The 62,855-nt window shown below is 34.9% G+C and overlaps 5 protein-coding genes and 1 long non-coding RNA gene across 8 annotated transcripts; 2 read left to right on the top strand and 4 right to left on the bottom strand.

Moving 5' to 3' along the window:
• Window positions 1–3,867: 3,867 nt before the first annotated feature.
• On the bottom strand, window positions 3,868–5,425 carry LOC145628014 (uncharacterized). Its single transcript, XM_081680349.1, has 2 exons — window positions 4,502–5,425; window positions 3,868–4,392 (listed from the first exon to the last, which is right to left on the bottom strand). The coding sequence occupies exons 1-2, from the start codon at window positions 5,423–5,425 to the stop codon at window positions 3,868–3,870; spliced, it is 1,449 nt and encodes a 482-aa protein (XP_081536475.1).
• Window positions 5,426–12,580: 7,155 nt separating this feature from the next.
• On the top strand, window positions 12,581–20,229 carry LOC145641931 (uncharacterized protein C57A7.06-like). Its single transcript, XM_081692964.1, has 11 exons — window positions 12,581–13,044; window positions 14,057–14,198; window positions 14,609–15,087; window positions 15,906–16,127; window positions 16,231–16,551; window positions 17,796–18,140; window positions 18,223–18,303; window positions 18,822–18,917; window positions 19,013–19,378; window positions 19,622–19,753; window positions 19,849–20,229. The coding sequence occupies exons 1-11, from the start codon at window positions 12,655–12,657 to the stop codon at window positions 19,999–20,001; spliced, it is 2,727 nt and encodes a 908-aa protein (XP_081549090.1). The 5' UTR covers window positions 12,581–12,654; the 3' UTR covers window positions 20,002–20,229.
• A 506-nt stretch (window positions 20,230–20,735) lies between these two features.
• LOC145641912 (protein PLASTID REDOX INSENSITIVE 2, chloroplastic-like) lies at window positions 20,736–29,088 on the top strand. The gene is made up of 3 exons (XM_081692944.1): window positions 20,736–21,040; window positions 21,124–21,222; window positions 28,873–29,088. The coding sequence occupies exons 1-3, from the start codon at window positions 20,828–20,830 to the stop codon at window positions 29,086–29,088; spliced, it is 528 nt and encodes a 175-aa protein (XP_081549070.1). The 5' UTR covers window positions 20,736–20,827.
• A 26-nt stretch (window positions 29,089–29,114) lies between these two features.
• On the bottom strand, window positions 29,115–30,395 carry LOC145641923 (uncharacterized). The gene is made up of 3 exons (XM_081692956.1): window positions 29,906–30,395; window positions 29,675–29,811; window positions 29,115–29,551 (listed from the first exon to the last, which is right to left on the bottom strand). The coding sequence occupies exons 1-3, from the start codon at window positions 30,174–30,176 to the stop codon at window positions 29,450–29,452; spliced, it is 510 nt and encodes a 169-aa protein (XP_081549082.1). The 5' UTR covers window positions 30,177–30,395; the 3' UTR covers window positions 29,115–29,449.
• A 5,980-nt stretch (window positions 30,396–36,375) lies between these two features.
• LOC145558950 (uncharacterized) lies at window positions 36,376–41,543 on the bottom strand. 3 transcript variants are annotated; one of them, XR_014092645.1, is made up of 7 exons: window positions 41,097–41,543; window positions 40,869–40,982; window positions 40,615–40,720; window positions 39,348–39,412; window positions 39,157–39,231; window positions 38,491–38,624; window positions 36,376–36,785 (listed from the first exon to the last, which is right to left on the bottom strand). It is a non-coding gene; the product is annotated as an uncharacterized LOC145558950 (long non-coding RNA). The 3 variants fall into 3 exon arrangements; XR_014092642.1 differs by having other exon boundaries at window positions 38,491–39,231; window positions 39,348–39,857; XR_014092633.1 differs by having other exon boundaries at window positions 36,377–36,785; window positions 38,491–39,231.
• Window positions 41,544–57,396: 15,853 nt separating this feature from the next.
• Window positions 57,397–62,219, bottom strand: LOC145558865 (nucleobase-ascorbate transporter 7-like). The gene is made up of 14 exons (XM_081620256.1): window positions 61,599–62,219; window positions 60,698–60,795; window positions 60,446–60,622; window positions 60,247–60,347; window positions 59,949–60,024; window positions 59,739–59,798; window positions 59,434–59,618; window positions 59,102–59,198; window positions 58,868–58,954; window positions 58,631–58,689; window positions 58,432–58,523; window positions 58,277–58,354; window positions 58,019–58,179; window positions 57,397–57,937 (listed from the first exon to the last, which is right to left on the bottom strand). Exons 1-14 carry the CDS (start codon window positions 61,726–61,728, stop codon window positions 57,719–57,721), a joined length of 1,620 nt encoding a protein of 539 aa, XP_081476382.1. The 5' UTR covers window positions 61,729–62,219; the 3' UTR covers window positions 57,397–57,718.
• Window positions 62,220–62,855: the final 636 nt, after the last annotated feature.

Below are 62,855 nucleotides of genomic sequence, written 5' to 3'. Positions count from 1 at the left end.
TAATTTAGCTCCAATCAGTTCAGTTCAGTTCCTAATTTCCTTCTCTCAAAAACGATTTATTTAAACTCTATTCAGTTCAGTTTAGTTCAGTTCAGTTCAGCCCCAATCAATTCAGTTCAGTTCAGTTAATTTCAATAAATCGAAATAGACCCTAAGTCATGTCTCAACTCGTTTCATAAGGTTTGCTAATAAGTCCATCCCACAATCAAGCCCACCATACTTGCTAAAATAGTGTCACTAGTTTGAGTCGTCGTTTGACAATTGTTATCGAAATATAAACGTACTGATACTTCATTAGATTTATTTTTCCATCTCATAATGTTCAAAAAGTTGAAAAGAACTTACTACCTCTGTTTCTTATTAGTTGCAACTTTAGAATATTTTATATCTTACAAATAATACCCCAAAGTTGCAACTAATAAGAAATGGAGGTAGTAGGTCTTCAGACATTTGCATTGTTTCTCTCACATGGTTTAATCTGAACATACTCTTATAATTTACCGTTTGACTTTTATATATAGGCAATAATTTCTTAAGATCTTAAACAATCATTAGATTCCCATTTCATTCATGGTGGTCTAATTTAAACATTCTTTTTAACCGCCTACCTTGTATAAAAATGTCAATATACTACCTCCGTTTCTTATTATGTGCAACAAAGGAATATTTTATGTCTCACAAATAATACTCATTTGTTGCACATAATAAGAAACGGATGTAGTTTTTTTTTTATTTACAAAGTTTCACTTCAAAGAAAACAGACAAAACGATAATAAATAAACTGACGCTTCCTAGCTGAAGTCGCTAACAGGTGGGCAGGGAATACAACATCGCGAGAAACCTTCTTTAGATGACATACAGTAAAGGCAGGAAGAATGTCTCTAGTTGTTAATGGAGCCAAACAGACGAGATCTCCCCAGTATGATTGTCCCCAAGAGCATAAAGAATGGCCACACAGTCAGTGTGAATTTGTAGAAGGGTAAAACCACGGCTAAGCGTTATTCGTAAAGCAAAAAGATAGGCAAGCAAGTCTTCTTGAAAAGCTAAAAGAGCAAAGCAAGCTCGAGCACCACCCCCTAAGCAGCTATCAATGTCAATCAAAGAAAAACACCAACCGATACCAGCACTACAGTCCTTAGAGTCCTAGGTGAAGGAATTTAATCTGTGAGTATAGCTTTGCATTCACTGTCAATTTATACAAAATACAAGGGCTCAAGTTCAGCCACTAACTAATGCTACAAACTAGGAATAGCTATATACGAAATATTCTAGGCACTAATCTAACACTAATCTAGGAAACAATATATTTACAAGGTCAAAGATATATATGATAAATATATATCTTAACACACCCCCTTAGTCAAAGCGGGAGGAGGACGGACACTTAGAATATCTCTGAAATCTTCAAATAGCACCCGGGGTAATCCTTTTGTAAAGATGTCCGCAATTTGGTGCCTAGATGGAACATGGAGGACTCGCACTTCACCTCTAGCCACCTTTTCACGAACGAAAAGAATGTCCATCTCAATATGCTTGGTACGCTGATGTTGCACTGGATCACCCGAAAGATAAATAGCACTCACATTATCACAATAAACCAAGGTTGCCTTTTTAATCGGGCAATGTAACTCCAACAACAAATTACGAAGCCAACATGACTCTGAAACCACATTGGCCACTCCTCTATACTCTGCTTCACAACTAGACTTGGAGAGAGTAGTCTGTCGTTTAGATGACCAAGATATCAAATTATCACCCAAAATTACAAAATATCCAGATGTGGAACGTCTCGTATCGGAACACCCACCCCAATCAGCATCTGTAAATGATAAAAGTGTAGAAATAGATGATGGATAAAGATGCAATCCATGGTCAAGAGTACCTTGTACATACCGAATGATGCGTTTCAGATCAGCCATATGAGTTTCTTTCAGATCATGCATATGTATGCATACTTGTTGCATAGGATATGAAATATCCGGCCTTGTAAAAGTAAGATACTGTAGCGCCCCAGCAAGGCTACGATACAAGGTGGGATCTGCAAACGGAGAGCCCGAAGCACTTACTTTCAGCTTAGCCTCAATAGGAGTGGCCGAAGGCTTGCACGAACTCATCCCAGCCCTGTCAATAATCTCCTCAGCATACGTACGTTGTGACAAAAATAATCCACCCTTATTCCTTGTCACAGCAATGCCAAGAAAATAATTTAGAAGACCCAAATCCTTCATAGCAAAGTCCTTGCTAAGAAGAGCAATAATAGAACGCCTTAGAGCGTTAGAGGAAGCTGTAAGAATAATGTCATCAACATATAGCAACAAATAAGCCACATTCGAGCCATCACGGTAAATAAAGAGAGAATTGTCACTCTTGCTATTAGTAAAACCAATAGAAGTAACAAAATCAGCAAATCGCTTATACCAAGCCATGGGTGCCTGTTTTAGACCATATAATGATTTTCGCAGCAAACATACATAATCAGGATGAGTCTTATCACGGAAACCAAGAGGTTGATGCATATAGACAGTCTCATTAAGCTCACCATGCAAAAAAAACATTCTTAACATCAAGCTGATGAATTTGCCAAGCTTTGGACAACGCCAAGCTAAGCATAGTACGGATGGTAGCCGGTTTGACCACCGGGCTAAAAGTCTCCCCACAATCAATGCCAACCTGTTGTGTTTTGTCATCACCTACAAGACGAGCTTTATGCCTCTCAAAAGAACCGTCAGATTTCACCTTATGAGTAAAAATCCACATAGAACGAATAACATTATCATCAGGTGGACCGGGCACCAACTCCCACGTCTTATTATTAATAAGAGCATTAAATTCATCATCCATAGCCATTTTCCAATTTGGGTCACGTAAAGCAAAAACTGGGTTACGAGGAAGAAGGGATTTCGTAACCGGGGACACCATGGTATTTAAATTATGATATTTTGGGTTAGGCTTAGTGATACCATTTCTACTACGAGTGACCATGGTTGGGTGTGAAGTGAGAATTGGAGGTGGTGGGGGAGGAGCAACACCGTGCCCAGCTGGTTGGGTAGGCCCTAAGTGGGTCGTGGCTATCTGCGCAGGCCCACGGTCCTCTTGTGGCCTATTCTGCCCACCAGCAGGTTGGGTGTTAGAAGAGGAAGGAAACGAGACTGGGCTACTGGGAGGTGAAGGAGTATGCGGCCCAGTCCGATTGTGAGGAGAAGAGAGTGGGCTGCTGGGAGGAGAAATAGTGTGCGGCCCAGTTAGAAATTGAGGGGAAGGGATTGGGCTGCTATGAGAAGAAATGGGAGAAGACTCGTGTTGGGCCGTGGGTGAAGAAATGGGCTGCTCAGGCTTGCCCATGTGATTAATCACATAAGAATTCAAACCATCATCCAAAAAATCATATGTATGTGTAGTTGGTGTGTGTAATTTAGCAAAAGGAAAAACCGTTTCATCAAACACAACATGTCCGCTAATTATGATCCTATTAGAAGATAAGTCATAACATTTGTAACCTCTATGATTTGGTGGATAACCTAAAAATACACATGGTGTACGTGGAACGAGGTTGAAGCTTGTTGATAGTGGTGAACGGAATTAAGGGATAACACAAACACCCAAAAACACGGATATGAGAATAGGTTCTTTTTTATAGAGAATTTGGAGAGGGGATTTGTACTCAAGTAGCTTACTCGGTAGAATATTATGCAAATAAGTTTCCATTTGCAATGCATGGTGCCAAAATGATGGTGGAAGGGATGCATGTGCAAGAAGAGTACGGATAATATAATTCAATGATCTAATTTTTCTCTCTGCTTTTCCATTTTGTGATGACGTATGTGGACAAGAAAGACGAAAAGACATGCCATTAGACTCACACATAGCCTAAAAAGGTCCGCTATCATATTCCCGCCCGTTATCACATTGGAAATTTTTAATAGGTCGATAAAATTGTGTGCGAACAAAAGTTTGAAAGGCTGAGACCTTATCAAAAACATCAAATTTTCTAGCTAAAGGAAAAGTCCATAAAAACTTAGAAAAATCATCCAAGATAAGCATATAATATCGATGACCTGAAGAACTCAAAACATGGGAAGACCATAGATCACTGTGAACAATATCAAAAGGTAAAGTAGTACTTGAATTAGAAGAAATAAACGGTAACTTAATGTGCTTTCCGAGTACACAAGATTGACAAATACTAGAACTAGATGAATGAGTACATTCAATATCTTTATTACTACTAAGACCCTTTAAAATGGAAGACCCCGGATGTCCCAATCGATCATGCCAAAGAGAGGAAGCTAAAGCCGTAAAGGTTGATGGAGAGGAGTGTGAAGAGGTGGAAGTGAGTGGGTATAGACCATCTTGACTATCACATCTCATTATTGGCATCCCCGTCCGGTAAACCTTCACAGAAAAACCATAAGGGTCAAACTCAACAGACACATAATTATATATCAGTCGTAAATTTCCTAACATAAATTAGATTTTTGATTAATTTTGGTGCATGAAGGACATTAGAAAGGGACAAGGGTGGGTTCAGGGACGGCAAAGTAGTATGACCACAACCACGAATTGGAATTGAATGACCATTACCAACAACAATACTATTATGATGATTGCTCAAATTAAAATAAGACGAGAGATTACCATTGGAGGATGTCATGTGCGAAGTTGCACCGATGTCCATATACCACGAGGGATCGGGTTGGCTCAATGTCATGGTGTGCATAGCCGATTCGATATCTGTTGGAACATAAGACTGTTGTGAAATGCATAAGCATGTTGAGGATGAGGGCCTAGTACACCGGACTGCTGCTTCATTGGGCCTTGAGGTCTGGCCCACCCTTGGGTTGGGTATGGACAAGGAGGATTGGTCCATTGAGGAACCCACCCCCAAGGTGGAAATTGATTCTGCCAAGGAGAAGGGGGAAACCAATTGAAGAACAAGCCGATTGTTATCCACCGGAGCTCCTACATTCTTCAATTGATCGGAGAGAGTTTTAAGCCTTTGACAATACGCCGAAGCGTTAGGAAAATCCTCCATATGAGTATTAGAAAACTCATGTTCAAGAGCCACAGCACGGGAATTCTGATTGTCTTGAAAAATGTCACGCAAGCGATCCCAAGCTTCCATGGCCATGAAATCAGGTTCAATAATGGTGTTTAACAGGTCCTTAGAAATTGTGGAATAAATCCACCCAAGAACCGTCGCGTCCAATGTCACCCAAAGCTCCTTTTCCTCATCGGTTGAAGGGGCAGCGACCTTCTTCTTTGGAGCAATGATATGGTTGAGAACCTTATGAGATCGAGCGTATACCTTGAACAGTTTCACCCAAATAGAATAAGAAACATTCTCCATTTCAAGGGTTATGGGGATGTTACTTTTGATATTAGAAACAGTAAAAGCCGGGTGAAAGGAACTCTTAGAGTCCGACATAGTACTGTGATGAAGAAGAGAAGAGAAGGCGGAACAAGGAGTTAGGGCGCAGCACAATTAACCCTAAGCAACTGATACCATGAAGGAATTTAATCCGTGAGTATAGCTTTGCATTCACTGTCAATTTATACAAAATACAAGGGCTTAAGTTCAGCCACTAACTAATGCTACAAACTAGGAATAGCTATATACGAAATATTCTAGGCACTAATCTAGCACTAATCTAGGAAACAATATATTTACAAGGTCAAAGATATATATGATAAATATATATCTTAACACTAGCTAGGCACCATCCACAGTAAGAACCAATGTAGGTATAATAATTCCTCCCCACAACTCCGAAAGGAGAGGGATGATAGTTGAGCTCCAAACCCAGGGGGAACAATATTGTCTAATGGAAGCTGAAATCCTTTGTCGCAACACAACGCCAAAGCCAGTCATTTGTAATTTGAAAAACTTCTGACGAGGAGCAAGAAGAGTCTCGAAATCAAATGTTGTTAATTTCCGGAAACCCAAATAGCCCAAGTGAAGGATAGGATCGAATCCAAGGCCAAACTCTCCCCAAGAGCAGTCATAGAAGTAAACAAAGAAGAAAACCAACTTAGGAAAGGAAGATGATTATCCTCAGGAATCCGAATACCTAGAGGACCACATACCCAGAGATAACGCGAGAACGAACAATACAAGAAGAGGTGGCCAACCGTCTCAAGACTAGAATGACAAAAGGAGCACATATGGTTGATGGGTATACCTTTGGAGTGTAATTTTGTTGCAATAGGGAGCACATCATCCAACAATTTCACACAAAAAGCTTTCGTTTTGGCAAAATAGGTAAAGCCGAGAGCTTTTTCCACCAAATCGAAGAAACGGGAAGGCCTGATGAGTGAGGGAGAACATAGTGTTGAATTAAATATGCGCAAGCCGCCTTTGTTGAAAAGGTTCCACCCTTAGTTAATTTCCAATATACAAACTCATCCATAGGCTGCGCAGGCCTTTCAAGGGCCAAAATCTTCACTATTGTGGAAGAAGGAAATAAAGAATGGACAAAAGTAGCGTCCCATGAGTGCATGGATCAAGAAGAGAAGACACTATATTAAGATGAACCAACCCACCCATAGTATCCTTGAACTGCACAGATGTCTCTAGCACATAAGAATCCTAAAGAATGGGAACCTAAGAACCATTTCCTATTTTCCACACTACCACAAAATAGGGAATACAGAACGCCTAAAACAAGGGATATAGAACGCCTCAGAGGCGTTCTTCTGAGGGGGTGCCCTATAAAGTCTACAGAACGCCTCTTTGAGGCGTTCTATATCTAACACAATACAGATCGCTCATCTTAGATAGGCGCTTCATATTCTAGGTATAAATTAAATAAAAAACAAGGAAAATAGAGTTGTCATCCTGAGATAGGCGTTCTATAACAATATAAAAAGAGAACGCCTACCATAGATAGGCGCTCTCTTTTCTTTATTTTTTTTTTTAAAAAAAAAATTATTATTATGATTATTATTATTATTATTTAATAATAATAATAATAATAATAATAATAATAATAATAATAATAACAACTCATACGTGTAAAATGAAATAAACATGATTTATTATGATACTCAACTTTTTATTTATCAAATACATTAAAAATACAATAGTTCAATTACAATAAACTTAATTCCTCCATAATTACATTACAAAGATACAAAAAACAAATAATTACTCCCTAAGACTCATAAGCAAAAGAGAGCCATTAACTTAAAGGGTTTTAAACCACCACCACGCTTTCAGTCCTTGGGCAACCACCTTAACCATCAAACTTCACAGCCGCACCAAACAACCATAAAACACCCCATAAAAAACAGAGCAGCCGCATCAAACACCCACAAAACGGCAACTTGCTCTAAAAAAATCAATGACATTGTCACCTACTAAATAAAACGTTAAAAAAATTCAAGAAATTAAAAATTTATACACTACTTCAAGCAAATAGGGAAACAATACATGGCAAAATCAACAAAATAAATGGAACTGGCCATATTGTATTGAAAATAATTAAGAAAATCTAAAAATAAGACTAAATCTTAAGATAAAAATATGAAATTTGAGATCTAAAATTAATAATAGAAAATGAAAGCTCACTCCCCAAATCGCACACCACCCACGGCCAACACCACGACCCACCGTACCCCGCTGTGACCCACCCCCACGACCCCCACCACCAAATACCCCCCACGACTCACACCACCACCTGCAAAACCCACTATAAACAGAAATTCGCACACCGCCCCAAAATTAACAAAAATAAACAGAATCGATTATATCAAATATAATAAAAAGTAAAATCAGATCTAAATAATAACTACACAAAAAATAAATTATAATCAGAGAGGAAGAGGGGCGTGAGATTCTAAAATTCATAGATGTTAATCTACTATTATGTTCTTTGCTGCAAAGTGAATCAAATTGAGAACTTGACTTCAATATCTTTGGAAAAATTACAAAGCCTATAGATGTATTTGCTGGGGCAGGGAATTTGAGGAGAGAGAAAGAGAGGAAGAGGAGAAAGAAAGGGGAGGATGATCTTTGATCTAGAAAGAGAAGGAGTGTGAAAGAAAAGAAGATATAAGGGGGCGGCTACAATTTGAAACGAAGTAGTTTAGGGTTAGGTGGGTCGTGGTTGTCATACATGATACTTCCAATTTATTTTATTTTTTTAAAAAAATTATTATACTGATAGAACGGTTAATCAAAGGAGGCGCTCTATATTTGTTAGTGTAAATTTGAATTTATCATATAGAACGGTTAACTTAGATAGGCGCTCTGTAGGTTTTAACATACAAAGCGCCTATCTTACATAGGCGATCTGTATAATTCTAGAGATCGCATATGCAACTTGACCGTTGTGTATTATGTGTTACTTATTCCCTATTTTGTGGTAGTGCCACTTAAGACACTAAAGATTTTTAACACCTTCCAATAAACCTCTACAGCCCCAAGAAGGTCAGGAAGTGCGACCTAGAGAATGACAGTGTAGCAGCGAAGGGTATCTGCCCTGATAAATGCATGAGATCAAAAGCTGGGAATTCTTCGTTATTCTCCACGATTGCTTAGCCAATAAAGGCTGAATTAAAGAGACCTAAATGTCTAAGACCCAGGCCTCCCATCCCTTTAGGCATAAAGAGGAGAGCGGAGAATGCGGTTGCAATTCCTTTAGATCGAGGATTAGATTTCCACCAAAACCAGATCCTTATATTATTTATTTTGTAACACATCGAAGATGGATCTTGAAATCCAAAAGAAAATGGTTGAGGGAAGGAACCATAATCGAATTAAGAATTATCAATTTTGCAGCCGTTGAGAGATGAAGGGAGGCAAAGTTTCTTAACTGACTTGCAACTTTATCCACTAGGGGTGCAAATTGTTTACATTTACTTTTGCTAATATCCACCGGAAGACCCAAGTACGAACCCAAAGATAGCTGACTTTCAGTCATAAAACAGAAGCCAAATATTCTCTATAACCGTCAGGAATATTAGGTTTGAACCGAACAAAAGATTTTTGCAGGTTAATCATTTGTCCTTAAATGTCACAATTACCTGCAGAATTTCTTCACATGTCGAAGGAGAAGGCCGGATCGGAAGAAAAGTAGAGAGTCATCTGCAAAGAAAAGATGTGTAATAGAAGGAGCATTCCTAGAAATCTTAACACCTTGAAATATGTTATCCCTTTCGGCTTTACGGGTCATAGCCGAAAATATCTCCATGTTGAGGACAAACAAGTAGGAATAAAGAGGATCTCTATGTCGCAATCCCTAAATCGACCTGAAAATCTATGTAGGATTGCCATTAACCAAAATCTGATAGGAGACCGTTGAAAAATATTGCTGAATGATATGAATCCCGTATAGAGGGAAACTAAAGGCCCGAAAAAATTGCCACATAAATTCTCAATTGACCCTATCATACGCTCCATTCATATCAAGTTTTAAGGCTGCTAAAAAAGTTTGTTCCCTAGAATTATTCGTATAGGAAAACATTTCATGTGCAATGAGAAAATTATCCGTCATTAGTCGATCAGGTTCGAAAGCATTCTGAAATTCCGAAACCACCGAAGGTAAAACCTTTCTAAGTCGATTCAAAATACACTTTGTAATGCATTTGTAAAGGACATTACTTAAGCTGATTGGAATGTCAATATTTTTATATGATAAGAAGATGATAAGGTGATCTAACAAGTGGCAATAACTAAGAGTGAATGAAAGCTATTAAAATTACCAGCCTATTTTGTGTGTGGCTGTCACATCGTGTGGCCACTTATAAAAGAACAAAGTAAACCCTATAACACTGTCACAGTGACCAAGTAACCCTTGTAATACTGATTGAGTAGCCCATATATAACAGTGACTGAGTAGCCCTATAACACTAACGAAGTAACCCTTGTAACACTGACCAAGTAACTTCTATTATATTAACGAAGAAAGCCCTATAATGACTAACCATATAAGAATTTGTGTAAACCATACTTGTTTCACTTTCCTTTTGTAGTTGTATTTTATTTTGCTCCATTTCCTTGTTTTGAAAATATTTAACAATGCTTTCTATTTTCCTTTCCACTAATGGTCCCCTCTTATTATATTTTTATTTTTTTAGAAAAAATACACTTTATTAATTTCAACTTTAATTTGGCCAATTTACTTTAAATAATCCCAATTGTCGATTATTCTACAATAATCTCAACTTTTGCCTCCATTTTCTTTTATCAATCTCAAACCGGTCAACTTTCAATAACCTTCGATTATATTATAGGTTGTTAGAAATGTGTCACAACGTGATTGGTAAAAAAAATTTAAAAAAAGAAGAAAAACTAACTAAGCCAAACAGCCACCCCAATCACCATCGCTAACCTGACGTTGACTACTGCAACCCACCTAAACCACCTCCTTCTCCGACCACCCAACTTAAAATGACCCACCCCCTCTCCCTAGATCCATCGTCGAATCAGCCAAACCTTAAACCCTTTCCCTTTAAACCACTCCCATCTGACTCACTAGGATCGATTTCGAACTTGGAGGAAGAGAAGGGGTTGATTTCTGGGTTGGAGCAAGGGAGGGAGGGCCAATATAGGTGGTGTGGGAAGGGAGGAGGCATCGATTTCAACAGTTGCGAGGTTGCTCTATTTTTGGAGGCAAGAGGAGATGGGGGTTGTGTTGGCGGAGGATAGAGAATTTGACGGTTGGGGTATGGTGGAACGAGGACAAGGTTGGCTTTGGTGGCCTGGTGGTTGCGGGTTTTCGGTGGAGGAGTGACGGGTACGGGCTTGCAGCTGGGGAAGAGGGATGGTTTTCCAGTAAGTAAGGGAGAAGGGGACGAGGCTGAGGAGTAAAGTGGTGGCCGGATCTGGGAAAGAAAGGGTGGCTGTGGGGTTTTTTTTTATTTTATTTTTATTATTGTTGTTTTTGATTTTTTGGACCAATGCAGGAGTGACACATGACACTTTATTTTTTTTTTTAAATAAAACCTTTTTAGCAGATAACTGGTTTTCGAGATTGATAGACGAAAACGGAGGTGAAAGTTGGAATTATTGCAGAATAATCGATAGTTGGGATTATTCAAAGTAAATTGATCAAAGTTGGAATTAATAAAGTGTATTTTTCCTATATTTTTCATATTCTCTTTTCTTTTCACTTACACTCACTTTTTACTCATTTTTTTTATTTTTTTTTATTATTATTTTTTTTTATTAACCAACCTTACTTTCATTATAAAATAATACATTCTACTTTTATTCATTTTAAAACTCCATCTTCGAAGCTAGAATTGCAGCAAGTAATTAATAAAATACAAAAAGGGTGTCAATTGGGTTTGCACTTTAGTTTTTTTTGTTTGATTTATCGGTTTTCGATTTGTAACGGGTCGGTTTTTGACAGATTGGAATTATTATCGGGTCAGTTCGGGTCGATTTTAAATAATTTCGGGTCGGTTCGGTTTATTTTTATTGCAGTTTCTTTTCGATTCGGTTTATTTTTAATGCAATTTCTTTTCGGATCGGGTTATAATTGGTTCAGGTCTTAATCGGTTCAAGTTTAATTTGGTCAGTTAAAAAATGGGGTTTGTCAGTTTAAAGCGGGTTTTGGGTCAAAGCTTCTCGGGTTCTAATCGGGTCAGGTTGTAATCGATTCAGGTCATAATCGGTTCGAGTTGAACTCAGTCGGTTTGACACTTGATTTTGCTAGTTTTAAACGGGTTTTGTGAACGTATATCTTCTAGTATATCCTCAACATTCTTTAATTAGTTATTCCACTAAATTATACGGAGTATTTATTAGTTGTTTAGCTTTATGTGCCTTTTTGGTATAATGATTTTCAGGATCAAATATAATAACAAATCTTTAATACATTATAGTGTTCCATAAGCCATTACTTGTAAAAACACGGTAATATTTTTGCAATAAGAGTTTCAATGACATCAAAATTCCTAACCTATTCAATATAAATACTTCTTAATTCAAATTAAACCTTTTTGTTTTACTAACGATAAAATACACCAATTAAAAAAGAAAAAAAAAACTCTATGGTCATAACGGGTTACGGACCTACGAGTTATAAACCGTTTGGTTATAACCAGTTACGGATTATAAATGGTTCGGTCATAACTTATTATGGGTTATAAACTGTTCGGTGCTAACCAGTTACAGGTTGCAAACGATTTGGGTTTATCGGCCTTTTTTCGGGTATAATCAGTTTCGGTTTATAATGGGTCGGTTTGTTATTGAGTTCGAAAGTACTCGGTTCGGGTTGTTCTCGGTTTCGGGTTGTATCAGTTCGGCTTGATAACGGGTACGGGTCATTAACGGTTCTCAAACATTCGATCGGTTCAATTTCAAGTTTTAAAAAATCGGGTCGGATCGATTTACATTTTTAAAATAAAAGGTTATTAGCGGTCCGGTTTCTTTTCAAAATAGTTCTAAACGGTTCTGATTCACCAGTTCGAGTCGATTTTTGATAACTCTACGTGGAGTGATAAAGTTGTTGATGTAGAGCATGGGCAGCCAACCACACAACAAGCCCAATCAACTACCAAAAGAAAAGCCCAACAACAAAAACACAGGAAAATCCAAACTCACTTTCGTACAACTCACAAAAATGCGCAACTCTTAATAACTCGCACACTCTTTTTCTCTCTCTTACTTCGCGGCCGCCAAGCTTAAACCTCTGAAACCCCTCAACAATGGCGGACAAGAAGAGGAAATCCAGCGACGGTGCGAAACAGCTTCAGAGGAGAGAGAAAACACCGAAGAAATTCACCAGCAAAAAATCAAACCCTAATTCTTCTGGAAAACGCCGTGGTGGTGGAAGTGGAGGCGGAGGAGAGAGAAGAGGTCCTCGATTACCGTCGGCGTTTAGGAAGCAGCTTGATAATCTCGGAAACCCTAATTTATATGGTAATAGTGATGATGATGTTGAAGATGATGAAGTTATTGATTCGGATGAAGGTGAATTGAATTATGTTAAGGATTTGTACGAGTATGAGGAGGAAGTTGCGGAGGAGGAATCGAAGAAGAATCGACGATTTGATCATGTTGAGAATTATGAGTATGAGCTTCCTGAGAAATTCAAGGTTTTTGTTTCTCTTTCATTTTATGCTTTTCAATGCTTTGTTTTGATTGATTAAACTTGAAATTTCTGCAAAAATTGAAGTAAAAGAGTTAATTTGGGGGTTAGTTAAAGTAGTTTAATGCATTATTAGATGCAGTTTAGTAGTAATTTATTGTACTACTTCCATTACAGGTTATGCGCAACGATTAGACATTTTTCCTCTCTGCTTTATGTCAAATTGTTTCACATTACCTGTAACGGAGTTAGTATTTTTGTTATGAGGAATGCGAAAATTTGAAGTTTTAGAATTATTTTGTTGTGTTCTTAATTTATTTGTACCCTGAATTGAAAATATTAAGTGTAGAATTTGAGAAATTGCATTAAGTTTGGGATTCTTTGCGTATGTATGGTGGCGGAGAATAATGGATTTGTTGGAATTTTGTGAGTGTAGTGATATTAATGGTTTGTTTACTGGTTTTACTAAAGTACTACTGTGAGGAGTTTTATGTTTCTGTTGAGTCGATGGCATACCATGACTTTTTTTTCGAGGTTCTTAGGATCGTGTTAGGTTTTAGGGTCCTATGGTTTAATGGTATGACTAGAAAAGTATAATATGACAACATTATTGCTGATGTACATAGAAAGAGTGTAGCAGATTATTGGTTTATTCGTGATATATTCACACCTTTCAAATTGAGATGAGGGGTATTAGTAAGTACTAAGGACTTAGAAGTGATCTTTTACACATGAAAAACCTTATGATCAACACACATGAGAAACCTTATGATCAACAGTGATCGTCATGGTTGCATGGCCTAAGTTTAGGAATGGCAACTACATACATAAGAAAAGATAAAATTATTTTTGTCTTTTTAGTCAACCGAGTGCTACCGATGTTGAAGTGGCATAAGAAAAAGTAATACCAGGAAAAATTGATATCCTTCTTGGACTAAATGATAGCTAATGTGGCAATGTATCTGTTTCAATGATGATAAAGTATGCAGCTTTTAGATGTTCTACTGTTTCCTGTGTAGGATGAAGACATACTCTCTGAGGATGACGACGATCTAGGTCCTGGAGATGAAGATGATGATTCCATTGACAAGGAGTATGATGAGGGAAGGCATGCAAGAATGCTGGAGGATATTACTGGAATCCATACTCAGGCTTTTGCTGGTAAATGTGCTGTGTTTATTATGTGATGTCTCTCAAATAGCTTTGATCATAAGTGGTGAAAATGTTGATTTGATGTTTATACTATTCGATCTGCCAGAGGTGTAAAATTAATCTATTGCTAGAACAAGTTAAAAAGAAACTTAGCAAAACTGTAGATACTTTTTCCATTTATTATCTGGACAAAACGATTTTTTCGCTATCTGGGCATTCAAAAGAATCCCCTTTTGGTGCTGTTAGGCTGAAGTGCTGTTGTTGTGTATAGTGACTGTTTTTCAGTATTGATAAATGCTTCTTTCATTTCTGATTTTCTTTTATGCTATAAAAGTATGAATACTTGATTGGAAACAACTTTGATAAATAAATGAAGTGAAAATCACTGCACAATTAGGTCTAAAATTTTGATTTATCAGACAAAAAGAGGAAGAGACGTGCTGCTGTTTCAGAGGCTTATCCAGAATCTGAATTTAACCCTAGCCGTGATGTCCTCAGCGGTAATGGGAGTATCAGTATTCAAGATCTTCTGGATCCTCTTCGAGGAACTCCTAGTTTCAGCAAGCTTAGGAAAAGGATTGAACATGTTGAGAAGAAAGGAGAAACAGTTCAAGCTCCACTTCCAAAGCCAGAACGAGAGAGGTTGGAGAGGGGGGCAGCATATGACCACACAAAGAAGGATATTACTAAATGGGAGCATCTCGTGAAGAGAAATCGAGAAGCTCCCACACTCTATTTTGACCAAGGTAATGATATGGGTCTTCCAACCGTGGGAACTATGGCCTCTGAGTTCAAACCACGAACTGATTTTGAGAAGGCAATTGCATCAATATTGGATAACAAAGAGATCTCAGAAGCTTACAAGAATGATGGTGCCAAGCTTCTAGAGCTAAACAAGGTAGGAGCTGGTTTACATTGCATTGGTTTTTATGAATTTTGTTTGTTGTTTCTCTTTTCAACTATACAATTAGGAAACAAAATGTTATTGAGTTGTAACATAGAAGGGAAGTAGATTACAATAAGTCACTAAGCAACAATCGTTGTTTACCAGTGCTAGTAGTATAACATAACCACATTTTCTATAAATAGAAAAACAAAGAAAAGTCACAGTTTCCATTGTCTTTTGTTATATGTGAAACATCTGCAATTATTTGTGGAATTGATGGCACAAATGATTACTTATCAAATTAAAGTAATGAGGTGGCTTTTACTAAGTGTTTAATCATAAATTATACCTGCATAAAGAAGGAAAGGGAGACTACTTAACATTCTATTGCCAATGGGTAGTATGGCAGGGTGTGTAAACGCAAAGCAAACCTGTGGCATGTATGGTGTTATTCCTCATACTTGCTCTATTACCCTTTTGACAAAGCCGAGCCTAAGAATTTTCTACTACAACTGTTAGGTAAGAATAGAAGCGGATGGCAGCAGTGTGAAGTGGTATTTGTTGAAATCATAATCCTAGCCTAAGAATTTTCTACTACAACGGTTTATTTTCTACTTTAAGTTGAATGTCTCCGTGTAGTTCATGCAATAATTTTGTCGCCTGGTAAAGGAACAAAGTGTAAGCATTGTGCTGTACTGAATGTTTGGAGGATTGAAAGTTTTTGTGAATGGGATCAGAATTAAAATACCATGAATTTATGTTGTTTGTTGCTCTTGCATGCCATTACTTAGATTGAAAATTTAATATGTTCCTCTTGGTATGGTGTACAGATATCTATCGAAGAAGTGAAGGACCGCCAGAACAGACTTGCTAAAATGCGCAGTCTTCTTTTCCGTCACGAAATGAAAGCAAAACATGTTAAAAAAATTAAGTCCAAGACTTATCATCGCTTAAAGAAAAAGGACAAATTGAAGGCAGCTTCTTCGGATTTCCAAACCGATCCTGAAGTCACCAAAGAGTATGCTGAGAAACAAGAAAGAAAACGAGCAGAGGCATGTAAAATGATGTGCTGCTGTTGTATGTTTAATGCTGTATATGTGGTTTAGCCAATTTCACTCAATGACGAATCATTGGTATTGTGTTTTTATGGTGCAGGCACGCATGACACTGAGGCACAGAAACCAAGGAAAGTGGGCTAAACGTGTTCTTGAACGCGGTTTAAGTAAACAAGATGAAGGTACTCAAGCTGCTATAGCTGAGCAGTTGAATCTTCATAATCTTCTGACCAGGAAAATGAATTCCATGAAGGATGGCAGCAGCAGTGATGATAGCAGTGATGAGGATGATGAGGATATGTATAGTTCAGATGAGGAGGGGGCATCTAAGTTATTGGCTAAGGCAAAGGAGAAAACGATTAAAATAATGGAACAAGAGGATGAAGTGCCTGATTCAGGGGTTCTTTCATTGCCTTTCATGGTATATTCTGCCCATTCCTATTGTTTGCTTATTGCGTTTCATCACATCTTTCTTGCATCCCTTTGCTCTATTTTGCGTGGAATGGAGGCTTCTGAAACCTAAAATGGATCTTATCTTAAGAAAAATGGATGGCACAAAAAAGGATTAAAAAGATAAATTCTGCCTTTCCTGGGCATCCGTGCAATCATTCAGGACGTTAGTTTGCTGTTAACTGTTATATTTTGCACTGTTATTAGCTGAAGATTTTATTATAGTTGCACTTTTTTGGAGCTTGTGGCTTTCCTTTTATTTTCAAGAACTCAACGTTGACCTTCTCTTCCAACAGTTCAAACTTGTTCAAAAATTCTTCTCAACAATTCTTTTAGTTCTTGTCATTCAATAATTTTTTTAATTTTTTTTTTTAGTTCTTTGCCCTCTTTCCTCCTTAAAGCTCTGGCTCTGCAAATATGAATTGAATGATCTCAGAAGAGGGGGTGGAGGTGGTGGTGGTTGTATTAACTAAGCAGAAAAGAGTATAAGCTCCTTCATAATCTTGGATGAAACACTGTACAATGGAACTTAAATGGCATTCAAAGCCAAGAGTTTTTCTGGTCCTATAAAGCTAAAATTGAAATTATGTGAATCTGGTCAACATCTTCTGCTTCAATCTTTAGCTTTGCCTTTACATTCTTGAAGCTTTTCACTTCGGATTTCTTTTTCTTTGCCAGTTCAATTACATATCTATCCTTTGATATTATTTTTTAATATGTACAATTATAGTAATGTCCATATTTTTCTCTGTATTTATTGCTCTTTCCTCATAATAGACTTTGTTGACCTCTCCCGACATTGTGAAGTTCTCCAGCTTATCCTATTTTCTCCTCCTGAACCTAGGGAATCATCAGGCCTAGTGGCAGTTTTAATGAAATGTGATGTAGAAATGACAATCAAACTACATTTTTGAACAAGGTTTGTTCACCAGCCAAAGATCTGTAGAGAGATGAGAGATTAATGCAACAGGTTGGGTAGTTAAAAGTGTGCATTCCCATGCTTCATCCACTAACGTGCATGGTGGAGAACAGTGAGCAATTGATGGGAATTTAAATATTAAATGGGGTGTTTTGTTGGGGGGGGGGGGGGGGGGGGTTGAGTTTAGGTAACTTAGGTTATTTTCATGTTTGATTGGTGATTTTGATTCTCATATACATATGGTATTAAGATTTTTGCTTTCACTATCTGTTTTCTAACTCTTACATTAATCATAGGTACGAGGGCTGGAGAAAAGAAAGGAGGCTGCTAATGAAGAAGCCAAGCGCGCTCTAGACGATTATGATTTATCTTTAAACCAGAGTGCAGGGAAGGGCCTGAAGGAAGGGACTTCCAGTGGTAGACGAGTTTTTGGTGTACCCAAAAAGAAGATTGAAGAGGCTGCTAACGTAAAGCATAGACCTGATGTTGACAATTATGGCAGTGATAATGAAGATATCATTGAAGAGAAAGATGATATTCAAATGGATAGTGTGAAAGGTCAGCACATGGAAAAAGATATTGACATTGATTTGGATGTACTTCGTGATGATTTGGAGACTGTTGATGATTCAGCTTTCAAAGTAATTAAGTCCTTGCCTTATTTCTTACATTGAGGGTATAATTGTTATAAATTAGCTTGATTAATACTGCTGTACTTCGCAGAGTGTTATTGATGTAGCTAAAGACTCTGGGCCAAGAACAAGCCACGATGTTTCTGTTTTCACATCTGGTTCATGGAAACAGGTTAGAGCTATTCTGTATATCTGCGTTGTTTATTCTTGCCTGTCATATGGGGGCAGTTGCAGTGTCATCACTGTCATGTGCTGATGAGCTAAGGCTTTTTGGGCATTCTATGTACTGCCCCAATGCATTCTGTTACCTGCTTTTACGCAATTACACTCTTCCTTACAGACCATACCCAATCTATGTGATACCTTGTTCTAGCTTCATAATATCAGTTTACTTGTCTTTGAAGAAGGTGTGGAAGCATGGAGTAAAATGATATACCTTTTCCGCCTTTGCTCTTCCCTTTTGTTTCCTTGGTGATGTCGCAATGGTGTTCTCCTTTGACTATATGTTTTTTTAAACATGATGCATCTAAGTTGTTTCATGACAAAATGAAAAAGGTTGAATGAGTTGGGCTTGGGGATCCTAGTGAGCAAACTGAGACACTAAACACCCCTTTTAGATCCTTATGAGCTTAGGAACATTGTGCTGAAATGTTGAATTTTTATTTATAACTCTATTGATCATGTATGCAGATGAAGAGTGGGGGTAAAGTGGGTTCCACTTCTAATACCAATGTCAAGAGTGTGCGGGAGGTTGTAAAACCTTCTCCAAGCAATGATAGTGAAGAGGTAAACATATCATTGGATGTTTTGCATGTTTTGCTTACATATATAACTATGAGGACGTTTTGACAGCCTTGCTGTATGTGCACTTGATTTATTAGGAAGTAGAGGATGACAGTGATACAGACAGTGGTGGGCATATGGTAGATGGGATGTTGACTTCAGGGAAAGCTTATGAACTACCGTCAAATGAAGAGCTAATAAAGCGTGCATTTGCGGGGGATGATGTGGAAGAAGAATTTGAAAAGGTTAAAGAGGATGTTTTAAATGAAGAGAATCCTGAGCCAGAGAAGCCCCTTCTGCTTCCTGGATGGGGTCAGTGGACTGATGTCCAAAAGAAAAGGGGTTTGCCTTCTTGGATGCTGGAAGAGCATGCAACTGCTAAGCAAAAGAGAGAAGCAGCTTTAAAAAAAAGGAAGGATGCACGTCTTAAACACGTAATCATATCTGAGAAAGTAGATAAGAAGGTCAGTGTTATATAGTCTTTGTCATATTTCCATCTGCTTCATTTTATTGTTGAAAATTAAGTGGTGGGTAAAATTGTCAAGGGGAACTCGTCTTGTTTAATTAACTAGGTCATGTACTAGATAATACTCCCTCCAATACAATTTTTCTATCTAAGCATCTAAATTATTCCACATTCTATTACTTTGAAATATCGATGTGGATCAAACTTGCCTAATGCTGTCATGTGTTTCTGGAACTGGCAGGGGGAGAAATTGTATGCAAAGACGCTGCCTTATCCTTTTGCTTCGAAAGATGTTTTTGAACAGAGCATCCGTATGCCTATTGGCCCTGAATTTAACCCTGCAACAGCTGCTGGGGCTCTTACCAGGCCAGAAGTGAGCTTTCTCTCTCTCTCTTGTTTTCCTCCTCCTCTCTCTCTCTCTCTTTCTCTCTTGTTTTCCTCTGACATTTAGTGTGTTCATTCAAACAGGTCGTAAAGAAATCTGGCATGATCATTAATCCTATCAAATTTGAAGAAGTAGATCCACACGAAAGAGTGGAGGACCAGAAGCAACGTGGACGGAAACAAAAATCAAATAATAAAAGTTCTGCCAAAAAATCAAGGCGTAGTGTCAAAACATGAGTGATTTGGCACTGATGTTTTTCCATGACTTGTGTAATTTAATTAAGCATGCAATTTTGTAGTGTTTAGGAATGGGTTTTGTTGTAACAAGCTTACCCATTTTAGTGAGAGGGGTGAGATTTGTTTCAGTCAGACCACAGTCTACAGATATTTGGCCTGCTTGGCTAAGATGTATTCTTTTATTTTGTGGGCAATAAAGCTCCTGGAAAGTCTTTAATCTTCATAATATACGAGTCTGAATGCTCTAGCTTTTTATTATTGCTTAAATATTGGTTAGCTGGGGTACTGATTGATGTAGTAGGTTCCAAACTTTCAATTGACCGCTACTGGTTCAGCGTGATGGCTGTGAAGGTGAGGGTGTTCATCACATATGCGTGTATTGTGCACTTGGAGCACCGCGTTGGATGCTATCAGCTACACAAAACAATTTGCTGTAGGTCATCAGTCTTGATTGTATCCTTATGCAAGTTTCATCACTATGATTAATGTACAATTGAATCAATTACACCGTTTTCTACGTAGACACGTAGTACAAACTTTTCAAGCTACACACTGCTAAGGAGGAAAAAAAAACGTTTTTGCATCAATCATTATCTGGCTGAGAATTTGCCATGATATTATGCTATCTTATATTCTAAAGTTCAATTATGGGCGTAAAATCCAATAATTAACAACCCATAAATAAACTATTATAGTCCATAAACATGTAGTATACTCGAGTTGTAAAGACTATAGAAGTAAAGACAATATATTGCAAGGAGATGTGCATTGAACCAAAATAAAACTTACAAGCCTAGAAAATTTAAGTGCAACAATTTCTCCATTAATGGCGCTTTACTCTTCCCTCTACTTTTCAACTAACTTGATCAATACTCCCGCCAAATTTCCAACATTCAACCATCTTATCTTGCGCCCCTCTTCTCTTATCCTGCGCCCTCGCCGCCATCGAACTGAGTCTCTCTCCTCAATTCTCACACTCCGAGCAAACCCGCCTCGGAAATACGTGTATCCTGACCCAATTCCAGAATTTGCTGAAGCTGTAATAATAACATTGCTCAAATTTGTTTCTGTAATTTTATTGCTTTTATTTATTTATTTATTTATTTTCTTGGGGTTTTGCAGGAAACCCGGAAGTTCAAGATTGAATTAAAGAAGACATTGTTGAAAGATGAAGAAGCATTTGGGGATGAACTCGACAGGGTTGTCGATGAATGCGCCAAGGTGAGTCATTTACAGCTTGATTTCATTATGATATTATTTGTTTTTTTTTTCTTATAAGAATCTGCTCTTAAGGTGTTCGATGAATTGCTTGAATGAACTTATTTGTGTTGATTTGGGATTGAATGGTTGTTATGACATGTCTGCTGTTGGATTGTTTGTTAGTTGGCAGTTGGGTTAGTTGGGAGTTAATTCATAAAGTGGTTATCTTTCTGTTGTGGCGGGAAATTCTGTTAGCTGTAGGTTCATTATATAATGAGGGGAAAAGGGTTCCATAATTTTTTTATTTCAGACATCATAAATTCATAATCCTTTCATTATTTCTCCATTTGCGAGTTTATTGTCTTTAACTCAATACAAAATTTAGGTTGGTGTTTTTTGGGTTGTGTTCCTAGGATGCGCGATCATCAACTAAGCCATTTGAGAATGCTAGGCAATCTTCGAAGTGGATATGATTTTTTAGGGATATTGCCCATATGGATCCTAAGTACTAAGTAGTGCTTTTTTCACCAGCAGCAAGATGTAGGCTGATTTTGTGATTTCAGAGAGCTGGGAGAGTGAAAGTACACTCAGACAGCCATTGAATAGATATCCGAACTTCATAGTTCTAGAAATTAGTTATGTGCAACCAGCCATTGGGGTAGGGAACTAAACAAGGAGGGTCCCAAAAGACAAGAACAATATGGACAAAGAAAGTTCGTGAGTCAACACTGCACCCTTAGCCCTCAGCCCCTTACTCGAGCCTGGTTCAACCAGCATGCACATGTACTAGCCTAAGTTATCCAGCTTTGGTCCATAAACGTATTCTGAGGTACAAGGGATATGTATAATATGAATCATGAGCATCTGCTATAGTTCTTCAGTTTCTTCCACGTTTAATTAGATTTTTTTGGACTAATTCTAGCAGATTTCATTTCTTGAAGTAGACGTAATTTAAGTTCACTGCGTGAAGTAAAGGTCCTAATGAGTAGTGAACCTTGAATAGCTAAAGAGGCATTCATAGTTTCTATCTATGTCTGCTAAAGGCCAGCCAAATACCGCCCTCCCCACGCACATTGATTTGTTAGCATCAGATGAGTTGGAAGGATCTAATCCATGGGCTTTTGGGACCAAGTAACACACTAAAGAGAGTTGGTAATTTGAAAACTTTTTGACAATAGCAGCTTGCCAATAATAAATTTGAATGTACGTATGAGTATTGCACACCTAAACGACTTGGGTTAGAAGTGTTACAAGTAATCACGGGAAAGGTTTTTATGCTTGTAGAGAATATATACGTAGTATAAAGGTTTTCCATCTTTGGGGGGATTATAGGAAACTACTATTTCGAGTTTTGATCAATAATGAGTCTTTGGTAAGGCTCAGTTCATGACTACCACTTCTTTCTAGTATTGGGCTGGTTACATAGATTATTTGTAACTTCTTTTATGTTCTTGACGATATTCTATTTACTTTCTAAGTATGGATAGAAATATCAGGGGTTTGTAACATAAAATTTGGTTTGAACTGCTGGGCCGGGTATGTCATGCATTGATCTGTCTTCTCAGCTTCACTTCAAAACCCTGTCTTCTCTAGCTCCATATTCTCTTTCCATCTTTTAGTACTATTAATACTCGAAGAAACTCTTAAGACATACTATCTGGTATACATGCATGAATGTTTCTTCCCTTCTGAATTGATATTCCTATATCTTTAGATGTCTGGTAAAAGTTCTCATTTATAAATATGCATAGCAATATCTTATGATTAGTTTCCCCAATAAGTCATTATGGTGTATAGAGTCCTTGAGGATAAGTTATGCGGATGTGGTTTGATTACGCTTGTTTGATACTACCTCCTATACTTTAACAGTATAACCAACCCAACTAGTTAACATCCACGTTAGCTTTTCATAATAATACCACTGCTTAAGATAGAAACGGCCCTGGATCATAAATAGTCTTGTAACTCCATGTTATATTCTTAATAATTATTTCCTCCGTTTCCTTGTAGTTGAAACACACATTTTATCACGACATTTTAGAAAAGGGGACCTCAGATAATATAATAAACTTAAATGGGGTTAAGAGGTTGATAAAAAGCATAAACAAGTGGGCCGTGAGCTTTAAATAAAGATAATAATATAATTTTCACCATAAAAACCTTTCTTTATAGTGTGTTGCAACTGTTGTGACATTTTCATTTTAGAAAAGTGTTACAACTATAAAGAAACAGATGAAATATAAAAGAGTATGACAAAATAACAAGTAGCAAACTTTTGTTTCAATTAAGCCTAAGACTAGTAAAGAATAAATCACTAGAATGTCGGTCTATTACTATAGGTTGCTAGTAATAGTACCATTTCAAATAAATGCTTAATGGAGAGATGTTTGGGTGTATTGTTGTTCCTCTTTAATAATCAAAATGAAAAAACACAATCAAATGCTTTTGGTCGGCATCATGCAATTATTGGGACAAAAATTGCGAGAGTACATCTAACCATGTACACTTCACATGGTATTCTCTAACTAATAGTCTAGTAGTAGCAAATTAATGACCTTTAGGAAGAATGGTCATTATTGCAAAATCTAAGGAGCCAGTTCTAGGATTAGTCACATTCACCTTGTTAATTGGTAGGGATAGGATATCCTCTTAAGTAAAATACTTCGTATTTAGTTAATTTTTGAAGTTAACTCTTTGCAAAATCTTCACCAACCAATTATAAGGTACATCCAGGCTTCTTTTTTCTTTTTTTTTTTAACGATGATCATAATAGTTGCTTCTTCATGCATCTGGATTGAATTTGATTATGCATAATATTATAAGATCAAATTACATCATATATAAATAATTAATTTTCGATGGAGGGAATGTCACAAGTGTTTTATTTGAGTACGTCATTGATCAAATAAAATATGCAAATTATCATCCTTGAAGTTGATAAATCTTCATCTTATGATTAATAAATAAAATTAAATTGAAAGAGCTCTCATATATGGGGTTCATGATTGAACATGATGCCGCGTGTTTTGATAACAGTAGAGTTAGGGTGTTCATGTTGTTTAATTAATGTCATCCGACCGTCTTATTATCATTATTTAGTTTTCATTATTAAATGTGGGTCACTTTCTTAACATGAAATGCTTATCATAGTTATTAATATTGTATAATTAATTTTATCTTGTGCTTACTCATCAAGTTTCATAAGAACTTTTCTTTCTTTCAAAAAAAAAAAATAAGAACTTAGATAATTGTTCTTTTGAATCAGTCCATTTTGTGTACACTTCATAATGGAATAAAGTTTAATTGGTTTGTTTTTCATAATTGAACCATTAGTCCTTACATTTTGATAAGTTCGTTTTGTCTATCCATGCCAATTGCCAAGTAGTCTTAATATATGCTTTTTGCCGATTTGCCCTTTCAAAACAATTATCTTTGAACTACTTCTCCCGTTTTACTTTAGTTATGTTTTGACACTGATGAACTCTATTTATGTGAGTTACTTTGACGTCTTTTGTGATTTATTTTTTGGAAAAAATATAATCATGTTGAATTGGGTTTTGTAAATTCATCTCATTGTTTATTTTTCAGATACATATATATAATGTTTAAATTTTCTTTATTAAAAATTAAATAAATTATTCTTTGAAATCATGCATGTTTTAGCTTATAAGGGTATTTAGGTCATTTTAAATATGAGAATAAATTGGTCTATTTAATGCATGAATCATATTGAATAAAACACTTAACGAGCTAATGAAGCTTCAAAAGAATATTGAATATGGGTGTAAGCCGACGTGTAATGATGGTAATTTGCTACTGTTTTCTCAAATGTGAAACTAACTTATACGTGCGCATAAAATATAATAGGATTCAACCAAAAAAGAGAAAAAAGTATGTGTCATTTAGTATTATTTTTTTTTTTAAGATTAAAAGCATCTGTATATGAATTAGCCAAGTCATTCTCATAGTTAATGCATTATGCTTTGGTTCAAGGAACTAACATTTGGATCATGTGGGACTGTGACTTGTTATAAACCTGAAGTACGTGTGGTGTTACCGGATAACCTTAATGAAATATATAAGATCAATCAGCAAGAAAGAATAAACTAGTATATCTTGAACTATAATATGTAAGTTATCCATTAGGCCAAATGTATGTGAATAAATGTCAAGCATAAGTACTCTATATAGTCATGTAGTCACTACAAATCAACCAAGGTTGTTAAAAACGATGAAAAACTCATTTTGTGACTTTGAGGATACAAGTTCAAGTTCCACCAAATAACTTTTGATGGGATTGAGAATTCCTTTATCTGTTCGACTTAATTGTCTAAAAATATTTTAATCTAAACTGAACATTGCTTAGGCGTAGTCATAAAGGCAGTTTTAGTTTTTAAAATGTTTGAACATGTATAAACACATGCAATCAAGTCGGGGAAAGGTGGTACTTGTAAAATATAGTGGTCTTTCGTTACAAGTTCCAAGTCTTACACAAGCCTTACACTATAGTAAAGTATACTTCTTCCAAAGATACTAACCATATAATTTAATCACTTTTATATGTCATATACACACATTTAGTAGGTGTATGAAGCTATAAACATAATTATTTATTAAGATATTCTAATATAGTTTAGCTACTTGACAAATTTGGGCAATACATGATTAAGTCCTTGATTCGTTACTAAGACAAGGAAACATCAAAAATCTAACTCTGAACAAACAGTATGCTTTTATGTCTCTTTGTTCCACCATTTTTTTATTTTTATTTTATCAAAAATGTTAACCTAATGAGATATTGAGATTATATAGTGCCAGAAAATCTGACCTAACCTAACGTAGGAGGTAATCTTTGACCATGTAAATACATTAATTGTTATTTGACCGTATAACTAAGGTTAATTTTTCGTTTTTTTTTTCTACGATGAGGATATGGAGCTCTATTGAATTGGAACCTCTCATGGGTTAATCCGTCTAGCTTTACAGGTTAAACTCTTTGGGAGTGAGTCGGAACCTCTTATGGGTTAATCTGTCCAGCTTTATAGGTCAAGGGAGAAGGACAAGAGAATCCTCACCACCAAACAACTCATAGTGAGGTTTGATCCCTTGACTGAAAGTATATACCCATTAGGTCAAACTCTTATCACTAGATTAAGCCTTGCTTGATATATAAACAATGTTAATTACATCCTATAAAAATAAGAAATTGATGAAGTACGTACTTATATTTGTTGTCTTGAATTATATTCTTCCTGCTACTAAATATATTATTTGTTATTCACATGTGTAAACATCTTTGGTTTTAATTGTCAGTCTATGTAAGCCATGTGAGGTGTTTTAGATCTTTGGGCTCACCTATTTAATTAAAGATTTGGACTTTTCTTGTTCAAAAACTGACCCATGTAGGGCACTACTACACTCCAATATCTTTGAAAGTGACTAAAACCATTCAATAATAATCTCTATGATTTTTCTCTTGTCCTTGATTTAAATTTCAGGTTATGCAGTTACATTAAGTTTTGATAATTTTTAATACTATGTTAATCCTACTACTTCAAACTAAAAAGTAATAACATCAATAAATTGAAATTAGGAGTTTTAGACCATTATTGATGTTGTGTCGTTATGACATAAAAAATGTTTGTGAAGTGCAAATAATATGAAGTGTACAAATAATAAGAAAGGAGGGGGGGGGGGGGGGGGAATATTATCATTATACACTTTGTCAATATGTTTTTTTGGAGAAAATAATGGTTAAGGTTTCGACTTCAAAACATGCATAATGTTGTACAGAGTATATGAAGTTAAGTAAACATCTTGTGGTTACTGGTTAAATGAGGAAGTAACCATCAGAATGGATTTTAAAGGCTTGGTATTACTTTTCTTCCATATGAAAAACCGTTTTCCCATTATGTTTTCTATCCAGTAGATAGATGGTACAAATAATGATGAATTGGTTTATAAGGGGACTAAAATTTGACCAAATTTATTAGGTTGTTGCCCATTTGTGGGTCTACATTTTTCTCATCCAAACATTCTAATTTCTCATCAGTATCTTCTTGAACATTTTTAATGGACTTTTTGGAATTTTGTGGGAGGTACAACATAAAGAAGTGGACTTTCTACAATTTTATTTTCTATTTTATAGGGTTATTTTCAGTCATTCTTTAATTTGTTTCTTAATTACCCAATCATAATCACACAGGATTATTGTAAAGATTATCTGTATATTTAACACATTTATAATACTATTATTGACTTTAATGTCAGGAATCTTAATGACAACAAGACCTTTTTTATTCAAAAAAATGTCATAAAATTCATACTATCAATATAATCTTAGTTAGGGAGAAATTTTGTAATTATCATTTGTTAATCTATCTCCTAAAATTGGGTGGTTAATTTAAACTGTGGGGCCCTGCTGACAGAAAATCTAGTTGCAGTTGCTGTCAAAATTTCAGGAAACTAGTTCAGAGGCTTCTCTTTGCTGTGCTCAGAAAATCATCCAAATCACATAAATCTTGAGTGCGGATTCGTTGAATTAACCTGTTTTTAGTTAATCTTTTGTTTTTGGAACATACTCTTGACTTCTGTACTGTGGTTCTTCTCCTTTGGTGGGACATCTGCTATAGATCGGAAAAGAAAGAAAACATGAATCTGGTTATTTAGTTTTAAAGTTGATGATAGAGAGTGTCAATTTTTTAGGCTATGTCCATATCATTGAACGAACATTTGGTATCTTGTCATACTTCCATGAACTTTCCTTCGATTGGTTGTTGGTTGTTACAGATGTGTATGTAATGCACTTGGACTGCATTTAGAGAGGAAAGATGGATATAGACATTTAGTAAACTTAAACTGTGGTTTTGTTCTGTTTGTATTAGGCTTCAAAGGATAGTTTTGAGCAAAAGCCTTGCTACAACTTCAGCTCTTAATTCCATGTATGGATTAAGGTCTATGATGTTAGGGTGTAAATGAACCAATGCTCTTTGTGAGTTGATGACCGGCTTGAGTTTGTGTTTGTATAAGACTAGTACAGGCTTGTTCTTTTACGATCATGAATAACATTTTCATTAATTTAGTGTGTTTATGAACAATATGTTGATTTACATTCATCAATAGTTTAGTTTGAATATGATATTTATGTCCATAAATTTATGTGCAAGTATTTGTCTCTTTGATAGAAATAAAGTTCATTGATGAACACAATTCAATTGATTTATGCTTGGATTGATCAAATTTGAGCTAAATCTGAACACGCTGATTTCGAAATGAGTTTAGGTTTGAACAAGCTTTTGACTTCGACTTAGTTAGCTCAGTTCAAACTCAGCTTGAAGATGAAAAGCGCAATACTTGATTTTGCTTGAACTCTATGCAACCTAGAACACAATAATGTTTTCAACCTAAGGATTAGCAACCCACATGTAATTGTGACTTCTCAGAAGCGTACTGAAAAAGTTGATGTCTTTATCGATCTCATGAAGGTTGGTAAATGCTGTGTCAACCAAACATTTTCATAGCTCGAGGGAACTCGAAATTATGGTTCATCTTATTGCCAATGCTTTCAACAAACCTGTTATCAATTTTTGTGCTATAACTACTTTTGAATAATGACTTGACTTGTGTAAATGAAGTTCGCTTATGGTACTTTTTGCATGAAATTTGAAACAGATACTGCATGAATTTTTGAACAAAGAATATGGAGGGCCAGGAACATTATTGGTGGAGCCTTTCACAGACATGCTAATTGCTCTCAAGGACAAAAATTTGCCTGCTGCTCCGTTGGCTACTCGAGCTTCTTTGCTATGGGCTCAAAACTGCATTGATCGCGACTGGCAAGCCTGGAACTCATCAGCTTCCAACAGTCAAGTAAACCATCATTTCTAATACAGCTGAAATTTGTAGATTGATCCTTTGAACAACATTGCAAAATTCATGTCATTTTTGAGAAGGAACATAAATTCATACAAGCTTACATTAGCACAATTTTTCCAGATTTACAAACAGTCAGCCCTTTTTTGCACCCTTCTTTTTCCAGATTTATAGTTTCATTTATCTATCTATACACAGGAATTGGCATTTAAGATGCATCAAAACTGGACTTGAAAAGAGGTTTGACCCCCCTTTATCCTTCTCCTTTAGCCCATTATTTCCTTCCCTTTTACAAAACTCTCAAAAGTCTTTTCTTCTTGAAAATAAGGTAGCTTGTTAGTTCCATATTGATGATCTTCATTCAGTCTTTTGGATATTAGCTTGTAGCTTCAGAAATGCTCTGTAAAGAAGGCCGCCATGTTTTCGATCTCGAGTTCATCGATCTTGATGTTAATTTCTGTCTGTCATGGTCTGATCCCTGTTTTCATCAAATTCAATCCCTATTAGTTTCTTCAACAAATTAACCAAATTATATTAATGAAAAAGAAAAACTTTAAACTCAAAAGTATCAAAATATTCAGTTTTTTTCCTCTGTTTTTACCTGATCATTTTTATCTGATTCATTTCTTTTTTCTTCTCTATCTTTTCCCTCACTTGTTTGTAGCTTGTCACTTCCTGACCCCTTTTCATTCACCTTTGCCTTAGCCATTTTTTTCGCCATAAGAACTTTCTTAACCTCTGTCACCATCAAACAACAAAGGTTAGTTAGTCACTTTTTGACATCAAGACCAAACAAAAGAAAGTTTTCTATAATGATCAACATGGTACCAACCTTGAGAAGTAACGAGGCGATAAGCCCGGCCTAGGACAAGAGTATCCGTAGGTCGGAGCAGCTTAACCCGGGTGTACCGGACTGATTTCTTCTTATCCGAAGCTCCGGCTTCGTCGTCGGAAAGAGGGAGAGGGATGATGAGGGATACATAGTGACCAGGGTTCATCTTCATCACTTCATTAGCAGTAATAGGCCAATACATTCTCTCAACTTTACCACTTGGATGTTGTATCACTAATGCTGCTGCATCAACTGCTTGGCAATTCCCCATTTTTTCTCACTTTTTTTCCCCCTCTTAGAAGAAAGAAAATGGATGTTTTAAGATTAGATTGAATATAAGGGGAAGAGAAGAGAAGTGAAAATAAGGACAAGTCTTTATCTTAAGGGGGTTCCCACCACCATTAATTAAACAAGGAAAGCTTCAACTTACACTACTTTGCTTAGCTTAGCTTATTTAGCTATATCTTTGTTGTTGTACTACCACTATGAGTCTATGACTATCTCACCCAACTTAAGTTATGGGTATATATACCTACAACTTTCCTACATTGGACGGCAATTTTTTATAATAACTTAGATTTAGGTGAGCTCGGATTTTTTTTATTATTAATTACTCTTTCTATCTGTATTTGTTCTTTCTATTTTGACTTTTTTAACGCTATTTAAATTACGAAGAAAAAAAATAAATAGCAGAGAAAAATAGTATAACGATTTTTTATTTAGTCCGTACATTTTATATTTTATGTAACAATAATATGGTATCCTAATTGCTAAACTAATAATTTAGTAATCATGTGTTGGTCAATTAAGCACCAAAGAAGGTGCCTGAAATATAGGCATATAGCCTTTGCTAAGGGACCCATATGGGTTGATGTCATCCTAAAGTGGGGTCCTAATTTGGCCGTCATCGGCACTGTCGACGGAAGTGATCAAGAACTTTTGTGATTAAAAACTACTAATTACAAATTGGAAATGATAATCTTAAGTATTATAATTTATAATTTGATTTCTTTTGAGATTCATTCCTTTTCAGGTTTGAAGTTTTCCAATGAAAAGTAGTCCCTTACTATCTTAACAAAGTGTGAAAGTGTAGGATAATTTTTTAAATATGGATTATTATTTATTATTCCTTTTTTTCAAAATTGATTTTGCACACCAAGTATATACAAGTTATAAAAATAAAGAGATAAACTTGATTGTCCAAATCATACATAACTGTCATTTCATTATAAAGTTGACTTATTTCTTTTTCGTCGAATGAATTAACAAATTCATATCAATCAATTGTATGTGATTTGAGATAACTAATCTTATTGTATATTGTTATATGGCCATATGTATACAAGATTTACCTTTTTTGTAGAGTTATGCGAATTCGATAAAAGTGTAATGATGGGAAGAATTATTGTTGACATTATTGTTACATGTAAGGATTGAACACCTTATCTAAGAATCGGAAGGTCTACGGCTCTCCGTGATTGGTTATAAGAATGTTGAGTATGAACCTTAGGTTTGTAATTTGTATTGTAAAGTAGTTGGGGGATGCAAAAGATTGGATTGGCTGTTATTATTTGTCCAGCTCCTTTGATACTTATATAATTTTATTGTCTTATTATTATTATTTGGGTCTACAATTTTAAAGATGAATAAGACCATGGATGATGACTTGTAACATTAATTGATGCAAAAATATTCCCCACTTTTAAGAATATTTGTCAAAATTATCAAAAGATAAAGTAATGTCACACACCAATGATCATTGAAATCTTTTGAAATAACTTTACCTTATTTTATACTCCATATATTTAAAAAATCAAAACTTGGAACGTTTTGGTAAAAGGCAAAACTAGCTCCATATTTTTGCAACATAAAAAGACATAAGATATACAACCTCCATATATTTAAGACCAATTTTTTTTTCATGATCTTCAAGGTACAATTTTTTTTTTTTTTTTTTTTGACAGGTTCGATATACAGTTTTTACAATTGATAAATTTAAGAAACAAATCTAACAAGTTTTGCATAATCAGATAGACCTTTTATTAAGGGCGTGTTCGGCAAAATATAGCTGTGAAGGTAGCTGTAGTTGTGGAGGTAACTGTTAGCTGTGTAGGTAGCTGTTAGCTGTCAACAAGCTGTTAGTTGTGAAGATAAATAATTTAGATATGAGTGTTCGGTAAAGTAGTGGTTGACTAGCTTGTTACATATAAAAATCAATATTTTATTTTTAAAACCATAGATTAATTTTTCAACAGCTACTTGAAAAGGTACCTCTAATCTCAAAAGCTAATCTTTCTAACTTTTCACAAAAGCTACCTCTACCACTAAAAGTTACCCTAACCACTACTTTGTCAAACACTCACATTTTTTGATAAGTAGTAGTTTGACTTGGTCAAACCACTAAAAGCTACTCAAAAGCTAATGCCGGACACGCCCTAAGACTAGAATAGACCCGGTCTACAATAACTTATTGTAGACCCAACCTTCTAGTATACCATACGAATGTGATTATATCATACGAAATGTGATTATATTATTACAAAAGTGATTATATCATCTTGAAACTATTATGTAAATGTATCACTCAAAAAGTGAATTTATCATTATAAAAAGTATCAAATAGTAAATTACATCATTCAAAAGATGATTTTTAAATTTTATCATCCTAAAGATAATTATATAATCTCATTAAATGGTTTAACATGAGATCAAAATATGACTCACAAAAAGATAACTATATCATCTAAAAAAGTGATTATATCATCCAGAATGTGATTATATTATTTGTAAGTGTCAAATTTTGGGTCTACAATAATTTATTGTAGACCGGGTCCATACAAGACCAATTGTAGACCTTTTTCCGTGTCAAAAAAAAAAAATATAGAACATTTTCATTTGTCATAAAAAAACATTTGTCTTCCCAAACAACTAATTTTGTCATAGTGGTGCTAAAATTTTTATGTGTATATAAATTAATAATTCTAAGTAACTCGAGTTAGTTATTGCTCGGATGCTTATTAGCAATTAGTCTAAGGTGCACCCTTGTGCACCTTAAATAGGTGTAACAACGTAACCCAAAAGCCTAATTACACACAACCCAATTAAAAAAAGCCCTAAAACTAAAAACACGAAAACTGCAATACACCCACCCACACCCAATAAACCCACCCACACCTAATAAATATAACGTCATTTCCAAACTCAAAAATCTTCTTCTTCTATATGATTTTCTCTCTCCTCTTTTTCACTTTCTCTCTCCTCTATTTCATTCTTTCACTAAAAAACTGCAAAAACTTCAATGGACATTAGAAAAGAGATGCAAAATCAAAAGGATCCTCCCCAAAAAGGCAATGTTATGTAAATTTCACTTAATTTTGTTTGAATTTATATGATTATCACTTAATTTTGTTTGAATATTGTTCAAAATTTATTACTGGAATTGTCAAAAAAATTAGTGAAATCAAACGGATATTTTGTGTTCACATTTCGAAATGCATATGTTTATATTTTGAATTCTTATGTTCATATTTTGAATTCGTTTGTAAACTTTCTGAAATGCTTATATTCACTTTCTAAATTCATATGTTCATATTTTTTATGTATATGTTCACCTTCTGAAATGCTTAATTATGTTCATACGCATTCAAAAATGAACCAATGCATATGTTCATATTTTGAATTCATAGGTTCATATTTTTAATACTTATGAATTATGATGCATATGTTTCATAATCATATTATTTTTATTTCTTCAATTTTTTATGTTCATAATAAAATGCCTTATGTTCATAATAATATTTTATATGTTCATAATGTAAATATTCATAGTAAATATTTGTTGTTCTCATTAAGTTTGTTTATGCATATCTTCTCTCTCTTAAATGCATATGATCATATTTTTTTACGCATATGTTCACCTTTTAAATGGTTATATTCACTTTAAGGAAACCAATGCTTACGTTCATATTTTGAATTGTTATGTTTACTTTCTTAAATGCATATGTTCATATGTTTTATGCTTATGTTCACTTTCTGAAAAGCTAATGTTCACATTTAAGGGAACCTATGCATACGTTCATATTTTGCATGATTATGTAATTATGTTCATTGATAAAAAAAAAAATGCAGAAAATCAAATGAAATTCATACACAAATGAAATTGATCGAAGCTATAAAAAAAAAAAAAAAAAAAAAAAAAAAAAAAAAAAAAAACTATTCATATGAATTCAAAAATCAAATAAACAACCAATTCCATATTGTAAGTAACATATTTTATCGTTAAATCGAAAAAACGAGAAAAATAGAAAAAAAAAAACAAAAAAAAACAGAGGAAAAAGGAATTAAAGAAGGAAGGAGAAAAAATAGAGTATAATTTGTAAATTCAAAGATTCATATATACCTTAATCAATCGAAATTAAGGCACAAAATCGTAATTCACACAAAAATTCATACTTAATAACTACTTTCATGTTGTAAGAAACAAATTCGATAAAAAAAAGTGTAGAAAAAGGGGGAAAATAAAAAAAAAATAAAAAAAAAAAACAGAGGAGAGAGAAAATAAAAAAAATGAAGGAGAAAAATAAAGGGAAGAAACCTAATGTTCACTTTCTGAAAAGCTAATGTTCATATTGTGTTGTTGTTACACCTATTTCTAGGTGCATGAGTGTGCACCTAAGAATATGTGGCTTATTAGTATCATACATTAATATAAACTAGCTTTTTGGCCTGTTTAATGCACGGGTTGTTATTTGGGTTAATTATTTTCATATGTAGGTATGCTTTATTTCTATAACTTAAAAGGAAAACATAAAAAAGAGTGAGGATAGAACTGTGAAAGAAGATGAAGGAATTTAGTTAGATATATATACATAAAGATTGTGGGATATGAAATGACATATTAATTAAAATTATATTTAAAGTCTATGAGATGAAAACAAAAATTATTATAATTTATATATTTATGTATTACGTAGCTTTTTTGAGCAATTTCCCACAATAATGTTAGAATAAAAATAAGTTCCCTTTGTGCGTCGATTTGGAAACCAATTCCCTAGATACCGTTCATGTAGGTTCGGTGTTGGGTGTGATTTTTTTTTTCACCTTAAAACCACTAATGACAATAGCGGTTATAGGAATATAGCTTTAAAACCGCTACTATCATTAGCGGTTTCAGAAAAGAGACTGCCTATTTCAATAAACAGGTCTCTTTTCTTCCTTAACCTTTTTTTTAAAAAGTAAGGAGGCAAAGAGACCCGTCAATAAAAAGGAGGTCTATTTTCTGAAACCATGTCTTAGCCAATAACATGAAAGAGAACGCCCACATTATTACTGTTTAGCACAAAGAGACCTAATTTCATTAATATTGTTAGCAGTTTTAATCCAAACCAAATACCAATCCTACATGGACGGTATTTTGGGAATTTATTTTTAAATGGGTGCATAGTGGGAATTTGTTTTTGTTTTAACATTATTGAGGGAAATCGCTCAGTTAGTTTTTTTTTTTTTTTTTTTTTTTTTTTTTTGAATAGATATAATGTGTAGTTGTGTATTAATTAATTGAACTTTACTTTATTATGGTGGAAATGAAACACTTTACTTAATTGAATTTGCAAGTTGTAGAATGCATAAAGACTTAAATATAAATATTAAGGGAGGTGACATGTGCCATATGGGCCGGGGTAATGAGTGACTTATATATGATGCCACGTGTCATTTGAAAAAGTTGTGGTTTGTGTTTTTAAATACTAAGTATAGATATAGATATAGATATAGATATAGATTTAACTCAGTCTCAACCCTCAACGTTTATTTTGTTCAATTTATGTTCAAGTATTAACCAATAACAATATTAGATGAAGATTAAATTACTTAAATGTTAGGAAAAGTTGATGGGAATAATCCAAGCTTTGGGACGTCCGCAAAATATAATCTCGCCTTTATACCCAAAATTTTCCTAATGGTCCCAACCGGTCATGTAACTTGTTATAACAAGTTACCAAACACGTGTCAACTTGCATTGTGATTGGTCAAAGAAAATAATAATAAAAAAATTTTAAAAATTTTAATTTTTTTAAGGAAAAAAAAAATTAATTGAATAATTGAAAAAACCACCCACCAACCCCAACCACCCTCCCTACCACTACTACAAAAAGCGTGTTTTTTGGACGCTTTTTAGGCCTTTTTTCGACGCTAAAAAGCGTCGAAAAATTATTTCTCGACGCTATAAAAAAGCGTCGCAAATCCATGAGTCGAAAATTTTTCGAGGACACAAAAAAGCGTACGAACGTCGAAAATTACGTATTTCGCGCATTATCCCAAATGTATGTAGTTTTTTAGCGACGTTTTTTCCTGTCCACATAATCAAATTTAGCGACACTTTTTGTTGTCTTGCGTTTATTCGTGTCAGCCTATGGTATGGCGGGAAAGTCTTTGAAATTTAAAAATGTGCAATTATGTAGACATTAAAAAGCGTCTAGATTTATTTTTTCAGCTTTTTTTTTCTTTTATCAAATTATTATCATCATACATACATTATAATTGGGATATTTATCATAAATTAAATTAATTAATAACATTAAAATAAAAATAAACAAAAATTCTATATAACTAGATTAAAAAAAAAACAATAATTAATCAACAATAAAAAGAGTACGTAGTTAATTACCAAATTTAGAAAAGAAAACATCAACACATTACAATCATTAAAAAAAAAAATGGTCGCATATTATAGTATGTAGCTTGTCCCTAAATAAATACATCACTAATATAAGACTAAAAACCAAAATAGATAGATGATGGCCACATTGATCGATATAGTCGCTTGTTGATGCTCAAGTGTCCCGGCCTATTCTTTTGTTGCACCTACATTGCCTTTTCCAATCTTCAAAAAAAAAAAAAAAAAAATACAAAGTATAAATTAGTCTAAATCATTTTTTACCAGAGCAACCACCATTACACATATGAATAACTTGATCACAATCAGTTCATACTTCATATAGATATATGTACATCAGCTTTGTTTGAATTCATCTCACTTTCATTTTACTTGTCTTATTTATTCATCCATCTTTTATGAGAAATTTTGTATTTTTTTTTTTTTTGTAAAAATTAGAGCAAGTAAAATCATCAGACCTCAACAATCACATAACAAATTCAAAATAGGGGAGGTAACAACTCTAACAACAAAGGCATTTTTATCCCCAAACTTCAGCCATAATAAAGCTCATAGTCAAATTGATGATAGCTAAAAGCAAACTAACAAAAGCAAACAGCAACAACACTTAAGAACAACAAACATCAATGCATCATAGTTGAATGTAAGGTTATTTGTAAGGTTATTTGTGGGGTTGAATGTAAAGCATTATCAAAGGCAATAATGCAATAAGGCAATAATGCAACATATCGCTAGTGTGAATAGCAGTGAGACAAAGCATCCCTTCTTCGAAAATAAACGAAGGTACACATTATAGGAGTCACCAACTTAGTCCACCCTTGTCTATGCATTTTTCATGAAATTTTCTAAGAAAAATCAAAGCCATAAGAAGCTCTACACAAGGGCAGAAAAGCAAGCAGAGATAAAAGGATTTTCTTACAACACCATGATAACACATAAGAATTTGCAGCCATTCTAGCAGGTTAAAAGTAATCTATTCTAGCAGGTTGTGTTAGATCATTTTTCTGATGCGTTACATGGCTCAAATTAGTTGTTTGTATGGCTATTTTAGTGAATGTATGTGCTGCTGTAAATATTAATCCGGTTTGTGTGGCTGTTATAGTGAATGTATGTGTGGCTGTAGTTGCTCGTGGCTGGTGTTGCACTTTGCTGCTGCTGCTGTTGTTGTTGTTGCTGCATGATGTTTTGGTTCTGCTGCTGCTGATGTCTGCTCTTGATGCTCATTTTGCTCTGCTCCTGCTGATGTATCCTCCTGATGCTGATGTTGCTATGCCCCTGCTGATGTATCCTCCTGATGCTGATGTTGCTATGCCCCTGCTATTGTGGTTATGCTCCCATTGTAATTTTTTTTTCTTGTATGTTTTATTAAAGTGTAAAACATTATAGCTATTTATTAATGAAAATATCTGAGTTTTTATATGTGCAAGTCTTTGTATTTAATGGAAAAAAATGCAAAACTTATTTTATTTTTTGGCGTAAAAGGCACTGGTTCAGAGGCAAAACGGGTACCCTTTACTTCACTTCCATTACTCATCACCAAAGTTTGAGAATCTATTATCAATTGAACACCTTATTAATTCCATTACTCATCACCAAAGTTTGAGAATCAATATCCAATATCAGAAATTTGATATCCAATACATAACTCACAAGTCACGCAACAACATATTGGTGCTATTATTCCATCATATGTTATAATTAGCTTTCCTCCAAAAAGTGGCTCTAAATGTTACTTAATTCAATCTTTACAGCAAGCTGCAGGGGAGCTTTACAGCAAGTAGCAGGGGAGCAGAGCAGACAAGTAGTATAAAAGCAGCAGGGGAGCAGGACAAGCAGTAGCAGGGGAGCAGGGCACACACACACACACACACACACATCACAAGCAAGCATTCACACAAGCTCTAAATGTTACCTGATGTTTTGCCTTTCCTAAGAATTCGGATGCTTTGTTTAGAAGACCCGGAGATGCATGGTGGTGTTCCCAATGGGTGGGAACGAATGGATCAGATTTAGAAATGGAGACTCAATGGATTCTCTTCGAAGTTCCTGAGCTTAAGTCCAGATCAGCTCAGCAGATAAAGATACAACACATCACTTCATTATATCTCAAATCACTAAAGATTCATAATAATTCGTTGTCATACCCTTTTACCAGATGCAAAAAGAAAAGACACAACCAACACATGAAACTATTTGATTAGGAAAATTTGGAGTGACTTGATCTTTGTCAAGGAAGTTCCACTACAACCTTAATACAGTATGAAACTACAGGGTCTATGGACGCTCATTAAACAAACCAATACATTCTTGGAAAAGTTACACGAAGAAAAGATATAACATTCCTTAACATTGCCATTTCCAGTTAAAACTAGAAACTAACAAGATCAGACCGCCTAAAACTGACAGTAGAGTATGTCCCTCAACAAACCACAAGCCTGGACAATGCATATATTGGACATGATGAAATTGTATAACTTACAGAATTTGTCTATGCTATGCTTCCATAGTTGGTCTCCAATTTGGTAGAAGCTCTAACAAGGAAAATAAAATAAAAATTGAGCTTTAATAACAAGCTTACCTTGAGAAGGCCACTGGTTCAAATTGCAGATTTCATCATGAAGCGGGCCAATGTAGAAAGACTCCTTTGGGTAACCTGCAATCAAATAAGGTAAGTTGCTAAGTCTTCAAAATTCCTTGCAGTTTTGTACACAAAATAAGGTGATTCGACAATTAAAAGAGCAAATAGATAAGATGATGGATCAACAAAACCTTTGGTTTTTAAAGAAGTATCCAACTTCTTAGAATATAAAGTTGTATATCCCCTGAATTCCTTTCTAGCAAAAATTAAACAATCAAATCAGCTTCTCATATCAAAGTCAAAATTTTAAAACACAATAAGAATTATGATCATGACCTTATTCACAAATGAGCCAAGATAAACATATATCGGTATATCCTTCTTTATAATCCATTCAATTACAATAGCAAACTTTACTAGCAAAATAAGATATAGTAGCAACAAGCATGAAACAAAAATAACACGTACCAAAACATGCACTTACAAACAAAAACCTGAAGTCCTCAACCAAGCATGCATCAAATTGGCTTCGACAATTAGAAGCTTCTAAACCAGATAAATCTAGTCAGTAATCAACACTACAAACAATCAACTAAAATAAATCTGCTTTGGATCCTTGACATCAGGCAACAAAGGACCATTTCTAAAATAATCCGATGCTATTTGCTACCCTTTTCACTCCCAATATTCTTTTGTCCTGCCTGGGAAGATCAAAATGCTATGAATTAGCTCAGATAATTAACCAAACATAGATTTTTCCTCAAAAAAAAAAAAAAAGTAACTAAACATAGATATTAAAGGACAGAAACGAGAGATTAAGGGATGAAGAAGAACAATCAGAGATAAAGGTGTAAGAATGCTAAGCAATTAGAACCCTAAATTAAAGTGAAATACCCACAAAGTATTTCTCAAAGAATTGCAATTAGACCCAAAATTGGGGAAAAAAAAACATGAATTTCTAAGTCTGACCAAAATCAGCAACCAAACACGACATACAAAAAATCCCTAGATTCCAATACAATGGCTTTCTACTACTATAAAATAACTATAAATTCAATGCTATTTCACAACAATTAAATGTAACAAATTAATTCTGAACGGTATTATAGCACAAAATCCTGAAAATAGTCATTCACCTTGTACCAATTTCATCTATCAACATATATTAGCCACTCACTAATTCTATTCAATAGCCACTGACTTAACCTAACCACCAGGAATTTTCATATTCTAATACGATTAGAAAACCAAATGCCATCCAACCCATTAATTTCTTCTATCCCTAAAATCAACCTAACGAGACGTAATGTGATAATCCTCAAGTCAGCTAAGTTACATGCTACAAAAGTTTTTTAAAAAGCCATGCTTTCTAATCATGCATTCACAACAACAGATTCAATAACATGCATAATCAAGATTTATGTTAATCAATTCACGATATATCAACCGAAAACTAACCGTGCATACAAGCCTATATCTTTCCAAGATCACTGGTGGGAGTGACCAAAACACGAACACCTTTTCCAGCCATAGTCAAAATTCCGACAGTATTCTCCGAATTAGACTACACGAAATCAATCAATATCATCAAAACCCATCAAGTAATATCCACAATTAACTACCAAATTCATGAAAAAAACACCATTGATAACAAATTCAACCCCCAAATTGTAAATTAGGTTTTAAAAGAAGTGAAGAGAGAGAAAGAAAACCTGAGTTTTAGCGCCGCAGATGAGATTAACAGCATCAGAAAGAGCTTGAAATCTGGTGGGCGAGTAATCACCATTACGCATCCACTCTGAATTATCGATGCAGATCATAGTCGCCTGAAAATTCCAATAAAAAAAGGGGGAATAAAAGAATGTCAGTAAAATTGAAAACCCTAATTTTGAAATTGTTTTAGGAAGCAATTCAATATGAGATTGAGTAGAAGGCAAAACCTCGAGCACCATGATTGAGAATAGGAGAGAAAATCCAGAAATTGAAAGATCGAAGAAGAGGATTTTAGTGACGAAGGAGTTTTATTGATGAACAAGAACGAACATAAAATTTGTGTTGATGTGCTGAGATCTAAGAGTTAGAGAGAGAGAGAAAAAGAGAGTTAAGCGTGTGGTACTTTGGGTATATTCGTGGGTATAAGCCGGTTTATGACATTTCTTTTTTTTTTCTTTTTTTTTCCTTGGGTTGCTTTGAGTCACGTGCAAATCATACGAATTTGTCGACGCTTTTTCTTGTCAAGAACTAATTCGACACATAAAAGCGTCGAAAATAAGCGGGAATTTATTTTTACGTGGACACCCATACACTGCGTCGAACCAATAGCGTCCAAAAAATAAGGGATTTGTAGTAGTGTACCACCCATTCCCGCCAGCATTGCTACCGGAGTCCCTTGCCCCACATGTCAACTGCTTAGACTGCCTCCCCCAACGTCGACGCCCCCGCTCCCCCTCCCCCAAACCACCAACCTCCCTTCCACCATCACGAAAACCCATTAAAACCAACCATTCCCAACCCTCGAAAACCCTTCTCCGCCTCGATCCCAACTCCCCTCCCCTCCCCTTCCCCTGTTTCGATTCTGGCAGCTCTCTCCTTCCCCGTCCTCCCTCCCCTTTCCCTGATCTATTGGTTGCTCCGATTCATATTGTGGCCTCCTTCCCCTTTCCTTGATCTGATGGTTGCAATCCCAACCAGCCACAATTGATCGCCAAATTGCGATGCAGCCACGGTTGATTGCCGAATTACGAGCTCCAATCTGATGGGTTTCTCCGATCTGTATTGCGGTGCGGGGGCTGGTGGAAGGGGTGGTTGGCTGACTGCCTTTTTTTTAATTTAAAATTTTAGACAAATTGTATGGTGACACGTGTACTTTAAACCCAAAAAAGATTATCATTTTAACGGTAACCGGTCACTTAAGACCATCAGGAGCGGATAAGATATAAAGGTGGGATTATTTATTAAAAATATCCCAAAGGTGGAATCATTTTTCGCGGACGCCTCAAAGGTGGGATTATTCTCGATAATTTTTCCTAAATTTTACTTTATAATAATTTGATGGAATGTAATAAGTTTAGTTTGGATTAATAAAAGCTACTCAAGTTCAATTTTATAACTCAAAAACTTTTGTATTCATGCGATGTATAGTAATAAGGTAACTTTTGCTGAATTTATGGTAACTTTTACATTTTTTTGTATAACTTTTATCAATAAAACATAAATAACTTTTATTTATATTAGGGTGTAACTTATTTTTTTTTTATTTTTTTTTTTTTGAAAACACGTTTAGTACCAATTTTATTAATCAATGGACAATTTGTCCATTAGAACTAAAGATGGGCACGGGCCGTGCCGGCACGCGGGCGGCACGGGCCCGGCACGAATCCGGCACGGCCCGGCACGGGCACGGTGGCCGGCACGGCACGGCACGGCGGCACGCCGGCGTGCCGTGGGCCGTGCCGTGAACAACTTTTTTGGGACCGGCACGGGCACGGCCCGTGGCACGGCGGGCGGCACGGTGGCCGGCACGTGGGCCGGCACGCCGGCACGACCCGCCGGCACGGCACGTGGCACGGCCCGGCACGGCTAGGCACGGCCCGGCACGGCCAGGCACGGCACGGCACGGCACGGCCCGTGCCACTAGCCGTTGGAATATGGCCGTTTATGGCCGTTTTCCAACAGCTATAAACGGCCATATTTTCCACCCCATTTCCCACCCAAATCCCCTATAAATACCTCATATTTTCCTCCAAAATTTTCACAATTCATCAACTCATCTCTTCTCTCTTATTCTCTAATTTTCTTACTCCCAAATTCTCAATTCTCAAATTCCTAAAAAACATACAATCTTCCTCTCTTTTGTGAAAAGAAAAAAAAAATTCCTACTCTCTTATAAATTTTACATTTTTAATATTATTAGTCTACTACCAAAAAAAAAAAAAAAAATTGTTATATTTACATTCGGGAAATTAAAATTTCGGGAAATTATAAATTCGAGAAATTATAAATTTGGGAAAGCATTGAAGCGTCATTGTAAGATCTAACTCAACTTTTTTTAATTTGTTATTGTTATTGTTATTATTATTGTTATTATTATTATTATTATTATTATTATTATTATTATTATTATTATTATTATTATTATTATTATTATTATTATTATTATTAATTTATTATTATTATTATTATTATTATTATTGTATACTTAGAACTACTTAATTATATAAAAACTACTTTCTATTTTAATTGTGGGTTATTTGGATTGTTGAAATCTGTCTAAGGCGGGATTTGGGCTCTGGACAACGTCGCTCCTAACCTCTCCTACCTGGGATCTCATTGATTTAGATAATCTACTATTATTATAATTATTTTTGAAAATTTATTTTATATAAAAACTACTTACTTATTAATTCTCATTGATCTCATTGTTGTTAATTGTTACTTTGTTATTGTTAGTTGTGTTATTATCATCAATTAATCATGGCATCAAACCCGAACGTTTCCTCCTCCTCTAGAAAAGCCAAGTCAGCACGTAGGGAACCACCAAACCCAAACACTTCAATGTCTATGCCCCCCCCTAACATGCCCTTTCCCTCTTCTAACATGCCCTTTCCAAACACTTCCACCCCTTTCTTTCATCCCCAAAACATGGGAGGGCAAGAACAAATGGATGATATGGCTCCTTGGACCCAATTTCAACAAACCCAATATCAACAATATGAATTTCCTTTTCCTCCTCCTCCTTCCCAAGGTAGCCAAACACAAGCTTCCGGGTCGAGTGAACCATCCACTCACATGCCCAACACCCAAAATCCTAACATATTAGAGTGGTGTACCGAAGAGGATTTTGCTCAAACCAAAAGAAAGAGTGAAGTTTGGGCACATTATCAATTAAGTAAAGATGGAAAAAAATGCAAGTGTCGGACTTGTGGTAAAATTTTCTCGGCCGATACCAAGGGAGGGACGGGACACCTTAGTAGACATACAAAAAAATGTGGTGGACCATCTAGTGATCCAACCCAACCTAAAATTTCTCAATTCCATCCACAAGGTTTCATTTACAATTACGAGAGAGATAGGGATGAACTTGGGAGAATGATTGTACATGCAGAACAACCTTTTCTTTTCGCCGAAAATGATGCCTTCAACAACTATATTAACCGAGCACTACAACCAAAACACAAAAAAATCTCCCGAAAAACCGTCCGATCTGCTGCCATGAAGACTTATCTAGAGTACAAATTAAGATTAGTAAATGAATTAGCTAATCTTCCTAGTAGAGTTTCTTTAACCGCCGATGCATGGGATGGTGGGTACGGACTTCACTATTTATGTGTTACTTGTCATTGGTTAGATAATGAGTGGATGTTACAAAAACGCATCATTCATTTCAAAATGCTTGAATACCCTCATACCGGTCTTAACATTGCACATCATTTAATGGAAGCCATTGATGCATATAGTCTTAGGGATAAAATCATGTCTATGACTTTCGATAATGCAACTTCTATGACATATAGTGCGAATTTGGTCAAATCCCAATTGCACGATGTTATATTAAATGGAGATGCACTTCATGTTAGATGCATTTGTCATGTTCTTAACTTGTGTGTGAAGGATGGAACACAAGCAATTGGTCCATTTTATCACAAAATACGGAGTGCTATTTGCACTATTAATAGCTCTAACATGAGATGGCAAGAATGGAAAGGTTTTTGCAGGCAACAACGGATTAAAACCATAAAAATAGCACCGGATTGTCCAACTAGGTGGAACTCCACCTATGAAATGTTGAGTCGGGCAATCGAGTACAAGGTTCATTTAACACTTTTTTATAATATGAAATATCCACAAAATGCTTTACTTGAAGATGATTGGGCTAATTGTGAAAAATATATGCAGTTTTTACAATTACTATATGGTATGACACATTGTTTTTCTTCTGTATATAATCCTTGTGCTCATTCTTTTCTTAGCAATGCATGTTTACTTGCACAACTTTTTGCGGAACACCGATCAGAACATGTTTATCGTGGATATCTTCCATCCATGGAGGATAAATGGCGTAAATATTACACCGATATTCCTATGATTTATATTTTTGCTTCCATTTTAGATCCTAGACAAAAATATGATGGCACCTTTTTATTAATTGATATTTATTATAGTAACATGAATTTTGAAGATGATGTTGAAACTTTTAAGAATAAGGTGACAGATGAGTTTTTTAATTTATATAATGTTTATGAAAGTAAATATGGAACCGTGTCTCGATTTGCCCCTTCTCAAACATCCAAAAATGTAAGTAAACGGACCAAAGGTTTATTTGCACAAGCTGCTAACTTGATGTCTAAGTATTCAGGTACAGAATCATCATCATCTAGGAGAACTCAAAGCGATGTTTCGGAGTTGCAAATGTACTTAAGTTACGACTTCATGAAAGGCATGGACGATGAAGAGAAGTTTGGCCTCGACATCCTCGATTGGTGGAAATCACAAGCCGTGAAACATCCAATTTTGTCGTCAATGGCTCGTGATATTTTTGCTATCCAAGTCTCCTCCGTTGCTTCCGAAAGAGCTTTTAGTGCGTCGGGAAGAGTTCTAGACGATAGAAGAACAAGACTAAAACCCGAAACACTTGAAATGTGTGTTTGCTTCAAGGATTGGTTGGATGCCGAAACTCGTTCTCAAGATCGTACTTATGCACAAAACGACGACGATGAAGGAACGTCGACTTCTTTTAGTTCTCAATCCACTCAATTGGCGGATGAACTTGAACCTCTAGGAGACGAAGACGAAGATGAAGATGAAGACGGAGGCGAAGACGAAGACGACCAATAATAATTACATGATTACATATTTACATTATACACTATTGTATTCTTTTTGTATTATCGAACTTCGTATTCCGTATAATAAATGAAGTTATTCAATATTCATACACTATTGTACGATTTTTAATTATCATTACTTATTTTGTAATTTTGTATTATTGAATTATCGTATATTCGTACCGGCTAGTCGGCTACCGTCATATAATAAAATAAGTTATTCTTCAATTTTTTGTGTTTTCGGATTATCGCACTAGTATTTTTTTTTTTATTATATGCATTTTTGTTTTTAATTCGTTTTTTTTAACATTTATTTTTTTTTTTTTAAGAAAAAAAAAAAAAAAAAAAAAAAATTAAAAACGGCACGGTTTGGCCCGCGGCCCGGCACGGCACGGCCCGCTAGGCACGTGGGCCGTGCCGTGCCGTGGGCTGGGGTGTGCCAATCCCAGGCACGGCACGGCACGGCACGCCGCGGAGCCGGCACGGCACGGCACGGCACGGGCACCACCCCGGCACGGCCAGGCACGGCCCGCGGCGGCACGGGCACGGCCCGTGCCCATCTTTAATTAGAACATAAGGAGAAATATCAGGAGGGCACATATTCTCCCAAACTTATGTATAGTGTCTAACTTTTGATCATTTTAAGGTAACTTTGTAGCGGATTGTACATCCGATTTTTTAAAATTAGCTTAGTTTAAATCAGTATTGCTTGGTGTATAATTGGTATATACTTTTTCTTAAAAAAAAAAATGGTATATAATTGGGAAAAAAATTATTTTTATCTTTTTGGAGGGGGCAGTATCTTTTTTTCTTTTTTAATTTTACTTTTATAAGGTGACGGAAATGGGTTTAGTGCATATTATTCCATTGAGAGTAGGTCCATGAGCATAAAAGTAGAATTCTCCCTCCAAGGAATCAATCAAATTCATATTTATCAGATTATCATATTTAAATGGCCATTTTATTAACATATAATCTCACGTTTCAATTCACTTGTAATTAACAAAAAAAAAAAACAAAGAATAATAAATTGGAGCTTACAACATGATTACTAAAAGTCTAGAACTATCGTTTTTGGAATATACAAGTAAGATTTTAAGAGAACTTAGAATGAATAGAATCATTATGGAGGATCATGCAAGTTATTGACTTTTGATTAAGGACAAATTAATTCACTTTTTATTTTTTGAATAATTAATTAGAATTTCCTTATCATACATAAAATAAACTAAGTTTAATAATTGGTTTGAAATTAATCAAAAATATATATTTATGGTAGAAGATTTAGCATCTTTTAAAGAGCGAGATAAAGTAAAACAACAATTATTAAAGCAGGCTGAAGCTGATGCTACGCTTGGCTTAGCACGGCAAACCGGCCATCATATAGTAAAATGAGCTTCTCTTATCCCTTTGTCATCAAACTATTGTCAATTTTGAGTTCTCTGATTTTATTAATCCAATATTTATGGTTTCAATTTAATGAAAATTCTTTCTATTGGAATGTTTTTCGGAGGAAGTCACCGTCAATAATGGCTTGCGTTCCATTTAAACATTACAAATTACTCAAATTGGTATTTTTTTTAGTGCATTGTTAATAGGAAAATTTGTCAAAAATAAACAAATGTTTGCTCGATCTTTCCAAAATAAGCAAATCTTTTGATTAACCCACAGTAAGTAGATCTTTATGGGGTATTTTCTCAAAATAAGTCATGACCGGTTTCTTTTAAGTGTAACCGGTTGTTTGGGTTGCTTATGCCACATGTCATTGTGCGGTTGCCTTATTTTAAAAAATTTTATTTAAATGTATTATTTTAATTAATTTTGTATTTTTTTTTAAAAAAAAAAAACACTTCTTCAAGATAAAAAAACTTAATTTTTTAGATACCTCCGGGGGATGTGGTTTGTGCGGCGGCTGGCGGGGATGGGGGTGGAGCGCTGCTATGTGGTGGGTTTTTTTTTAATATAATTTAATTCATTATCAAAATATAAAATAAGAAAAAAATAATAATTAGAATTAGGAAAAAAAAAAGTGACCTATTTGGTAGGTTGTAGGTCACCTGACTTATTTATAGAAAATACCCAATAAAGGTCAACTTACTCTGGTTTAATCAAAAGGTTTGCTTATTTTGGAAAGACCGAGCAAAGATTTGCTTATTTTTGACAAATTTTCCTTGTTACTATTCGTAGGTTTATTATAAAGAAGAAAATTTTGCAAAAAAAACCTCCTTATAAAAGCTTTTTTTTTTTTTTAGAAAACCTCCTTATAATTTTTTTTTTTTTTTTTACGAAGTCATACTCTCTCCGTCCCTAAAATACATTCCTATTTTTCTTTATCATGTGAAGAATAAATGCTAGAAGTAGGAATGTAATTTAGGGACAGAGAGAGTACCTTAATCAATATTTTTTTTTTTTGTAAAGTCATACCTTATGCCGGAAAATAGAGTCAAACCCTATTTTTTGGTTACTACCCTAACATCGCCCACGAAACCGCCCCCTCTCTAGCCCCATTCACAAAACCACCCCCTCCTTAGCTCCACCCACGAAACCGCCTCCCCTCCTCTTCCCCACCAACAAAATCAAACCCCCTCCTTTCCACCACCCCACGATATTTGGGTTTAGGGTGGTTCAAGTGTAAATTTAGGGTTTGGGGGCGAGGCTAGGAGTGCTGACGCCGGCATTGGAGGGGTGACAAGGGTGGCTAGGGCTATACAGGAGGATTTAGAGTGGTCAACGCCGTGAAAGAGTGGTTTTGTGGATGGGGCTGGGGAGGGAGGTGGTGTCGTGGGTGGAATGGGGTAGTCAACACCAGAAAAGGGGGATAACCCCATTTTCTGGCATAAAGGTATGATTTCGCAAAAAAGGAAAAAAAATAATGATTAAGGTATGATTTTGCAAAAAAAAAAAAAAATTATAAGGAAGTTTTTTTATTAATTTTTTTTTATATATAATGAGATTTTTTGCAAAATTTCCTATTAAAAATTTTAATGATCTTGTCAAAGAAAAAAAAATTTATGATGATCAATACAAATTTTAAATTTTTTGTACCAATGAAGAAGTAAATTGGTACTGAACTGAGTACCCAAAAAAAGAACACTATTTTTTGTACCAATAAGAGAATTAATTAAACAGGTCACACTACTTACCGAAATTGGACACAAGTTATTATGTAATGAACAAACCTTATGGTTCTCCACTTCTCACAAATAGGGGTGAGTAAAAATTCAGGGTACCCTGACCTGAAACCGAAACCTGCTCGAAACCGTAGGTTCTAGATCGAATCGGAGTCTGTAGATCAGGTTCCGGTTCCAGATAATAAAAATGGGAACCTATTGCAACAAGTTCCGGTTTCGGGTAATAAATTTTGGATCTAGAACCCATAAGGTACCCTGTTAGTATAGGCCTGTTAGTATAGGTTCTCTATAGAAAACATGAAACCGAAACCTATCATTTAAGCCCAAGTATAAAAGCCCTATATCAAAATTGTATTAAAGCCGTCACCTACTTTTCTCCCCCCCTCTTATTCATTTTTAATCTTACTATTAAAGGTTTAATTTATGAATTAATGGTATTAATATAAGTATTTGTGATTTCGTATTAAAGATTCTAGACAATCAAGTAACTATTAAGCTTACTTTGAAAGATAGGGTACCCTGTTCCGGAACTAGAACCTGCAGGTTCTGGTTCCGATTCCCAAATTTTAGGAACCTGTTGAACAAGTTCCGGTTCTTATTTTTGGAAACCTGTTGCAACAAGTTCCGGTTCTGGGCATCGAGATTTTTACAGGGTATCTTGCTAGGCTGCTACACTCACCCCTACTCACAAACCTAGGATAGTAGAGAGTGAAGGATAGCTTAAGTGGTTAGAGTTCCCCTTTCCGGTTCTAGATGATCTTGGGATCGATTTACATCATCACTCGCCCTTATGGCTCTCTTAAAATACACACACATAAATGTTCGTTTATATTCTGATTTCAAATTGTGTACTTTATTCCCAAATTTAGTAAAATGGAAAATTTGTCAAAAAAAACCTTTTAGATGCACCATTTTGCAAAAAAAAAAAAAAAAAAAAAAAAAAAAAACCCTTTTAAAAGCTTTTTGGCTAAAGGAAACCCGATTTAACATTTTGGCAAAAGAGTACCCGAATGTGAACTTTTTTTAGTGAAGACAACCAAGGGCCTCTAATCTACTTAATTAACTTCTAATTTATTCTACGGCTATTTCACCAAATGCCACTGAGCACTTTAGAAATTCACCAAATGCCATCGGACTTTTCAGAATTCACCAAATGCCATGGAGTTTATAAAAAATTCACCGAGTGCCATTAATGACTAACGGCAGTTAACTCCGTTAATGACAAAAAAAATTCATCGACACCGAAGAGGATGTTGGTCGCCGGTGGGGGTGGGGGAAAGGGATGGGCTGGCGTAGGGGCGGTGGTGCGATGGGAAGAGTGGTGGCTGGGGTTTAATTTTTTTATTAATAAAATGAACCAATCATAAGCCACAACGTGGCATAATTAGCCTTAATGACTAACGGAGTTAACTGCCGTTAGTCATTAATGGCACTCGGTGAATTTTTTATAAACTCGATGGCATTTGGTGAATTCTGAAAAGTCCGATGGCATTTGGTGAATTTCTAAAGTGCTCAGTGGCATTTGGTGAAATAGCCGTTTATTCTAATTATCCTTTAAACACTCACTTAACAATTTTATAATTAAATTAATTGATAATAATAATAAAAGAACAAAAACCACCACCCACCACCCTCCTCCCTTTCCCCCTCACCTTGCAGCAACCCTTTTTTTTCCCCCTCCCCTTGCAGCAACTCTCCTCCCCCACGCCACCTACAACCCCTCATCCCCGGCGACCCACCTTCACCATTGGATGACTCCCCTTTCCCCTTTACCCTGCTTGCTGCAACCCTCCACCCTCCCTTCCTTTCGAACATCTACCTCTCATTTCTCCCTCAAACACTCTCAAACACACTACCAAAATTTGCTAGGTTCTTTTTGCAAGCTTCAAATCAAGTTCTCCCGCACATTCAATGTATTTTAGCTTTGATTTTATCTTATAATATGCTTGAATTTTACAATTTTTAATTTGTCCGTAAACCCTAGAAAAATTGATTTGGGGGTTTATAATTTTGTGCATCTTGCTTGCAATTGATGCTTGCTTTGGCTTTGATTATGCATGTATATGATGGTAAGATAATTTAGAAGCAAATTGCAATTGATTTGAGCAAATTAGAGCCAAAAATTGAAAATTGCTTACTTGTGGTGGTCGCCAGCGGCTATAAGGAGGAAAGGGATGATCGGCCAGCGGTTTAGGGAGCTCGCCAGGGGTGGGGGGTCTGATAGGGAAGGGGGTGGTTAGGAGGTGGAGGTTGGCTTGTGGTTGGGACGTGGTGGTTAGCTAGTGGTTGGGAGGTGATGGTTTTTTTTTATATAAATTAAATTTAATTATTAAAAAATAGTAGGTTAGAGGGTGATTAAAAGAAAGAAAAAAAAAATTAGAGACTAATCTAATATATAATTGCAGAGTAAGTTAATGAGATTTTCCCAAAACCTCAATCCTCAATTCTCATGAATTTATGTTTTTTTTTTTAAGAAAAAAAAATCCCACTACTTTTTTTTTTTATTTTTTTAAAAAATCAATAACTACCCATTCACTATTTCCTTTTTGTTTTTTTTTTTTTCAAGGGACTACTACTAACATTTCACAAGGCCTAAGCAAATAACTACTTGCAACAAAACAAATTATGTAACTTCTAAAGCAAGACACTAACTCATATAACACTAACCTAGTAACACGAGTAACCCTTATAACACTGAACGGGTAACCTCTATAACTTTGAAAAAGTAAACCCCATAATAACATTGTATGGCCACAGACATAAAAGAGTAAGACCCTGTTTTTTGAGCTTCTAAGCAAAGCATAGAATATCATATTTCAGCATAGCACAACAGGTGTCATCACATTATTAATATGATTATTAATACTCAATACAACAGAGCTAATTAGGGTTCAACAGAACCGACCAATCCAAAATCAACCATTACAACTCCTCTAAATTACAACATCAAAATCAACTTTTCATATTTTAAATATATTTTTTCTTATATATCCCGTGCATTTTGCACGGATACACTCTAGTTAAGTGAATTGTAAAGCAATTAGGAAAAAAACAGGTTTCTCCTTGCAAAAAAATAAAGGTGGTGGTTTTTTTTAACCAAAAAGCTTTTAAAAGCTTTTTTTTTTTTTTTTTGACAAAATGGTACTTTAAAAAGATTTTTTTGACAAATTTTCCTAGTAAAATCAATGTGAAATACTGAAATGTGCATTTGCTATATATTTTTGTTTCCAATGTGTAACCAATTTGCTTTTGTACAAGATCAAAATTATATCCTCCTTTCTAATATTTCACAAGAATTAAGTTAAATAAGTAAAGTTGGAAATTCTCTCAAAAAAAAAAAGTTGGAAATTTCTTAAGAACAATTTCCCTTAATAATGTTGAAACAAAAATTAATTTTCATTTTGCATCGTATAAATCAAATTTCCAAAATATTATCCACATAGGATCGATTATAAAGGGGTTTTAATTCCAATTTCTTAAAAGACCTTCATTAGAAAAATAATAATAAAAAAAACCCTCATCTTTTTTTTTTTATTTGTTTCATTTGTGCACATACAAGCATTAATGACACAAGATTAGTTGGTGGGGATCTTGGGAAACAAGGGTGTAATAGTCCAAAAATTGGTGCCCAAGACACTCCTACAGGCTAACTTAGCTTGGTGCTTGAACCACCTCATTCATGTCTTGGTCCACCTTCATAAGAGTAATAAAGTCATATTTCACCCAAATAAACTTATCGTCAAATAAAACTTTTCATTTTTTATGCAACGCGTTTTGTCTGCCCACACTTTGTGGTTGTTTGCCCCGCTTGTAATAAAAACAAAGTAACACATATAACACTGACCGAGTAACCCCTGTAACATTGACAAAGTAACCTCTGTAACACTGACTTAGGGCCTGTTCTCATAAGTTGAAATTCAGTTCAGTTCAGTTCAGCTCCTAATTTCCTTCTCTTATAAAATATTCATTTCAGTTCAGTTCAGCTCAGTTCAGTTCAGCTGAGTTCAGTCAATGAGAACATGCCCCCAATAACCCCTATAAAAAAACCTACTATTTTGTTTCAATTAAACTTCACTTTTAATCAATCAAACTTCATGTGTTGTCTTTAAATCAATCAAACTTCATTGTCATCTAATCACTTTTAATCAATCAAACATCAATATCTTTATTCACCCACTTTTATCCGATAAAGCCCTACTTTGTTGTTTCTAATATTCTATTTAACCAACCAAAAATTTATTTGGACGAAGGAAATACTATAAATCAACCATCAAAATATAACAATACAAAATACTACCCCCGTTAACTATTATTTGCAACAAAGGGGTATTATATGTGAGATATAAAATATTCCTTTGTTGTAAATAATAGTTAATGAAGGTAGTAAAATGTTAGTGCCTTAATGAAACTAAAAGGGTAACATCAAATATCTCAATCTACTTCGTCATCATTAAAGTTCAATATATTAAACCTTGCCCTTTTGTGGGAAATATAAACCATATATTTTTTTTCTTTTGAGATATAAATCATAACTTTATTACACAACGATTGTGGTAGTGACAACAAGATTGTTGTGAGTTATTTTTGAGATTATGACAAATACTTCATTCATATCCAAAATATATAGCATTTCGGCCAAAAGAAAGACAAAAGAATCTATTGGAATTAAATGGACCATATTAAAGCACTTTAGTTAAAGAAATATTAAGAAAATGTGAATTATGTAGCTTTTAAACTCACTATTGATTAATGATGACCATCAAATATAATCTAGAATATAGATCATAATTAGAGTTGTGTGATTGTGTCCCTAGCACTTTCAAAGCTATCATGGTTTAGTCAATCTCAGGGTGATCAGCTCAAGAAAAAAATAAATATATAAATATATATAAAATAGGTGAGAAAGATTAGGCATAATAGAAAGAGAGTCAAATTTGCATGTGATTGTATAATTCGAAGCAAAGTTTGTTAAGAATATAAAGATGGTCAAATATTAGGTAGGTGAAGTTCTTAATAGGGCAATTATTATACAAATAATTAGTACTCTAATTTTCTTATAGGTACTCAAAGATTGTCCATTGCAACATGAAATTATCGGATGCGATGAATAGAAATATGAAGAATATACTTTTGAGAAGAAATTTATTAATGTATCAATGGACACATACTAGTAGAGTGATACAACATACAAATAGAATCAATAGAAGCTAAGTCGGCAAACACACTTGAAATTCAAAGTAGTGACCTAAAGATGCAATTAAACGTATTATAATTCACCATTTAAATTACTAGAAAGTTATATATAATATAGGGATTTTCTAATGTGTGTCCATGAGGCCATGGGCATACGACAAGGCATTACTGATTCCTTTTCTATAAAATTATTTTTAAAAATGTAATGAAATTTTTTCTATAATTAGGGCTTGTTCTCTTACGTTGAAATTCAGTTCAGTTCAGTTCAGTTCAGTTCAGTTCAGCTCATTTCAGTTCAGTTCAGCTCAGTTCAGTGCAGTTCAGTTCAGCCCAGCTCAGTTCAGTTCAGCTCCTAATTTCCTTCTCTTATAAAATATTCATTTCATTTCATTTCAGTTCAGTTCAGTTCAGTTCAGTTCGGTTCAGTTAATGAGAACAGACCCTTAATTAAATTAGACTGATGAAATTACTAACTTTCCCATCACGATGCACTATATTACCCTATTGACTCCATTTTTTTTATAGGGTATGTCTTTAAATTTGACAGGGAATGAAGCTAGCGAAATATATGGAAATTTTATAATTTAACGTGTGCTCATATGTTACAAGATACTTAAATTTTTAATACAAATTTGAATTTTTATATTTTTCTATTTGACATTATATTTATTGGTCTTTGATATAGTTTATATGTTTGTACTAATATAGTTAGTAACTATTACATTAGAGAAAAGAATAGTAACCTCAATTAAGGCTAATTTGATTAATTATTCTTGAATAAAAAGTTTGTGTTAATTTCAATTATATTCAAATTAAAGCTACTTTGAATATCTGTTAATCTCTCTATTTCTGTGTGATGTTTTTAGTTGATTTGTCTTAATTAATACTTTAAATACATTCAACATTTATATTTCTAGAGCTTGAAAATTTTTACAGCTTCCTCACCAAATCTAAATTAACTCTAGTAAAGTTTCAAATATTGCATAGTTAAACAACAAACAACACATTTATTGCTTATATATAAATTAAATAAGCGTAGAATATTAAGTTACACAACATCCAACACTAACAACATCGTGCCCATCAGAAGCCCTAGTATCAACAAATTAGATTAACCCCAATTTGAACAGTTTGGATTTTGAAACAATTATTCTTCAAATAAAACCTGAAATATTCTCAACGTCTAGTTACCCCAAAACTTATTCAAACCAAAATCAATCTACTTTTTTAAAAAAAAAAAAAAAATATAGAGATCAATCAACCAGTCTGACATGTCTAATTAGTTATAATAAGTTGTGTACTCGTGTTCATTTCACCTTAAAAGAATAATTTCAGTAAAAATAATTTCAATTCAGTCAAAATTAATAACTTTAAAGAAGAAATATAAAATAAAATCGATAAAAATAATTTCAATTTAGCAAAAATAATTTAAGTTCAGCAAAAAAATAATTTCAGTTCATAAAAATAATTTCAATTTAGCTAAAAATAATAAGATGAAGTGAACATGACCTATACCGACTATATGTAACTAACATCGGTATTGGGCTGAAAGGGAAAATTGCATAGAAAGAGAGAGTGGGGCACTAGGCCCACAACTCGAATAGATTAGACTAGTTTTAAGGAAACTGATGTTAGCTCAAAAGTAGCCCAAATGTGCTAATCTAGTGGTCCAGTTTTAGGTCCACTTGGGTTCTTGAGGACAAAAGAAATTGTTTGGTTAAGATCTTTCAATTTCAAATATGATAATGCCCCTTAATAAAATTCATAAAGACCTAAAATAATTTAAATGTACTTGTAGAAGGAACCACACAGGTTGAAAAAAGGCCTTTAAATTATGCAATCACTACTTAGTTTGATGCATCATCCAATAAATCAATCGATATCAAACATGTTTAAATCAATGTTTTGGATAAATAAATACTTAGTTGGTAATCTAATTTGAACACTATTAACGTGGCAATTACGTTCAAATGAAAGCTAATATAGTCTATCCATAAACCACCGTGCACGTTAGTGTATCTCAGTCGTTTTCACTCGAGTCATTTCTAGCATAGAGATTTTACGTACATAAGGTTTTTGGTACATTTTTAGACAAGATTCTCTTTAGTTATAGTATTAATTTACTTATAGGCTCACACCGAATTTTTATTTGGGCTAGTTAGTAGAATGTGATCAACTCACTTAATTTAAATGTTAAGTTTTTTTCCAGCCCTAAGTTACCAATCCTTATGTCCCTTAACAATTGTCCCATCTCCCACATTGAAGGATCAAGGGTGTAGTAAATGATATTGATGTATATATATCTACTTTAACCTAACCATTTTAAAAATATGCAAATATGCTTTCCCATTACATGTATCTGAGTGAGTATCATTTACCCATGGCAAATATTATTCACCAAACATATACTCCTTCAAAGTACGCCATTTGTAATTTGATATTTTTATTTAATTATAACTTGCAATTGTTGGAAAATAGTATCAAAAGAAACAAAACAAATCATGGAATCTACGCATTCATAAATACGTTTGTATATATATGTACCACTTAACCCGCTTGCAATAAAATCATAGTTAAGCCCGTTTCATAACTCATATTCAGGTGTTAACAACATAAACAACTCACATCCTTCTTATTCTGTACACGTGGAATAAATCACACACGTTACATTAACGTTGAAACTTAATTCCAACAGCAATGGCTGCCTAGGTGCTGGTGGTCAAATTTCAATGATGGAGTAGGTGTTGTGGACCTTGTGGTGGTGGTGGTTCACTTGTGAACGAGGGGTGAAAGAAAGGAATAAGAAAAAAGATACAATCGAAATTACAAACGGGAGGTAACTAGATAGTATAATAGAAATTATAAAAGATCAGACTATTATAAGAAATTAAGAACTTTCAAGTAACATTGTCCTCATACTTATATTGTTAGATATGGAGCGCTTCGTAGGGCCTCACAGTTAAGACTTTTTCGTTAGATATGAGTAGTTGGGACAGTGTGACTTAATTATACGAAGAGATGGGGTAGTATTGTAGTAAGGATTAGTACATTATAAGACTATAAGCCTAAAAGGTGAAGCTCAAAATCACAAAACTAGTAAAACCATGTTAAGATCTATACAGAGCAGGATATAAGCATATGAACAGCATGAAGCCAAGCCAAGGCACTCCATACTCCATAGTTGGAATTCTTTTAAACAACCTGGACCAGGGATACAACTATTCGGGCAAAAAAGCTATATATAAATTTTCCCTTTACGTTCTTTCGAATCTTCTCATCTACACAGCTAAAGCTAGAGGTCTGCGGCATCAAAAGTATAAACACTGAACATCAGAATGAGGGAAAAAAATAGGCCAGAGCATGTCATCTTTTCACATTTTCTACTTTTGACATCTGATCTACTTTCCAGAAAATTCACACGGATGGGAAGAACTTGTTTAGGTTGAAGGGCAAGGAGTAGAACTCTTCACTTCTGGTGTCTCCCTTGAATGATCGGAATCTGTCCCACCAATGTGACCCTCGGTCTTTTCTTGTCCCACTGTCTTTTTTGCGCAATGTGGCATCCAAAAAGTATGCCAACACACCAGCAACAAAGGGTTCCGATGAGAAAGGCACATTTACCATGTCATTGAACTGCATGATTCCATAAACAAACCAGCTTAATCATAGCTTTAGGAACTCTGGAAACAGAAAAAGATTGTAGTTTTTACTTACCCATCTTGCATGTGTGTGTACCGGACCATATCCCTTCACTGCTGTGTACTCGTTGAAGTATTGTGGTATAGACAAGCCCATGAAAACTGAGAAACCTAGAATGAATTTTGTTCTGAAGCTGTTTAAGTTGCAGAATTGTAGGAAGCCAAGACCCGCTGAGCCTGCTCAGATTGCATGAAGGTGAAGAAATATCAGATAGTTTGAGCCTGAGGAATATACTATATAGAACGAAGCTTGCTGGTTGATCAAAGAACGTACCAACATATGCAAAGAACAGGCAATACAAAGCTGCCACCATAGGTGCTGGAATTGAGGCAAATACAGCTCCGAATTTACCTTGTCATAGTAAGTCCAAAATCAATAAATGTGATAAAAATTGTAGGAGGAACACAAACATCTAAGATAAAAATTACCTAGTATTGAAAAAAAGATCATGAATCCTGCTGCAATCTGTACCACCCTTCGACTGCCAACACGTGTCAGAGCCAGCAAACCGGCATTCTCCCTGAACATTAGCAAGACAAAAGGCTCATTGCCAATCTGAGAATAACATTAACCTTATAACAGAACACTGGTATCTGCATAACATAGGATGGGTGTATGGAGTCTTACACAGATGCTGATGCAGAATTCCCAGTTCCGAATAGTCCACACAAAAGAATACCCACTCCCTGTAAGAAGAGAGGAGAAACCAAAAGGCATACACACACAAAGGAGTCAATACCAACCCATACATTTAACATAACTCTAATGTACTCAACATATGAAAAAACATTTTCAAGACTATTTAGGATTCTTTTTAAATGGTACTTTCCACCTATACTCTGAATTGCTATTAAGTATAATCACCTGCCAACCAATTCCACGGCTAAGAACAGATGGTGGCACAGGTGTTGCACTTGCATATCTTGATACTGCGATGAAGGTACCAGTAGACTACCACACAACAAATAAAAAAGGTGAGACAATAGTGAGAGTGAACTACATGGTTGAGCATAACAAGAAGAGGTTAAGTGAAGATAAAGAATGAACAATAGTTTGAGAGAAAATTGTACGCTTCTGCAATTTAACAAGTGTACAAACCTCCACAAGGGCAACAAACGAAGCCATCATCATAGCAAAGGCTTCCCCTGCATCAAATGTTGGAGCTCCCCATTGAAATGGATATGGAACACTTATCCTGCACCCAACAACAAATTGCAGTGTGATATTAATAACTCTTGGCTGATGAAAAAGAGGATTTGGGATCACAGCACATCATTAATGAGTTTAAATTTTAGAGCTTGCTAATCCAGAGTTTTCCATTTGATCAAGCCTCCATAAATCCTACTTGCACTGTTAACTTACAATAGCCTTACGTGAGGAGATATGTAAACTCAGTTGCCATATACAAGAGACAAAAGCGGGGTTCATACCAAGAAGCACCACTAATAATTCCAGCACGATCAGTTCTGCAACTCAATTGAGTTGTTTGTGACCTGTGCCTATAGGCACCTCCAACTGTGAGTATGTGAGCATAAATCCACACAATGGCCACAGAAAACAGAACAGCAAAGCGATCAAATATATGTCTTTCACCGCGCATCAGATGAGGTAAGTACTGCAAAGACAACCATGAACTCTTAATTCTTGATGATAACTATATAATCTAAAACATCATGTCAATGCTCCTAAGGAGATTTCATCACAGATAGATTATTGAAGAAGTATCCATTGCTACCTGTGAAAAGATGAGTAGGAGTACAATATGCGGCAGCCCTATCTCAACACATTTAGCAACCTATTCATCAAGTAACACATGGTAAATAATAGTCATCATTAGGTCTCAAATCTTTATCATGAAGTATTGTACAAGTAACATAGGAAAGATCATATTCATCATTTAGGTCTCATCTTTTTTTTCAGTGGTTTCCAAGATAGTAACACTTACCCCAGGAAAACCCAATTCATACAACCCAAATCCAGTAAGAGCTACCAAAGGAACAGCAGCCAATGGACTTAAGAACCTAACAAATACAGGACATGTATACACGAGGATAGAAGTTAGAGTCCCTCATCACATTAGAATACAATATTGAAAAATCTATAAATGAGCAGTTAAAACAGTCATGGTACAATTTTTACATAACCTCCCAAGCCAAAACACTAGAATTTACGGCCCACAATTATCCCATATCACGAAATAGTAGTCAAAATGAAACTTTTGGCCAAGAAGTAATTTAGTTTACCTTGCCACATTACGCCACAAACCACTAAATCCAAGAACAATTTGTAGGATTGAAGCAACAATAAGTGATCCTTGGATTCCCCGAATTGTCTTATTAAATTTCTGCAAAATGTTCCAAGATATATTTCATTAAGTGGGAAATGAGCATAACCAAGCCCCAAAAGGTATCATCACTCAATATATGGTTCCAATAACCGAACCTCCTGAGGATCAGCAATGCCACTGTAACGACCAGCCAAAACAATAGAAATTGTGGTGGGAACATAAGTATAAGAACCCCCAATAACAGCAGGCAAACGAGTACCAAACAGGGTCTGGAACAATGTGTTCACACCAGCAACAAATAGCAAGGTTTGAATCATTCTAGCTTTCTCTTCCTACAAAGAATAACCATATGACTTCAGCTCGAGTTTAAATTATAAAGCAAAGCAGCATAAGAAGTAGATAAGTACTTTTCCTCCTCCCATCTGAGGAACCAAATAGGTAGGAATGAGCACTGTTGTCCCTAACATCACCAAGTAATGCTGAAATCCAAGTAAAATAGCCTCAGCTGCAAAGTAAGCCAATAAACTATAATCAGCATCAACGTTCATAACCACATAAACACATGCACTATACAAATACTGTTCATGGGATTAAATAATACAGATAGAAACATAATTTGAAACAACATTATACAAATCCAACACCCACCCCCTCCCCCACACACAATGACACAAATAATATCACTACAAGAGCCCATTCCGACACGAGTATGTGTCTAAGTGTCCGACTCTCTAATTTATAACCAAAAAATTTATTTTTGTTAATATGAAGTGTCAAATATATATTCATATTTTATAACTCGGAAAAAAAAAATCAAATTATAAATTATGTCCATGGGATTATAAACTATACATAAAATCAGAAATCAACAAGTGCTACAAGTCTACAACCCAACATTAAAAATTAATAAAGAAACGAAATCTCATTTTCAACACGAGTATGTGCCCAAATGTCACACTCGACTATTTCACGAAAAAATTAACTTCTTTGGTTCGAAATAAAGTGCATATCTACCATACTCATGTCAGAGTATCAAGGATCGAGTAAATAAACATAATTTACTACACATAAATTACTAAAGGGAATCTTAAGGTCCACAAGCTGAAAGTAACAAGAATACATAAACCAAAACGAAGTTAACGTGTTGAGTGGTCACAATCAAAAAGTAAAAACAAACCCCACAATTTATCAATTTCCAAAATTCAAAAGACAAGAGATCTTCACAATTGATTGACTGCAAAATCAAAAACAGAAACAACAAATTAATACAGTAAGAGAGATCATATAATAAAAATAAAAGTGACTTACGCCAAGGTGGTGGACTAGTAATACAATATGAAACTCCAGGTAACTGATCTTTTACTGGGTGTGGCTGCAGCTCATCTTGCTTTGGCTGTGGCCCTGGTCCTCCTCCACCGCCACCTCCGCCACCCGCCATCTTCTAGAAACACCCAAAAAAAAATATAAACAAAAATTTAAAAAAAAAAAAATTAAATGAAACCCAGAAAAGTAAATGAGAAATCTAGCAAAACCCAGATGTTAGAATTCCCAGAAATCCAAAAAAAAAAAAAAAAATGATGATAAAAGTGTACAATGTAGGTTGAAATTTGAAACTTACAGTTCAGAATTAACTTGTAAAAGAAGGAAAAAGAAGGGTACTAAAAATAATTTGTAGGGAAAAGAAGACAGACAAGAACTTTGTAAGGGAAGGTGGAAATGGTGTGAGTTACACTTTTTAAGCAAAAAAAAACAGAAAAAATAATATGAAGGGGAGCCCACTTTATGGGTGTGAGATAAGCCAATGGTTAGATAAAGAGAAGAAGAATAAGAAAGGGAGAATGGGTGTGAAAATGGAGAGAGAAAAAAGTTGGAATTCATGAATTAAGGAAGGAAGTGAAGAAGGGAAAGAAGCAGAGTGGCAGTCCAAAAAGCAAGTGTGTTGTGTGTATGAGTGTATCAGCAACCAACATTGATATTATACTTCTCTGCGTCCCCAAGGAATCTTTGTCCTTTTATTTAATGTAATGGTTACTTGAATTAAATGTACTATAATGTGAGTAGAATTGTTACTTGAATTAAATGTTCTACAAGTATGATTTTAATCTTATTACACTACATTACATTAGTATTGGGGTGTACTTAATTATCGGAGCAATGATTTTAGCATATCAAAATTGATTTAGGCACACTCATTGTAAGATTGATTTCAGTTTTCTAATGTTCTTCTCACATGGAGGTGTGCCAATATCAATAATGAGTGTGCCAGATTTACTTTCTTAATTATTTGACTAGAAGCTTTGAAAGTTGAGATGTGTTCAAATTTTCTTTTTCACTAATTGGATCAAGAGAATATGTATGAATAATTACCCACGGGTTTGTCGTACAATACTTTTTTTTTTTGTTTGAGAATTGTACAATATACATAGCATCTAACTATTTTCACATTTTATTTTTATTTTTTTTGTCATTTTATTTTTATTTTTTTGTCATTAAGAGAGGGAAGGTAAAGGAATCTCTAACTAAACTGAGATACAAAAAAACCATGAGAGAGAAACTAGAGAGAGA

Source organism: Chenopodium album, chromosome 1, assembly GCF_948465745.1.
Source record: "Chenopodium album chromosome 1, dcCheAlbu1.1, whole genome shotgun sequence".
Lineage (NCBI taxonomy): Eukaryota > Viridiplantae > Streptophyta > Magnoliopsida > Caryophyllales > Amaranthaceae > Chenopodium > Chenopodium album.
The sequence above is the reverse complement of the archived record's forward strand: the minus strand, read 5'-3'. Positions and strand labels throughout refer to the sequence as shown.

Coding starts and splice junctions, on each gene's coding strand:
- LOC145628014 (XM_081680349.1), bottom strand. CDS start 5,425: ATGTCGGACTCTAAGAGTTCCTTTCACCCGGCTTTTACTGTTTCTAAT. Junction 4,393..4,501: donor CACCCTTGTCCCTTTCTAAT/GTCCTTCATGCA, acceptor TTTTCTGTGAAG/GTTTACCGGACGGGGATGCC.
- LOC145641931 (XM_081692964.1), top strand. CDS start 12,655: ATGGCGGACAAGAAGAGGAAATCCAGCGACGGTGCGAAACAGCTTCAG. Junction 13,045..14,056: donor AGCTTCCTGAGAAATTCAAG/GTTTTTGTTTCT, acceptor TTTCCTGTGTAG/GATGAAGACATACTCTCTGA. Junction 15,088..15,905: donor AGCTTCTAGAGCTAAACAAG/GTAGGAGCTGGT, acceptor TATGGTGTACAG/ATATCTATCGAAGAAGTGAA.
- LOC145641912 (XM_081692944.1), top strand. CDS start 20,828: ATGGCGCTTTACTCTTCCCTCTACTTTTCAACTAACTTGATCAATACT. Junction 21,041..21,123: donor TTCCAGAATTTGCTGAAGCT/GTAATAATAACA, acceptor GGGGTTTTGCAG/GAAACCCGGAAGTTCAAGAT. Junction 21,223..28,872: donor TTGTCGATGAATGCGCCAAG/GTGAGTCATTTA, acceptor AATTTGAAACAG/ATACTGCATGAATTTTTGAA.
- LOC145641923 (XM_081692956.1), bottom strand. CDS start 30,176: ATGGGGAATTGCCAAGCAGTTGATGCAGCAGCATTAGTGATACAACAT. Junction 29,812..29,905: donor TCGCCTCGTTACTTCTCAAG/GTTGGTACCATG, acceptor TGATGGTGACAG/AGGTTAAGAAAGTTCTTATG. Junction 29,552..29,674: donor AATCAGATAAAAATGATCAG/GTAAAAACAGAG, acceptor TGATGAAAACAG/GGATCAGACCATGACAGACA.
- LOC145558865 (XM_081620256.1), bottom strand. CDS start 61,728: ATGGCGGGTGGCGGAGGTGGCGGTGGAGGAGGACCAGGGCCACAGCCA. Junction 59,199..59,433: donor ATTATTAGTGGTGCTTCTTG/GTATGAACCCCG, acceptor TGTTGGGTGCAG/GATAAGTGTTCCATATCCAT. Junction 58,955..59,101: donor CGTTTGTTGCCCTTGTGGAG/GTTTGTACACTT, acceptor GTTGTGTGGTAG/TCTACTGGTACCTTCATCGC.